We start from the raw sequence: 72,089 nt of genomic DNA on the forward strand, positions 1-72,089 counted from the left end.
ATCAAAAACTCATAAGCCTCATCACCAGTCATACCATCAAAATTGGAAGACAATAATCTGATGAATCTCTCAAAACTCTTCTGCTCCGAAACAAATATAAAAAAACTAGCAGAAATGGGTGGAGACATAAATCTGAGAAGAATGAAAAGAGGGGTTAAATGGATACCCATTATCTTAAATCCAACACTTAGAGTATAACTGATCATTTTCCTACTTTTTCAATCTGATGCTTCACATAATCATACTCATAATTAGGCTTGGGGAGGAGGGCTTACTAGATCATTCTCGAGCAGGAGCTTCCCTCTCAAATCTGGCCTTTACCTCTAATGCAGGAGTAGATTAGAGATTTACAACATTTGATATGAACACCTTGCAAGATAAGGAATCAATGAAAGTAATTTATCTATTAAGTATCTTCTAGCCTCTTGAAGATAGGTATGGACATATACATACCAATCCGCAAGACACTACTAGACACTTTGCTCTTTAACTTATGAAACCAGTGAACCTAGTGCTCTGATAATAATTTATCATGATCCAATAATTGAGGTCATGATGGCACACACCTCAAACTAAGCTAAGCCAAAGAATCCAACTCAATAATTATCTTAAATATTGTGGAAAAACTATCATACAAGTCTTCTAGAATGAAGGTGGGCTATATATACAACAAAGAATTCCCAAAACCTAGTATCATAAGCATTAAACAACATTCTAATACAATAGCCAAATTCAAAATTCAATACTCGTCTTTGAAATATATATAAAGACAAAAGTGAAATATATAACTTGAATAATGACCCAAATGGAGATTTCACCACAGTTGCAAAGCTCTAACATTGCACGATCAATTTAGACATCTAAAGTACCACTCATACTAAGAAATGCAACAAAAGGTTACCAAAGTAGGAGTGAATACAATCTACATGTACTAAGTAGGCTTGACCGACTAAGTATAAAGTAGATAACCAACTACTTATAAATCAAAATATGAAACACTTCCACTTGTATATAGAAAAGTGCCATATCTGTATTAGAGCCATAATAATATATATAATGAGGCAAGTAAAGAAAATAAGTAAATCTACACACAAATCTTCATATCACAGAGCTAATTACACAAACAGACAAGGCTAGCCAATGTAATGCAATGCAAAGATGAAGATAATGTGGTGGAATCAAGATCGTTGCACAACCTATCGTATACACCTCATTGAGCTTTAATTATCAATATAAGGACCCATGAAGAACTCACAATCCATATATCAAATCTTAATATCTTATTTACTTGCCACCTAGCTCATGATCAAGGATTTATAAGATGTTTCACTTTTTTTCTCATGATAGTACTTCCATGTTCTCATATTTCCATGAATAATTATAAGGATGAATAGGATGAATGCTCATAAAAAATCAAACATAAATGCATAATCAATTCTATAGATGTCTAAAAGAGTTTAAAATCTTCAAAGTCGATAAATCATAGTATATGCCATACATAGTAAAAATAGCGGAAGAATCAAGAATTCATTTGAAAGATGCATTTATCATTTGAAATATGTTCTTGTCATGTTATGAAATGATAATATCATCTCAAGCCCCTAACTCTGGCATTTCAAGTCAAACATGCTGGAATAATCAACTCAAATCCCCCTCTCGGGCAATCTCATATAAAGTATGTAAAAATATCAAAACAAACCCCTAACTCAGAAAATCTCATGAAAAGCAAGCTTCCAAAGAAAATAATATCATAAAAGGCCCTCACATGGAGAAAATGACACAATTATGCCCATACAGGGGCAAAAGTAAGCAATTAAACCCCCACATGGGTAATATAACAACAATAAACCCCCACATAGGAAATAACTAAGACTAAGCTAAGGTAATAAGACACACGTACTCATTTCATATGATCCAACCCCCAAACTACAACTTGCAAAGAAATTAGCTATAGCTGCAGGCTCAACAATACCCAAGTATCAGCATTCATGAACAATGGGCATTGGAATGCAGACTTGCTCATTCAACAGGCCCCTCCCCAATTTGTTCCTACCATCCTTGCTACTCACATCAACTACCAGCCCCTCAAAAAAGACCAGCCATGCTGGACTCTTAACAACTCTGGGGAGTTTAGTTGTTCCTCTGCTTGGGATATCATCAGAGACAAGAGGCATATAAACAGGATTAACTCCAATATCTGGCACCAGCACATACCTTTCAAGTGCTCCTTTCTTGTTTGGAGGGCTCTTAGAAGAAAGCTTCCCACCAATGACAAACTTATCAGCTTTGGTCACCCTCCCTCTCAGTGCTACTGCTGCTACAGACCTGGCCAAGACACCATAGACCATATCTTTGTTGCAGGAGCCTTTGTCAGGAGTATTTGGAGTGAGTTTGCTGATTCTTTGGGCATTAATAAGGAATACATCCCTCTTAGAAATCTGCTAATGAGGTGGTGGAATTCAAAGTATAAGAATGAGGCCCACAGGCTCTTGTTACAGGCTCTCCCTATCTTCATTTGTTGGAACCTTTGGAAAAATAAATGTGCTTCCAAGTATGGACGAAAGCAGTCTAACCTTGCAAGGGTTAAATTCTCTGTTTTTAAGGACAGCTTCCACCTGCTACATAGTGCATTTCCTTATATTAGTTGGCCTCACAACTGGAGGGACCTGGTTCTCTTAGTTGAACAATGCTACCAAGATACCAAAGTTACTCCTGTATGCTGGACCAAGCCTCCTGATTATTTGGTGAAACTAAAAACTGATGGCAGTGCTCTCAGTAATCCAGGCAACATTGGTGGTCGAGGTATCCTTAGAAATGCATCTAGTGAGCTCATTTTTGCTTATGCAATTCCTTTAGGTGCTGGAATTAACAACCAAGCAGAGATTAAAGCTGCAATCTTTGGTCTCTCTTGGTGCCTTCATCTTGGTTACTCTCAGGTAGTGCTGGAGGTTGACTCACAGCTCCTTATCAGATGGCTGCAGCATGAAGCAAAGCCTCCTTGGTCTATCAAAGAATAGCTGGACAAACTCAATAACCTCATCATTCAATTCCAAGAGTTCAGCTGCAAACATATCTTCATAGAAGCCAACTCCACAGCTGATAGTCTTTCCAAATACAGCCATAAATTCACAGCTCCTGAGCTCTACTTCACCAAGCAGGACCTCCCCAGGGAAGCTAGAGCTCATATGGAAATTGACATGCTGGGAATGACAAACTTCAGAAGAAGAAGGCTCAAAAAGATCAAGAAACCCCCCTTGACCTCCCCAAAACTGCTGTTCTAATTGATCTACAACTTGGATATCTCTATGTATAGTTATAACTACTTTGAAGATCCTATAATTAGGACCATTGTAAAGGGGAGAGTCTCCTCTTCATATTGCTTGCCTAGACATAACAACTTGCCTCTTGAGGTAAGGAGTAGGGTAGTTCTTCTTTCTTTTCCTCTCTTAGTTGTCTGTGCAGGTACATACAAACCTTCTACATTTCTCAACAACAACATCCTTCAGCAACAGATCCACCAACCTGCAATACTCAAGGAACACCTACAAGTCATTAGTATTAGTTATTATAACTTGCAGAATTGTTTGTTTGTGTTTTTTTCTGTTTTTGTGGGTGGGTGCAGGTACTCTAAGGAGCTGATCCTGATCACAACTAAAGGTCTCCTCTTGGGAGTAGCTTGCAACAACAAGCATCTCAACCTCCTCCACTATGGAAGTAACATGGACATACACAAGGACTTGCAGCAGCCTGTGCATATATTTCCCTTTTTTGTCTCTTTACCACTTGTATATACAGGTTCAAAGCACCTCACCAGAAGAGGGACAACAGCATGGCATACTAGGACCTCTCTTCAGCCTCCCATTCATGCCAAATTCTTCCCTACAACATCTGAACCTAAGCTACAGCAGGGTATGATGTGCAGGGTGTTTTGCACCATGTGGACCTGTCCAAAGGCCTTCAAACTTTGCAGGATTGCAGTAAATACTATATTGACAAGGCCCAAGAAGTTTCAGCTCGAACGGATAATTGGAGACGTTAGGCGAGCGACCTTGAAAAATCAGTTGTCTTAAGCCTAAAGAGAGATCCTTTTGTAATTTGGAACCTCCGACTTGGGAAACAATCCTTCAAATTTTGCATGGTTAAATAAAAGTCTATATATGCAAACCTCATGAAGTTTCAGCACAAATGGATAATTGGAGACGTTAGTCGAGCGACTTGGAAAAAGATAACATGCTCCAAAGCTCTTACTGAGGTCCCTTCTTTTTTGCTAGTTTGTGATAGCTCTTTTTTGCTTGGGTTTGTTTGTTGTATTATTGAAGGTTGATGGAGTGATATATCAACTTTCTTTAACAACAAATACATAGAGAAAATCATAAATACAACTTCCAAACCCCCTGCAATATCTAAGCTTTAGCAGGGTAGGATGTGCAGGGTGAGTTGCAGCATGTTGCACCAAGGCCTCCAAAATTTGCAGGATTTCATAAAATACTATATTGACAAGGACCAAGAAGTTTCAGCTCAAACGGACAATTAGAGACGTTAGGCGAGCGAACCTGAAAAAATCAGTTGTCTTAAGCCTAAAGAGAGAGCAATTTGCAATTTGGAACTTCCAACTTGGGCAAAAAGATTTCAAATTTTGAAAGGATAAAGAAAAGGATTTATGTGCAAACCTCATGATGTTTCAACTCAATCGGATAATCGGAGACGTTAGTCAAGCGACATTGAAAAATCTAACAGACCCCAAAGCACTCTTGGAGGTCCTTTCTTTTTTGTTAGCTGTTGCAGGTTCTTTCTTGCCTTTGGTTGTTTGTTGTATTGTTGCAGGTTGCTGGAAGGATTCATCAACATGCACTAACAACAAATGCATAGAGGATATCACAGATACAACCATCAAATCAAATAGAATCTCCAAGACCCCTACACAAGGCCCATCCTGGTTTTTCTGTTTGGTTGGCTGTTTGTTTTTCTTTGATGATTTTTGTGTAGGTACAACAACTGATGGGGAACCTTGGCAAATAAAAGGAATCAACATAGAGATAACAGCCTTCCAAGTTAGGACCTCACCAACACACCAGCCCTACAACCATACCTATGCCTACGTTGCAACACCTGTAGCAGATCCATTGTACCCTAAAACTATTGAAGCTCCTTGCTCCTTTAATTGTTATGTGAAGGAACATAAGATACCATCAAAGGAGCTGCTCAATTCTTCTTTGGAGCTAATAAGAAGCTGCCTACAGGTTTGCAACAGCCCCCACAACTCTCACACTTGTTTGGCTCTTTGGTTGCTTGTTTGTGCAGGTAAACAAAGCCACATACAAAGGATGATATCAGCCACAATTGCAAGGGCTTCACCTACTCCCATCAACTCTTCCTGCACACCAGATGTACTCCTTCAACACCTGCAACATCCCCGTCACATCCAAGACACTTGGTTCTTGGTATATTCGTGGGTATACAGGTATAAGAATACCCCTGATCAGCTTCGACAGCAATGGAACCATGCAAAATGCAAGGCACACACTGATAGACATCCAACCAGCTGCTCAAGCCAGGGATGCATCACGTACAAGTTGCATTATACAACTACTCTAGTCTTCATCTTCTTCGACAACAACCCAAAGGCTGCTGGCTGCTATTGCTCCATTTACTTCCTATCCTTTCATCCTCCTTAGCTGCTACTATTGATGTTGCTAAATATTTCCTTGGACTTACTTGGTATGACAAGACTAAAAAGAGCAAAGATGAAAAGAATTTCCCATCCCATGCGAGATAAAGGTTTCGTATACTTGTTCTTCTTTAATTTAGCTATGTCAGATATGTAGCATAGTTGAATAGGACTAGTGTAGGTTACTTAATTTTTTCTCATGGAAGGGGAGAGCCTCCCTCATTTATGCTTTCTTAGTTGATTTGTACCGGGAGGAGTCCTCTCATAGGTTTAATGCTTTCTAGTTATAGTTAGCCCTTTTTTGTATCGGGGATGAGTTAGCCGACCTTAGTAGGTTAGTCGACTTATGAACCAACATAGGATCAGAGGTAAGGTTTATTTCCCCATCCTTGTACTTTTATTTTGGTTATTTATGATAAGGCTTGGGGGTGTTGCTCAACCCCTGACTGTGCACGTGAGGTGGGAGCCTCATGTAGGGTCTGTTCCCATATAAAAAAAGAAGAAATTAGCTCAGTCTACCAGTTCTAACAGAAAAGTAAAAATATACATATAAGTCTCCACAATAGTGCAACTCAAGTATCAATAAGACCTCATCAGTCAATAATTCAGATCAGGGGGATATCAAGGGTAAAATAGTCCAAAATGGAAAAAAATGTATGATACAATATAATCCAATGCAATATCATATATAGTGGTGCATGTCAATACTAAATGATACACATCCGCTGACTAGCAGGTCGGAACCCATGTGGGCCACACATTGACCACATATCCGTCGGAACCATTTTTCTTTGCCATAAATCATCTCTCATCGGAACCATTTCCCTTCGGCATAATCCTCAAATCAAATTCCATCTCAAAGTATCAAAACCAATAAAAATAGGCAATGTCCATGTTAAATACAATTATGGAATGATAATACCTACAAGTCCCAACTCATATCACAACAACATATTCAAGTATTCACAATAAGTCAAGTATCAATACATATCGAACACAACATGCTAAATCATCTCATTTGCTATCTATTACTTCTTTATTCATCATCAAGTCTGTTTGAACATCAAATAATTCCCAAAATCACTTCCCATTACTTTCAAATACGCAAAAAACGAATACATGATCCTACAAGATTAAACATAGGTTTAGAAATTTAGTTACCTCGATTTCAATCTTGAACTACTCCAAAATCTGAGCTTTACCCTTACACCGATGTTCTGAATCAAGATAATCTATTCAAATATGAAAATCCAATGAGAACATGAGTCTAATGATACCGAATCAACATTTTTTAACATTGGGCCCAATTTTGACCTGAGTAACCCGAAATACCTGATTTCGAAAAATGAACAGAAATTCGGAAATGTTTATATGAAAACTATCCTTGAATTATTTAGAAACTAATACTGAAAACCAATTTAGATTTGGATTTGAAAATAGCCCTCAAACACCAATTTTAAGAAATCAAATGCTCTTGGTGAAATCCCCAAATTTTTGAAACTTCAAAACCATGAATTCGAAGTAAAAATCACATTAAAATCACTGGATAATGAAAGATTGAAGTCAAGAGCACTTACCTAAACCAAGATTCTCGAATAGCCCCTTCAAAATTGCCTAAACCAAGCTTCTAGGGTTCAATAATGATGAAAATGGGATAAATTCCGATTTTTAGGAAATTTCAAGTCTACCTAGTCATTACACTGCGCGATTGCGGCACCCCTCCTCGAAATCGTGAAGAGTAAAATTGGTCAACTCATTGAAGCCGGCCATCATGATCGCGGAGAAGACCTCGCGATCACGATTCCTAACCAATAACACTTTTTGATCAAGACTAGGCCTACGTGATTGCGATGAGCAAAAGTACCTGCACCAGATATCAGATAACACAACAGTTTCACTAAGTCTCAAATCTCAGAATCGACCCTCGGGATTCGTTTGATTCCAAACAAATCCTGAGCACACAAACTTTATATGCTACCATACTAATTTTGACATTCTGAACTCAATAGAATCATTGGAATTCAAATTCGAGGTTACTTTGTACTAAAACTCGAAAAGTCATAACTAAACTAACTTAGACTTTCAAAATAGCAAAACAAACTTGGGATCTCTAAAAATTTAACCAACACTTCTTATAGATCAAAAACCACCCACATGAATCCAATGGAGACATCGGAATTCTATTTCGGGCATTGGAACTCCAAAAGTTGACCAAAGTCCAACTTTGGCCTAAAATTTCTCAAATTCCCAACTCAAGACCTCAAATCTTTGTTACAACTTCAAAACTGATCCCATAAACTTTTCTAGACCAATTTCCATATTTCAAGGCTGTTGGAATAGATGAAATTCCTTTTTGAGACTCGTACCTCCGATTGTCTCCAAATACCACTTTTAACACTTAAAACTTATAAAAACTCAAAATTTTCAAAACCTAACCTTTTGATAGAATATTTTCAAAACCATCACTCGATGCTAATCACAAAGGACTCGGAGCAACTAAACGAAGGGGTAAAATGGTTATTTCACAAAAAAATCAAAAAATAACCATCAAGGTCATTATATCATCCATAACTAAAAATATGTTCATCCTCTAACATAAAGTAAAGGAAAGTACTTAAAGTATTGGAAAGATGTGGATATCGAGCACACATATCAGAATCTGTCTCCCAAGTAGGCTCTCCAGTTGTACGATGCTTCCACAGGAGCTTCACTGAAGCTATTTCCTTGGTCTTAAGCTTACAAACCTGTCTGTCAAGAATGGTTGTAGGCTCCTTCTCAAATGTCAAATCTAGGCCCAACTCTACCGAATCAAAGGAGATCACATAAGACTCATTCGGGACATACTTTCAAAGCATGGAAACATGGAATACCGGATACACAACTAACAAACTAGTTGTCAAGGACAATTTGTAAGGAACCTCTCTCACTCGCCCCAAAATCTCATATGGTCCAATGAATCGAGATCTAAGCTTTCCCTTCATCCTGAACCACATCACGCCCTTCGTGGGCGACACTCTGAGCCAAACATAGTCACCCTTCATGAACTCTAAAGGTCAAACTCGCATGTCTGCATAGCTCTTCTTTCTACTCTAGATAGTCAAGAGCCTACTCTAAATCATACGAACCTGTTGCATAGCATGTTTAAGCAAATCTGTGTCTAGAGAATCCATCTCAGCTGAATCAAACCACCCGATAGGAGATGGACACCGCCTACCATACAATGCCTCGAATAGGGCCATCTGAATATAGGAGTGATAACTTTTGTTTTAGGAAAACTAAGCTAAGGGAAAATGTTGACCCCATTGAGCACCAAAATCAATAAGATAAGCCCAAAGCATATCCTCCAACACCTGAATCGTCTGCTTGGACTGTCCATCAGTCTGTGGGTGAAGTACTCATATCAAGCCTAGTTCCCTAACCTATGCTGCAATGCCTGCCAAAAGTGCAAAGTGAATATTGAACCCGGATCCAAAATAATGGATAATGAAACACCATGAAGTCGAACGATCTAACTGATATCCACCTAAGCTAGCTTATCTACTATTTACCTCACCTTAACTAGAATGAAATAGGTGGACTTGGTCAGTCTGTCAACACATATAGAATTATAACCACCCACAATGGGAAGTAAACCCATAATGAAGTCTACAGTGATCATTTCCTACTTCCAAATAGGAATAGGCATCCTCTGACCAATACCCCCAGGCCGCCGATGTTCATACTTTACTTGCTAGAAAGTCAAACACTTTGACACGAACTCTCAATGTCCCTCTTTATCCCATACCACCAATAGTGCTAGCTAAGATCATGATACATTTTTACCGCACCCAGGTGAATATAATATTAGGAACAATGAGCCTCCTCTAGATCAATCTGATCAAATCACCTACATTAGTCACATAAATCCAACCTTCAATCCTCAAAACTCCATCTGAATCGAGTTTGGCCTCCTTGGCCTCTCCCCTCATCACCTTGTCTTGAATGAGAATAACTTCTCATCATCCCATTTTCACTCTTAAATCTTCCCACTAGTGAAGATCGAGCCTCAATGAAAGCAATAAAGCCTCCACTTTCCTCAGATACCCATAGTCGGACAAAATTATTGGCTAACCTCTGAACATCCCTAGCCAAGGGTCTTTTGTTATCACTAATCATTGTAAGACTTCTCATATTAGGATCTTTCCTACTGAAAGCATCGGTCACTATATTGGCCATCTCTGGATGGTATAAGATAGTCATGTCAGAGTCCTTCAGTAGCTGAAGCTATCTGCGCTGTCTCAAGTTCAGACCCCTCTGACTAAAAATTAACTAAAGACTCTAGTGATCGGTGAACACCTCACAATATACCCCATATAGGTAATGATGCCACAACTTCAACACAAATACCACCGCTGCCAACTCTAAGTTGTGCGTAGGATAGTTCCTCTCATGAGACTTCAACTGTCTAGACGCATAGGTAACTACATTCCCTTCTGCATCAGGACCACACCTAAACCAACACTAGAAACATCACATTACATGCTGAAGTCCACACCCTCCTCGAGTTAGATTAATATAGGAGCTGAAGTCAACAAGGTCTTGAGCTTTTGAAAGCTCACCTTACACTCATCGGACCAATGGAAATCCACAACCTTTTAAGTTAGACTAGTCAAAGGAGCTGCGATGGTGGAGAAACCCTACATAAAATGTTGATAATAACCAGTAAATCCCATAAAAGTCCGGATCTCGGTAGGTGAAGTTGGTATAGTCCAGCCTTTAACTCCCTCAATCTTGGCCAGATCCATCCTAATACCCTCTTTGGATACCATGTGCCCTAAAAATGCCACAGAATCAAGCCAAAACTCACATTTAGAGAACGTTGCATAAAACTTCTACTCTCTCAACTTCTGAAGCACCGATCTTAAATGACAAGCACTTCCTCTTGTTTATTGGAATATACCAAGATATCATCAACCAACACAATCACAAATAAGTCTAGATACGACCAAAACACCCCATTCATTAACTCTATAAATGCTGTCGAGAAATTAGTCAGCCCAAAAGAAATAATCAGGAACTCATAATGGCCATAATGGGTTTGGAAAGTTGTCTTAGGAATATCTGACGGCCTAATCCTCAACTTATGGTACCTAGATCTCAAGTCAATCTTAGAGAACAAGGCCGCTACCTAAAGCTGGTCAAATAAATTATCTACGTGAGGAAGAGGATACTTGTTCTTGACAGTCACTTTGTTCAACTATTTGTAGTCAAATCACATCCTCATAGATCCATCCTTCTTCTTCACAAACAAAACCGATGCACCCTAAGGTGACACACTAGGGCGAATAAACACCTTACTCAACAAATCCTATAACTGGTCCTTTAACTCCTTCAACTCTGTCTGAGTGATGCAATAAGGTGCAATAGATATAGCCTTAGTGCCTGGCTCCAAGTCAATGGCAAAGTCAATAACCAAATCTGGAAGGACTCCTAAAAGATTAGTAGAAAACACATCGGCAAACTTGTTAACCATGTAAATAGACTCTATAAGAGGTGACTCTATGCTAGTATCCCGAATAAAGGCCAAATAAGACAAACACTTACGATCAATCAATCTCTGAGCACAAAGATAAAAGATGACCTTACTAGGATAGGAACCACTAGTACCCTTCCATTCAACTCTTGGGGAACTAGGTGTCGCTAAAGTCACAATCTTAGATAGCAATCAAAAATAAGACGATAAGGAGAAAGCTAATCCATACGCAATATCACATCCAAGTCTACCATCCCAAAATAATCATGTCTACCCAAGTATCATACCCGGCTAAGGAAACAAGATAGGATCAATACAATCGATCCACTAATAAGGGCTCACCCATTAGTTTAGAAACATAGACAGGCATAGGCATGCGATCAGAAGTTAAATCAAAACCAGATGCAAAATAGGAAGACACATAGGAGAACGTGGATCCGGGATCAAATAACACAGATGCAAATTGATGGAAAATAGGGACGATACCTATAATAACTACATCAAAAGCCTCGTCCTTAGGTTTTCTCGGAAAAGCATAGCACTAAACTCCCCTACCCAACCGGTTTACATGCTACCTCTACCTTTACCCTGTGGTACTACAGCCCTACCAGCACCCCTACTAGGATTACAACTACCTCTATCTTTTTGAGCCCTGCCTCGACCCTAGGCCAAGACGATGACGCTCTTGCTGGAGTAGAATAAGTGCCTTATGGATCGGTATGAACCTATAATGGGAAATAATGAATCAAATGGCTAGGATCCCAAAAATATAGCAAGATCTCAAAACTGAATATTCTAGTGCTGAATTGAATAAACTCATCTAACTACCCTAGCCCATCGGCCTCTACTATGATCCCTGATGACCCTGACCCACACTATATGACCTATGTTGTGTCTGACCACCTTAGAAGCGGGCATAAAAGCATGAACTGGCCCATTATGCTAAAAGGAACCACCTTCTTTGTAAGAACCTCTACCTCCATATGAGGTACCCAAAATTGACAAAAAGCATAGGCCCTCTTGTGGTCCTCTGACTCTTCTCTCTCCATCAACTCTGTCTCGTTAGTGTCACCCAAGATGGATTAGAAGGAAGCTCTGTCTTGAGCAGCATAAAACATCGATGTATAGATAGAATAATCTAGTGCTTTCACAAATCTACAAACCCGCTCTGTCTTATCAAGAAGGACGACCATAATATGTCTCGAAAACTAGTAGAAACGGGTCTTATGCTCAGTAACTGTGAGGCTATCCTGCCTAAAATTCTAGAACCATAATCGGATCTCCTCCCTCATACTCCAAGGGACAAAACATTCATAGAAGGCAGTAGCAAACTCATCCCAAGTAACCTGTTATGGTCCCATAGACTTGACATTTAAACACACCCTCCACCACTATCAAGCTAGCTAACGCAGGTAAAGTATACCATATCGAACCCCATATGTCTCATCTAACCCTAATGTCTCTAATAACTCCCTACACATAGTCAGAAACTCATGTACATCCTCAGTCTTCCCTCGTGAAATTACGGTGAGTCCATCTTTCCGAACCTTTCATATCGATGCTACTCCTCATCTGTCATCATAATTGTAGGTGCATCCTGATCTCTCCCTCCCTTTACTCTACCCTTATCAACCATAGGACCCTCGGGTGCTGACCCACCAAACGTTAAACCATGGGAGCCTAAGTAGGGATCCATCTAAGTACTTGTATGATAGCTATTGTTATATTCAATCTCAATGAGAGGTAAGTGATCATCCCAATTACCTTTGAAGTCAAGTACACTGCCCTCAACATATCCTTTAATGTCTGAATGGTGCGCTCTGCCTGGCCATCTGTCTGGGGATGAAAGGATATACTAAGATTCACCTTTGAACCAGTCCTTTCTAAAAAGATCTCCAAACTGGAGGTTAATTGAGCTCCTCTATCTGATATGATAGACAAGGAAACCTCATGCAAACTAACAATCTCCTAGATGTACAATCAGGCCTAATCCTCTGAGGTGTCTATCATTTTAACTGCCAAAGAAATAGGCTAATTTGTTCATTCTATCCATAATAACTCAAATCGAATCATGCTGCTTTTGAGACCTCGACAAACTTGTAATGAAGTATATATTGATCATCTCCCACTTTCATTCAAGGATCTCAAAGTTCTGAGCCAATCCATATGGCCTTTTATGCTCAACTTTAACCTGTTGACAATTTGGGCACTTGGAAACAAATTCAACAACATCTCTCTTTATTCCACTCCACTAATAGACTTCTCTCAAGTCATGATACATATTTATAGAACTAGGATGAATAAAGTATCTAGAACTATGAGTTTCAGCCATAATCTTTTCTCGGGCATCATCAATATTTGGGACACATAATCTATACAAGTACCTCAATACACCATCTCCCTATTTGAAGAAAACCATCACCTTTTGTTTGTGAACAACTTCTTTCGACTAAAGTAGGAAAGAATCTTGGTCTTGCTTTTCTTTCACCTTTGCCACCAGAGATGATGCAGACCTATTTTGAACATTAACTCCACCTTCACTATATTTCTCAAGCTGGACTCCTAATCGGGCTAATCTATGCACTTCTTCAGACAACTCTTTCTTTCCTTCCTCAACGTGGCTAGTGTTACCCATAGATAGCCTGCTAAGAGCATCAGTAATAACATTAGCTTTACCTGGATAATAGAGAATGCTCATGTCATAATCCTTCAGCAACTCTAGCCATCTTATTTGCCTCAAGTTGAGCTTTCTCTGACTGAATATGTATTGCAAACTCTTATGATCAGTGAACATGTCAACATGCACTCCTTACAAATAGTGGCGCCGAATTTTAAGAGCAAATACCACAGCTTCCAACTCAAGGTAATGAGTTGGGTAATTTTTCTCATGAATCTTAAGCTATCTAGAAGCATAAGCTATTATTTTCCCCCTCTGCATCAACACACAGCCCAAACCAACTCTAGACGTATCACAATAGATTACAAAATCTTTTGTTCCATCGGGCAAAGTCAAAATAGGAGCAGTGGTCAGTTTGGTTTTCAATTTCTGGAAATTCTCTTCACAAGCATCAGACCATTGGAACCTAGTGTTCTTTTAGGTCATCTTAGTCAATAGTGATGATATGAATGATAATCACTCCACAAAGCTTTGGTAATAGCTAGCCAAACCCAAAAAGCTTCTTATATAAATTGGGGATATGGGTGTGGGCCAATTCTTTACTGCCTCAATTTTTGACATCAACCCAAATACCATTTTACAAATATAATGTAGCCTAGGAAAGCCACTGATGCAAGCTAAAATTCACATTTGGAGAACTCTGTATACAATTCCTTGTCTTTCGTACTCTAAGGTGATATACATGCTCTTCCTCATTCTTGGAGTAGACTAGAATATCATTAATGAAGACAATCACAAGCATATTAAGATACGGCTTAAACATTCGATTCATGAGATCCGTAAAGGCTAAAGGTGCATTAGTTTAGAGACAAGAAAAATTTTTGTTGAGACTAAAGGACATGACCAAGAACTTAAAATGACCATAACGGGTCTGAAAAACTGTCTTCGGGATATCACACTCCCTTACCTTTAATTGATGGTAACCTGATCTTATGTTTATCTTTGAAAAATAAGTGGCACCCTGAAGTTGGTCAAACAAATCATCTATTCTAGGAAGAGGATACATGTTCTTTATGGTGACCTTGTTTAGTTGCCAATAATCAATGCACATTCTAAGGGACTATCTTTCTTCCGCACGAATAGGATAGGAGAATCCCATGCTGAGATATTTGGCTTAATGAAGCCCTTATCTGACAAATCTTTCATCTTTTCTTTCAACACAACATGGACCATTCGATAAGGCAGGATAGAAATAAGCTGAGTATCAAGAAAAACATCAATCCCAAAGTCAATCTCTATCGAGAGGGACTCAGGCAGATCCTCAGAAAAGACTTCAGGAAACTCATTAACAATCGGGACTGACTCAAGAGATGGAGACTCCAAACTATCATTTTTAACTTGAACGATGTGATAAATACACCCTTTCAAGATTACCTTTCTGTCCCTAAAGTAGGAGATAAATTTTCGCTTAGGCACAACAAGACTATCCTTCCATTCTAAGACAGGCTCAATGAAATGCCTATTAATGATCTCTAATACCTACCTCTGTATCATAAAGAGATGCAAGCCCAAATGGACGTTAGTACATGGAATGTACATGTATGTAAAACAACAAGTAAATAATAACAATCAAGATAGAATAAGCTCAAATCAGAATAAGGAACTCAATCAGGATATCACAAGTCTAAAGTAAATATGATTTAGACAGGAAAGATCTTATACCAATCAAACAAAACATTTTGAGTACTATCAAGACCTATCTGAGAGTTTCTCTTATCCGATATCCATCACCTATGAGCTGGTGAGGTACACAAGCCAACGTCGTTGTCACGTCCATCTAATACTTTGCTAGGGTAAGGGATGAATCAACCAATCAAGGATCCACAGTCAATCAGTCAAGTCCACTTTAGGGATAATAAGGACATTCATCCGATTTATGGGACAATCCTTACCTACATTGGCTAAGTAGTTATTGAGTTTGAGTTGTTAGTTATTCTCACTCAATTCGGTGCTCTATACTCCTTCCAAGGCTCAATGCTCATAAGGCTCTATCCAACCAGTTCAATCTAATCATTTGAAAAGTCTCATTTGGACTCTTATCAATTCATCAATTCTATCACAATCAAACCTCTCAACCATTTATATTAGCCAATCAATCCCAATCACATCTTTCAAGAGTAGTTTAGATATGCATTTATGACAACATTTAATTCTATTCAATCATTTAGGTTCAATTTGCAAAACTACAAAGGACCTTCAAGTTTTATTAAGGCTACATTCATGTTTAATCCCATTCACAGTTCATGGTTCTAGACTCAATTATTACATAGGGACATTCAAATATTGGTAAATTTCTAGTTAGGGTTCATGTAGTAAAAGTCCAAATCATTTGTTACAAGTATTATAGTCATAAAACAAATATCAATATCATATTATGCAAGAATATACTTAAGGTTTAAGGAAAAACTTTCAAGAGTAAAGTTATTTGAATACCTTGTCATTTTGATTTCTCATGCATTGTTTTTATGAGTAAAGTATATTACAACTTTTAAAGAAGTCTTTCAAGAAAGATTTCAAAAAGTATATTTTTGCTTCAATGTATTATTTTAGAAGGATTTCAGAAAAGTACATTTTGCTTCAAGTGCATTACTTTAGAAGTATTTTAAGAAAATATATTTTTGCATCAAGATATATAATTTCAGAAAGAAAGTATAGACAATTTCTTAAAGAAAACATGTTCAGCTTTAAAGAAAGCATATCTCAGATTTAAGAAAGCATAGTCAGTTTTTTAGAAAAGCATAGTCAAATTTTAAAGTAAAGTGAAGTTCAGTTCATTTTTAAAGAAGTGTTTTTGAGCATAAGCTCAAAGTATCAGATTATCAATTTTCTCCTAAAGTGGGTCATTTTCCCTAATGTAGAACAACTTTACAGTTATTGAGCATTGAGTTGGGTAAGGATCAGATAATTCAAACCCCATAATTGCGTCGCGAGCATAAGATAGGATCATGCCATTAGTTCGGGAAACTACTCAAAATGCTCCTGGCAAGGGCCTAGATAAAGAATCCATTAGTTAAGTTTATCCTTTAACCTAGCAAGGTATACGATGGCTCGGCAATGTGGGGTAAATATTGTATTATTATGAGGATCACGTGATGGTTGTCGATTACAGAAACTCTTCAAGAAAAGAAAATTATATTTTTTCAGTATTTTCTATTGATGCAGATTCTCAGTCATAAAGTTTTGTGTTAAAGAACACATGCATGCATTACTATTTAGTTGTCTTTATTTCAGTCTATCTTCAGAGTTATTCATTTAGCTTTAGTATGTTCATTTTAGCCAATTTTTACATTTAATTATTTTACATACCATATATTTCATGTATTAATGCATTCAATGCTGCATTATTTTATATTGCAGATTCAGGTACTCATGATATCTGACGCATCATTTGGATCACCTTTATCGAGCTTTGGTGAGATATCTTTTCTGTCACAAAGCTCGAGTTTATTTTGAGTATTATTAGTTAGTATATGTTGTTAGTGGAGTATTCTGGTAGCCTGGGGTTTTATCCCTGTAACCTATCTTCATTATGTTAGAGGTTTCATAGACAAGTCAATTTAGTTATAGTTTTCACCATTGTTTTACAAATATATGCATATTATATAAATTTTAGATTTTAAATTATAAATTTATTGCATGCTCATCGTTTGAAAAGCTTTCTCATAATTATAGCTATCAATACAGTAGTAAGACATATCAAGAATTCACTTGGGACCAGTAATGGTTTTGAGTGCCGCCCATATCCAGAATGTAGACTTAGGGTGTGATAACCCCTCTAGCCTCGAAGCATCTCCAAAGGAATTTCTTTGGGATTTTTTTATAGGCCTTTTCAAGGTTAATGAACACCATATATAAGTCCCTCTTTATTTTGTGGTACTTCTCTACTAGTCTTCTCACAAGATGATGACTTTTAGAGTCAATCGCCCTGACATGATACCAAATTGGTTCTAAAAAAAATAGACACCCTCCTCCTCACTCTCAACTCCACCACTCTCTATAAAACTTTTATAGTGTGTTTTAGCAACTTAACACCCACGTAATTGTTATAATTTTAGATGTCACCCTTGTTATTGTACAACAAAAATATTGTACTCCACCTCTATGCTTCCTAAATCTTACTCGTCTTAAAAATGAACTTAACAAACCAATCAACCACTCCATACCTATCCTATACGTGCTCTTCCAAAACTTTACTAGAATCTCATCTAGTCCGATCATTTTTCTTGTGCACATCCTAATAATAACGTGCTTAACCTCCTCAACTCTAATCTGCCTACAATACCCAAAATAAAGATGTCTTTCAGAGTGATCCAAATTACCCACACAATGATTTTGTCTCCTTCTTAATTCAAAAGTTTATGGAAGTAAGTTTGTCATCTTTCTTAATGAGCGTATCTTCTGCCAACACCTTGCCTTCCTTATCTTTGATGCACTTTACTCGATCCAAGTCTCGAGCCTTTATCTCCACCTTTGTCTCTTAGCTCAGTATACAACCATTTAAAGGTTGCCATCTTAGCTGCAGTAACTGCTAACTTAGCCTCTATCTTTGTCTCCTTATAAATTTCCTTATTCTTATGCATCTCCTCCCCCTCTTTCTTGCACTTTCTTTGCGTCCACTTTGCCTTGAACTTCTCCGTTCCACCACCAATCCCCTTTGTGACCACCATTGTTGCACCTCGATACCCCTAACACCTCTTTAGTTTCTTCCTTAATTCGACTAGTTGTCTTATCTCACATGCTTTTTGCATCCCTAATGCTCACCCAAGTCCCCATCACCATCAACTTCTCCTTCATATTTCTGGAGAGGGCAGGGATCACGCCACCCCATTTACTCCTAGATTGGTCATATAGATTCTTTTTTCTCCTCCATCGCTTAATCTCTAAGTCCATTATCAAAAACTTATGTTGGGTAGTAAGATTTTCACTCGGGATAACCTTGTAGTCCTTACAAAGGCCTTTATAGCCTTTCCTTAAGATTAAATAATCAATATGAGTCTTAGCCACAACATTACGGAATGCAACCAAGTGCTGTTCATTCTTTGGAAAGAATGAGTTAGCTATCACCAACTAAAAAGCTTTAGCAAAATCAAGAAGCGAGGTACCACCCCCGTTTCTATCCCCTAAAACCAAAGCCCCTATTCACATCATTAAAGCCACTAGAAGTCGCCATAATTTGGCCATTGAAATCTACACGAATGAATATCTTCTTGGTGTGCGGTATACCCCTTATTACCTCATCCAAATCCTTCCAAAAGTACTTCTCGTCAACACCTACTTATGGCGCGTAAGTTCTAATAGTATTCAAAGCAATCCTTCCAACGACTAGCTTAATCATCATCATTCTGTTGTTAAACATCCTAACCTCCACCACTTGATTACTAAGGTCCCCATCTATTAAAATTCCTACTTTATTCCTACCCCTCGAGCCCTATGAGTACCACAACATAAACCTGCCCACACCTTGTTACCTACCCATTTAGTCTCCTATACATACTACGTTTATCTTCCTCATTTTAGAATCTTCACTAGATCTATGGACTTCTCTATCAAGAACCTAGTCTCAACCTAGGGGAACCATTAACCCACTTACCACTCCTATTCCTCGCCCTCAACCTAAGACATGACCTTAGTCTATTATCATTCACTAATACGACCAAAAAGGTGTAATTTACAGAGGCAAACACTAAAACAAACATATAAGCCTGAACTATATTGTAAATCATAAAGAAAGAAAGTAATAGGTAGTATACAGTAGATCAAAGAAACCAAAGAGGAGAACAATGACACAAAGTATGCTATAGAATGGGCAACACCTCCCTAATCTAGTCTATAATAACACCACCCAACAGAATGGAAACGTAGAAAGTAGGCAATATTGAACTAGATACAGAAGACAACAAAAGAGTTAGATGAGATCCTAGAAAAACACTAATAGAACTGATAAGAAAGATGTAGAACTCAAACAGTAGGAGAAAATAAAGATTTAAGGGTAGAAATATTTGGGTTTTTGTAGTTTTTCTGTCACTTTGTTGACTTTGTTAGATTCTGTCAAAATCTGGTGCTGAAATTGGTCGCTGAAATCTTGTTGTTGGGGCTTTACTTCCAAGAATCCGATGTCCGTTGTTGTCCTTGTTGTCAAACATCTGGCATGGACGAAAGGAACATACAACTTGGTGTGGGCGATTGATTTTTTGGTGGATAGGTGAAACTCTATCAGAGTTGATGTTCTTGTTCTAGCTACAAAAATGATTTTCACCAGAGCAATTGTGGTTGACTTCTGCCCTTGAAAATTGAAACCCAACCTAGAAACAAGAAGAAAGGAACCCTAAATTGTTGGAGAAGGTGTATTTCGGCATATATCAGTGTTCTGTGGTGGTGTCAAAAGCCCTAGATTCGGGTGTTTTTGGTCCAAGAAAGAGAAATAAAGGGAGAGAAACTCTTCGATGTAGTCGTAAGAGGTGATGCGACAGTTGTTGGCAAGTAAAAACTGAGAGCAAGGAGAGAGAAGAAACGGAGAGAGAATATATAGATATATAGGTAAAAAAAGATATAAATACATAAATAACTATAAAAGATAAAGGACATCTATGATATATTTTAGTAACGAGATCTTTTTTCAAGTAAACTTTTAAGAAAAGGCATGGATGATAAATTTTACAAAATCCAAGCCACTAACCTTTATAACTAAGTAAATTTCTTATCATACAAATTCTTTTCGGCAAGGGTAAAAAAAGAAGAAGAGGAAAAGCCCTTTATACATCTCCCCCCTCCTCCCTTCAAATACGAAACAAAATCTACCCTAGGGTTTTCTCTCCCCAGTTTCCTTCGCCTCAAATCCTCTACAGCAAAGATTCCAATACCCACCTACCCATCCATCCATCCATCCAATCACCACCATGACCGGCAAAGCAAAGCCAAAGAAGCACACGGCGAAAGAATTAGCTGCAAAGATCGACGCAGCAACGACCAACAGGGGCGGCGGCAAGGCTGGCTTAGCTGATAGGTCTGGTATTGAAAAAGGTGGACATGCGAAGCTTGAATGCCCGCTTTGCAAAGTGACTGCACCTGATATCAAATCTATGAAGATCCATCATGATGCTAAACATCCAAAGATTGCTTTTGATGAGACAAAACTCAGCAATCTTCATGCCACTGTTGTTGCTGAATCAAGCACCAAACCTAAACCTGGTATCCGTGGAAGTCTCAAGAAGTGAATTGCTTTTTAGGGATACATAGTCTTGTGGTGGGCATCATATGAATAATATCGAACCCACTTCTAGTTTCTGGTGATGTAATCTTTATCATATGTTTCTTGGCTTATATGGAAGTTAATGCTACTGCACTTGCGCTTCTTCTGGGGTTGTTATTATTCTGGATATAATTTGCTTTCATATATATTTTATATATGTGATTGTGATTATGTTTTGATGTTCCTTTTTTTTTTGAGAAACACGGCCAGCTTTCTGGATAGGGATTAGGAAAACTTTTATACTCAAGACATAAGAATATACAGGACCCCAATGATTGGAATTTTCTGTTGATTGCTTTTATATAGGTTTCCTTTTGTGGGATTAAACTGGATTAGTTGTAGAATGGTTTCTTTTGTGGGATTACACTGGGTATGTTGTGGTTGTTGTTGTACAATTACTTCCTTTTTTACGTTTGGTGGGATTTTCTTGGTAGTTTAACTTAGCTGATGTATTATTGTTGTTGTGAGAGAGCTTTAAGGTCATGACATTTAGTGATTATTATGTAATTTGAGTGTATTTCTGGTTGTGCTTATATTATTAAGGGCGTGGAAAAGTTTGATCTTTTGATGTTAAATGGATGATAGACCCGTGGGCATGAATATATGGAATCTTTGCTTAGCTTCTACTGCTATAGTTATTTATGTGTTTTGATTATTTGCAAGTTACTGCTTATGTTCTTCAGAGAGGGTTGTTTTTGGAATAGTTTGTTTTCCTATCTTTTATAATGTTCACTTGTATTTTAGTTTCTGCTTCAAGTTGAACAAAGGAAAAGAAAAAGGAGAAGTTTCTTTAGATGGGAGTTTTTGGAGAAAACCTTAGGGAAGTTTTGATACATGATGCAAGAATTACAGATCTTGGCTCTGTTACTTTTCACTTATGTATGATGGTTTTTCTTCCTTTTGTTTCTTAGACTGGATTTTATTGGTATCTTAATCTGCTGATGTATTTACTTTGTCAGGGTAGAGCTCTGGCATCATTATGCCTAGTGGTGTAATTTGAGTTACTATCTGCTTGTGTGCTGATATTTTGGGAGGGTAGAAGAGTTTGGTGTATTGATTTGGACAATAAGGGAAAAGGGTGCTTGATTGAATTTTTAACTAAAGGCTGATAGTGAATGTTGTTGATGCCACCTTTGCTCTTGTGTTTGTTTTCTTACTCGGATATGATTTTGATTGGGTACAAATATTAAGGTGCTTAGGCATTAGTCTAAGAGAAAACAGAAAAAAAGACCATAGCTACAGAAAGGAAGTTGTTAAAGAAACTTATATTAAGATTACACGCTTCAGAGCTTTTTGTTGAATTTTGCTAGAATTATTATTGCTATGAAGTTTTGCTTTCATCTTTTGTTATCTATGTGCCCACATATTTTACACCATTAACTCATATTACATTCAAAATAGTTTTGGTGGCTGTCAATAAATGTTAAGAAGTTTGTCGGATTTGCTTGCCCAGTAAATTCCGGTGTGTTTTTACTTGGATGATGTTAGGGGATTGTATTTGTCTATGCTGCAATGCTGGATTAGAAGAACCACAGGCAAGCTTTGCCAGTACATTTTCCCGGTTTATGTTTGGTTTTACTGCCAGTCATGTGCCTTGTTTATTTTAACTTTGCTTATGTTGCAAGCAAATTGTCAGTGTAAACTTATTGGATACAACAACATATCTAGTGAAATCCACAAGTGGGGTCTAGGGAGTGTAAGATGTACGCAGACCTTACTACTTTCTCATAGAGATGTAAACTTATTGGATAAAATATATGTATTTGACTGTGAGATCCAATTTTTTGTCTGCCTAGGATAACAATAGTTATTTACATTGTGCACACACTTCTTGTCTGCATGATGAAAAGGATAATCAATCCTTTTATGGGTGGACTTTAAGCATGCATCATACAAAGTTTCTGTAATGACATGATAATCTCTTAATTTGTAATTGCATTACTTGGGTTCAGTGCTTTCTTACTTCTTCCAGCTAGTCATTTCATCATTAGTTAAATATTCTTAGTGAAAGTCAATCTACGTGTACATCTCTGTTTTTCTCGGTTGCGCTGCTCTCTAGTTGTTGACTAAGAGTCCTTTAATCTGCCTTTTTTTCATGTAGACAGGCGGTGCTAAAGAGTAAGAGTGGCATGTCTTGTTCAGGTAAATCTATTCTGTTTGCCTTCAATCCACCTGTGTTGCAAGCTCTGAATCTTACTTATTGCCTTCTCTTGTACATGTTTTGGCTGCAACTTGTACTCTTTATGTTGTGATCACATGAGTGGAATCAATATCCTATTTTATGTTATGTTCCCGCATACATTGAACTTTGTGTTGTGTATATCGTGCTTCATTTTCTGATAATACTCTTTGGTACATGACTGACTTGGAAGTAACTGCAAAATGAAATATTGTTTGTCACCCCCTTCTAACCAACTGTTGAATGCCAAGGACACAAATACTTATTCCCAACTTACAAATATTTCTTTATTTATGTATTTATCACCAGTACATTTAAAACCACCACCATTGCAGCCACGTGAACTTGTACCGAAAAGTCTATTTCACACTCAAATCAATCTGGCGTCCTACACTCAAACTAATCGTCTCGTCAATGCCATGTCACATTTTATCTGAGATTTCAAAAGAAAAAATCATGTTGCCCCAATTGCTTCTTCTCAACTATACACCACCATTAAAACCATTATTATTATCACTAAATCAACATGTTTACCACAAAAAAAATCGACCACCCACCATCTGAATTACACCACAACATTTTCACCATCAAAACTTACAAAAAATTTCAATATTCATAGCTAAATCACCATCAATAATTACAACAAACTACTTTTCTGACCATATTTGTCAGATTTTCCATGGGCAACCAAGATTGTAGAGAGCTTCCACTCTTCATACTCTTATTTTTCTCCCCTTTAATACATTATTTGTTTTTGTTTCCATTTCTACCAATATTACACATAAAAACATTTTTTTATCCTAAAAAAGCTCAAATTTCTGATTTGACTGTCTTCTCTCAAAAATAAAATAAAATACTACTTAAAAGGAACAGCAGAAAAATATAAAAAGAAATGGTCCATGAAGAAAGACGTGGTCCATGTTAGCGGCTTGGAGTTGGCGCGTATAACAAAGTCGGATTTTTTGCTTGACTTATTTTAAGCAATGATGAACAAAATTGAATCAAATCGCAAATTGAGTTAAGTTCAGAAAAAAATTAATTAATAATTTAATTTAACTTGATTTGGTATTGAAAAAAATATGAATATACTTGGGTTGGTTTGATTTGATTTTGACTTTAAAAAGTCAATTCAAGATCAATCACATTATATATTTAATTTTTAATATTTATTTTATACATAAAAGCATTTATTTTGATATAAGTTATAAATATTTCTTATGCATTTTCATATTTTATATCTTTTAATATCTTATGTCAAGTTTGACATGGAATTTTGAATGGTTCAATAAAAATTATAGTTCATAGATATTAGCAACTCTAATAAAGCTCAAATCAAAATCAAATAAATACTAATGCTAACAAAAAAATTAATTCAACACTAAGAACGATAATAATGTTGAATATTTATTTTTTAGTTTTACATGGTTTAGACAATTAAAATAAATAATTTAATTTTAGTTTTTCTTTAGTGTTTAATCATGCAAGTAATACTTATTAGACTTATTGTAGCATGATTTAATACTTTTAAATTATGATCATTTTCATTATGATTTATTTATTTTCAATATTTGTTTTATGCAATTTCATTATTACTTTCTGTTGAATATTTTAGTGTTATCACTCATATCATATTTTGTGTTATTTTCTTAAGAAATACTTTAGTTTTTATTTTGATAGGACTAGAGAAATATTCGAAACACAAGTCAATTATATGTTTGTATGACTATTTATCAAAACAGCCCGAAAATTTGAAAAATCCGAAGAAATTCAAAAAATTCCGAGGTTGAAAACTCCAATTTTATTAGTTTGATTTAGTTTATAGATTTAAGAATCCGACATAAATGATTTGGTTAGGTATTTGAACAAATCAAACAAATTCGATCTATGTACACCCCTAATTTTAATTAACTTTTGACTTTAAACTTTTAAGCTCTGTTTAGTTTTGAAAGTGTTCGGGAAGCACAAAACGAACTTTTAAGCACCTACTTTGAGACTGAAAAAATACACAAATAAATAAAATCAAAAACCAAAAATTAAATATTCTCAGCTTATGACTTTTAATTTATAAGCTACCTAAAAAAAGTCAATTCAAACATCCCAAAATTTGATTTCTCTCCAATCTGATTTATGGAAATAACTTTATTTCTCTCCACTCTGATTCATGGAAATACCATTCTTAGGTGGCTTTTGATTCAAAAAGCTAAAGATAAGTTTTTGCAAAATATTTTACAATCAATGAAAGAAAAGTTCTCTCTTTATGACTTGCGCTACTTTTTGAAGCGAACGCTACCTTGGATTCCAAATGAAAGTGTGCTTTCCTACGTGAGATGTGATTGTTTTATCATCACATTATTCAAGGCAACTATTCTTCTTGTTTTATTTTTTATTTTAAAAAAGACATCAAATGCATTTTTGTTATAAATTAACTAACTTAATAATTTTATAAAGGAGGAAGAGTAAAAAAATATAGAGAGAGTAGTAGAAATTTTTCGTTCTCTGTGTATTTTTCACTGCAAAAAACATAGGCTATTTATAGACAAGAAAAGTTAGAAAGGAAGAAAAAAATAGTGGGCAAATTGCCCACTTAAGTGGGCCCCACACAACACTTGCAAGTGGACATCCAATTCATTGTCCATCTTGCTTTTTAACACCCCCCTTGGATGTCCACTTGAAATGTGTATCAATAAAAACTTTACAAAAATAATATACATAGTTATTCTGAACATCCATAGATGTTGTGCCTCGTTAAAACCTTATTAGGAAAAACCCAGTAGGAAAAAGCCTAATGAAGGAAAAAGAGTACACACATTTGATAATACGCCTTGAGTGCTGCCTCATTAAAAACCTTATCAGGAAAACCCAGTGGGATAAAACCTTGACTAAGGAAAAAAGAGTACAACGCGTATTTTGCTCCCCCTGATGAAAATATCACTTAATATCTCGAAGACGATGCATTTCAATTTTGTATCTCATTTTCTCAAAGGTTGAAGTTGGCAATGCTTTGGTGAACATATCCGCCAAATTGTCACTTGAACGAATTTGTTGGACATTTATTTCACCCTTCTTTTGAAGATCATGAGTGAAAAAGAATTTTGGTGAAATATGTTTTGTTCTGTCTCCTTTGATGTATCCTCCCTTCAGTTGAGCTATACATGCAGCATTGTCTTCATACAATATTGTTGGAGCGTCTTTTGTCAAAGAAAGACCACATGTTTCTTGAATGTGTTCAGTTATTGATCTTAACCAAACACATTCTCGACTTGCTTCATGAATGGCTATTATCTCTGCATGATTTGAGGAAGTGGCAACCATAGTTTGCTTTGTTGAACGCCATGATATAGCTGTACCACCACATGTAAATAAATAGCCTGTTTGCGATCGACCTTTATGGGGATCAGATAAATATCCCGCATCTGCATAACCGATCAATTGTGATGTGGAATCATTTGAGTAAAATAATCCTATATCAATGGTACCTCGAAGGTATCTGAATATATGCTTAATTCCATTCCAGTGTCTTCGTGTTGGGGAAGAACTAAATCTTGCTAACAAGTTTACTAAGAAAGCTATATCTGGTCTAGAATTATTGGCAAGATACATTAATGCACCAATTGCACTAAGGTATGGTATTTCAGCACCAATAAGTTCTTCATCATTTTCATAAGGTCGAAATGGATCTGTATTAATATCAAGAGATCTCACAACCATTGGGGTACTCAATGGGTGTGCTTTATCCATATAAAATCTCTTTAAAATATTTTCAGTATATGTTGACTGATGGACAAATATCCCATTTGTAAAATGTTCAATTTGTAGACCAAGACAAATTTTGTCTTTCCAAGGTCTTTCATTTCAAACTCCTTTTTCAGACATTTTACTGCCTTTGAAAGTTCTTTCGGAGTTCCAATAATATTCAAATCATCAACATATACTGCTATTATGACAAATTCAGATCCAGACCTTCTCATAAAGACACAAGGGCAAATTGGATCATTTTTATATCCTTCTTTTAGCAAATATTCGCTAAGACGATTGTACCACATTCGCCCTGATTGTTTCAACCCGTACAAGGATTTTTGAAGTTTTATTGAGCAATTTTCTCGAGAATCCTTGTATGCTTCAGGCACTTTTAACCCTTCAGGAATTTTCATAAAAATGTCGTGGTCCAATGAGCCATATAAATAAGCAGTGACCACGTCCATTAAGTGCATTTCAAGCTTTTCATGAACTGCCAAATTCATTAGATACCTGAAGGTAATTGCATCCACCACAGGGGAATATGTTTCCATATAGTCAATGCCAGGTCTTTGCGAAAAACCTTGGGCTACAAGTCGTGCTTTATATCTTATGACTTCACCCTTTTCATTTCATTTACGCACAAAAACCCATTTGAACCCTACTGGTTTGACACCTTCAGGTGTTCGGATTATTGATCCGAAAACTTCACGTTTTTCAAGTGAAGTTAACTCTGCTTGAATTGCATCCTTCCATTTTGGCCAATCATTTCTCCGTCTGCATTCATCGACAGATTTTGGCTCAAGATCCTTATCTTGTTGCATTATTTCAATGGCAACATTATAAGCAAAAATATTATCGACCACAATATTATTTCGGTTTCACCGTTTTCCTGTCGAGACATAACTTATTGAGATTTCTTCATTCTCATTATTTTCAGGTACTTGGACCTCCTTGGTGGTATCACCATTTGTTGTGTCTCTGGGCTTTTCTTGAGCACTCGCCTCCAAATTATGATCATCTTGATCATTTATTCCTTTCCTTTTTCGAGGATTTTTATCTTTGGAACCAAATGGTCTTCCACGTTTTAAGCGTGGCCTAGACTCATTTGCCTGAACAAGTTGTCCTACCGGGACATCAACTCGAACTTGAGCATTAGCAGCTGGGATATGCGATTTAGTAACCCGTGGAAGGTTAGTAAATGCATCCGGCAGTTGATTTGCAATATTCTGCAAATAAATCATCTTTTGAACTTCTTGCTCACATTGATTTGTTCGAGGATCTAAATGAGATTGTGACAATGAATTCCAATCTATCTCATTTTTCAACTGCTTATGTTCTCTCCCTAATGTTGGGTATACTGATTCATCAAAATGACAATCAGCGAATCTTGCCGTAAATAAATCTCCAGTCATAGGTTCCAGATATTTTATAATAGAAGGAGATTCATACCCAACATATATTCCCAACCTTCTTTGGGGACCCATCTTTGTGCGGTGCGGTGGAGCAATTGGGACATATACCGCACACTCAAATATTCTAAGATGGGATATATTTGGCTCCCTTCCAAACGCCAACTATAATGGGGAAAATTCATGATAATTTGTTAGCCTTATGCGCACAAGTGCTGCTGCATGCAAAATAGCATGCCCCCATACAGAAATAGAAAGTTTTGTCCTCATTAGCAATGGTCTAGCTATCAATTGGAGGCGTTTAATCAATGATTCTGCTAGACCATTTTGAGTATGTACATGAGCGACCGGATGCTCAACTTTTATTTCAACCGACATACAATAATCATTAAATGATTGAGATGTGAATTCACCAGCATTATCAAGACGAATTGTCTTTATTGCATAATCTGAAAGTTGTGCTCTTAACCTTATAATTTGAGCTAACAATCTCGCAAAAGCCATGTTGCGAGTTGATAATAAGCACACATGTGACCATTTTGTAGATACATCTATCAAGACCATATAATATTTAAATGGTCCACATGAAGGGTGAATTGGCCCACATATATCACCCTGTATACGTTCCAGAAACGCAGGGGATTCAATCCCAACCTTAGTTGCTGATGGTTTGATAATCAGTTTTCCTTGGGAACAAGCAACACAAGAAAATTCCTTAGATTGAAGAATTTTCTGATTCTTCAAAGTGTGTCCATGTGAATTCTCAATAATTCTGCGCATCATATTATAACCGGGATGGCCCAACCGGTCATGCCAAATGATAAAATCATTAAAATCAGTAAACCTTTTATTTACAATGACATGTGATTCAACAGTACCAATATTTGTATGGTACAACCCAGAAGAAAGTGCAGGTAATTTTTCGTGCAAAATTTTCTTCTCCATATTTATTGTAGTAATATAAAGGTATTCAACCTTTCCTTCATTTGCAGTCTCAATATGATAGCCATTTTGGCGAATAACCTTGAAACTTACTACAATATAATGCATTATCAATTACCAATATCGTTCCTCCAGGTAGTAATAAGGCTGCTTTTCCAGAGCCTTCAATTAATTTTGTACTACCAGATATTGTATTGACATAGGCCTTTTTCATAATCAAATGACAAAAATATTTCTTTTCTTTTAATATCGTATGAGTTGTGGCACTATCCAAAATGCACATATCTCCATTATTCATCTTGAATCCAATTGAAGACTGATAAATTTATTTATCTTCATAAAATAAAAATGCATTGTAAGAAATAAAATAAGTAATAATTTTGCTAAAAAAACATAAGTCCCTTTTTTTTAAAAGTTAAATTATGGTAATTTAGAATTTAAAAAATTATATGATTCAATTATGATGAATGTTACAATAATTTAGTTTATGGAATTATATACTTATTAACCTTAAATAAATATTATACACAAGTATTAAAAACAAATATAAAATATTATAAAACATTAATATAATATTATTCATCATGTATAGATAATTTGTTTATTGACAAAAATAATACAATCATTATATATTATTAATGTCTAAAACATTAACAAGAATAAACAATTAGTATAATGACATTAAATAAGGCGAATATTATTTTTAGTAATAATATGATATTAAGATTAAATAATAGCACACTAATAATAATTAATTACAACATTGTAAAATAGCACAATGTAATAAACAATATACAATTATCATAAAAATATGACCTTGATTTTTTTTCTTCAAATACATAAACGTAAAAACACAATAATTCAAAGTACATGATAACATATTGAAAAACATGAAATTAAACATCAATTAAGATCCTTAAAAAAATCTTCAACCTCCAAATGAGTAATATCATTGAGGTCATTAAAATCATCATCCCTTAAGGCCAGATTTGCTTCAATATTATCATTATTCAAAGGCCTTGCCTCAACATTATTTTCGAACGCCAAGTGTGACTCTATCCGAGCATTAGAAGAAGAGGCACCACCTCTATTTGCTTTTCTTTTAAAAGAATTTTGATAAAGTCTTACAAAATGCTCAGGCGTCCGACATTCATTTTTCCAGTGGCCTTTCATACCACAACGATGACAGTTACTTCTTGAAGGGCCATTTTGAGAACTGATATTGTTCTCCCTTTTATGTTGACCACCACCACGACGATTATTAAATCGTCTTCTGTCATTGCCACGTCCACGCACATTATTGTGGCCGTAATTTTTATTTTGTCTTCTTTCAGACTGGCCATGTGCTTTTACCATATTTGCCTCCGGTAACAGAGTAGTTCCAGTGGGACGGACTTCATGATTTTTCATTAAAAGGGCATTATGTTGCTCAGCCACCAGAAGGCATGATATCAATTCAGAGTATTTTTTAAAACCCTTTTCACGGTATTGCTGCTGTAATATTACATTAGAGGCATGAAAAGTAGTTAGTGTCTTTTCTAACATGTCCTCATCATTTATATTTTCCCCACATAATTTTAATTGGGAAGTTATTATAAATACAACAGAATTATACTCAATTACGATTTTAAAATCTTGAAATCGTAAGTGCATCCACTCATAACGAGCCCTTGGCAATACCGTTGCCCTGAGGTGGTCATACCTCCCTTTTAAGTCTTTCCACAATTCAAGTGGATCTTTCACTGTCAAGTATTCCATTTTTAGGCTTTCATCTAGATGATGACGGAGGAAAATCATAGCCTTTGCTTTATCCTGACTTGATGCTGTATTTCCTTCAATTATAGCATCACCAAGACCCTTAGCGGTACGGTGAATTTCAGCATCAAGTACCCATGACAAATAATTTTTACCAGAAATATCAAGTGCCACAAATTCCAATTTTGACAAGTTTGACATGATGAAAATTAATTTGAAAGTAACAAAGATAACTTAAAAATTAAATTTCTTTAGTAGATATACCTGATATAGAAGTTAATTTTCTGAAAAATTAGAGCTTCGTGCTGATAACGTGTTATAAATTAACTAACTTAATAATTTTATAAAGGAGAAAGAGTAAGAAAATATAGAGAGAGTAGTAGAAATTTTTCGTTCTCTGTGTATTTTTCACTGCCAAAAACATAGGCTATTTATAGACAGGAAAAGTTAGAAAGGAAGAAAAAAATAGTGGGCAAATTGCCCACTTAAGTGGGCCCCACACAACACTTGCAAGTGGACATCCAATTCATTGTCCATCTTGCTTTTTAACAATTTTAAAATTGTTTGAATAAATCCAATATACATTTTAACTGATCGAGCGATCTATTACCTATTATGTCACGGGGCTATTTCAACGCCGTGTGGGACAACCTAAAAACTGCGAACTCAAGGCAAGTTAAGGCTAAGTCCTAACACAATCTTGCACACAAGGCAAGAACAAACCGCAAGAAGTCTACAAACAATCCACACAAAGCAGTCACAAAGATAGAGCAAATGGGAGAGAGCTTTTGGAGGCCAAGGAGCCAATTTTCTGTGATATATTTTCTGAACAAATGTTACAAACTGTCCAAGGGACTTATAAATACAGACAAGGGTTGAGAAACCCAAAGGAATAATCCTAAACAAATGTAAACTAGGCAGCTTTACAAGTTGTGCCCATGCTGGGCTGTCAGGTGCCTATTCTGGCTGTCAGGCGCCCATGCTGGCTTGCCAGGCGCCCATGCTACTCTGTCTGCTGACGTGTCTGCTGGCCCTGCTGGCAGTGCTGGGCCATAGGCTGGCGCTGAAGGGCCAGCAGTGTGCAAGTCCAGTGTACCTCCAAGCGGGACGGCACACGCTCTCCCACCTAAGTTGGCGACGACCTCGGCGCCGCACAAATGTAGGTAGTGTTGGACCTTGTCGCAGAATTGCCATAGGTCCTCATACCTTTCCCAGGTTGCCTCCGCCGGATCTGTTCCTTGCCAATGGACTAGGAATTGTGCATTAGAGTTATTCCACCCCTTGCCGCGGACGAGTTGGTGGTCAATGATAGCTTCGACCTGCTTATCCACGGTTGGCGGAGCAATGAAAATCTACGCACGTCCGGTCTGCCCCCGTTCCTGATCTTCCATGTCGCCAAAATATGGCTTCAGTTGGCTGGCGTGAAAGACCGAGTGAATCTTTAGATGATGGGGCAGGTCTACCCTGTATGAGATCTTGCCAGCCTTGGCAGTAATCTCGAAGGGTCCCTCGTAGCGTCGAATTAAGCTCTGGCTGACGCTTCTCAAGGATTTGAACTGTCGAGGATTGAGTTTTATCATAACCCTATCCCCGATACGGTAATTGACAAGGCGCCGCTTACGATCGGCGAACTTCTTCATCTTTCTGCTTGCCTTGTCAAGATACGATCTGGCCAAGTCGACTTGCTCCTCCCAAGCCTTGGCCATATGATACGCCCCTGGGTTTCTCAAGCCAACTCCAGCGGGCAAAGACTGTGGGGTATTAGGCTGCTGTCCAGTAGCCAACTCGAAGGGACTCCTGCCGGTCGCCTCGCTCTTCTGTAGGTTGTATGAAAACTAGGCAGTGTCAAGCAACTTCGCCCAATCTCTCTGGTTGGCGCTAACGTAATGCCTCAGATAGCATTCCAGCAGTCCGTTGATCCGCTCAGTTTGTCCATCAGTTTGAGGATGGAAACTGGTGGAAAAGTGCAAATCCGACCCGAGTAGTGTAAACAGTTCCCTCCAGAATGCTCCAGTGAATCGGGGGTCCCGATCGCTGATGATGTGCCTAGGCACGCCCCAATTCTTCACCACGTCCCTCAAGAAGAGACGAGCAGCCTCCTTTGCTTTATAATTGGTCGATGTGGCTGTGAAGGTCGCATATTTAGAAAAGCGATCCACCACGACCATGATAGTACCAAATCCCTCAGAATTTGGCAAGCAGGTGATAAAGTCCATGGTGACGCTGTCCCATGGCCTTTCTGCAACAGGCAGCGGCTCCAGTAAGCCGCCTGGGGCTTTGTTCTCGACCTTGTCTTGCTGACAGACAAGGCAAGTGCGCACGAAGACCTCTATGTCGTCCTGCATGCGAGGCCAATAATAAGAGGACTCTACCAACGCCAACGTCCGTTTCTGCCCAGGGTGGCCCGCCCAGGCAGAATCATGTCCCTCTTTGATCAATGCACGCCTAAGGCTAGCCCACCTTGGGACGTACAGTCGCCTGCCAGTAGTAAAAAGCAGGCCATCTTCCTCCCAAAACCGCTTCATTTTTCCTTGCTGAGCCAAGGTAAGGAGTTGTTTTGCCACCAGATCCTGCAGCATGCCTTCCCTAATTTGCTTAGTGATGGTGCTAACTGTTGAGCTCATAAGGGGGGCCAGAATCACCTTGCGGCTGAGTGCATCAGCAACGACGTTGGCCTTTCCCTGTTTATGTTCAAAGGTATAATCAAACTCTGCCAGAAAATCTTGCCAGCGAGCCTGTTTGGCAGTTAGGCTCTTTTGGGTTTGGAAGTAGCTTGTCGCGACGTTGTCCGTCTTGACGACAAAGTGGGAACCCAATATGTAGTGACGCCAAGTCCTTAGGCAGTGGACAACGACCGTTATTTCCCTTTCGTGTGCCGAATAACGTCTTTCGGCGTCTTTCAGTTTCCTGCTTTCGAAGGCAATTGGGTGACCTTCTTGCATCAACACACCACCGATGGCAAAGTCAGATGCATCAGTGTGTATCTCAAAGGCCTTGGAAAAATCAGGCAGTGCCAAGACGGGTTCTTCAGTGATGGCAACCTTCAGTTTCTCAAAGGCTGCGTCGCATTGCTAGTCCCAAATCCACTCCCGACCTTTCTTCAACAAGTCTGTGAGAGGGGCAGCAATCGCGGAATAGGCAGAAATAAACCGCCTGTAATAATTGGCGAGGCCAAGGAAGGACCGAAGCTCGGGTACCTTCGTTGGGGCCTCCCAATCCAGAATGGCTTGGACCTTATCCACGTCCATCCTGATTTCACCGTGGCTGATAGTATGGCCCAGGAACTGCACAATGGGTTGTGCAAAACTGCACTTCTCACGTTTGACGCACAATTCGTTGAGCCTTAGTACCTGGAATACTTTGCGGAGATGTTCAGCATGCTCCTCCATGCTGTTGCTGTAGACGACAATATCATCCAGATAGATGACCACGAACTGATCCAAATATGGGTGGAATAGCTCGTTCATCAATGTGCAGAATGTGGCTGGAGCATTTGTCAGTCCGAATGGCATGACGAGCCACTCGAAAGCTCCATAGCGCGTAACGCAAGTCGTCTTTGACTCATCCCCTTCAGCAATCCGGACCTGGTAGTAGCCCTTCCGTAGGTCCATCTTGGTGAAAACCTTCGCCTGGCCCAGGCAATCGAACAGGTCCGCGATCAAAGGAATCGGGTACTTGTTCTTTACCGTGACTTTCTTCAAAGCTCGGTAATCTATACATAACCGCAACGTCCCTTCCTTCTTCTTCTGGAACAGGACGGGCGCACCAAAGGGTGCCTTGGACGGCCTGATGTGGCCTGCGTCCAGCAGCTCTTCCAACTGCTTCTTCAACTCGGCTAATTCGGGGGGCGGCATGCGATAAGCGGTCATGGCGGGCGGCTTTGCCCCGGGAATCAGCTCAATCCGATGGTCAATTTCCCTTCGCGGTGGCAACCGCTGGGGGAGCTCCTCCGGCATCACGTCCTTATTGTAATCAAGGACTTTCTCAATTGCGGGAGGAAGAGGCGCTGCCTCTAGGGGGCTGTCATTGGTCTCGACTAATGCAGCAAGAAAGGTTGGCTCACCCTTCTTAAAGCCCTTGATGAGCTGCATTGCTGACAATTGGATGCCTTTTTGCGGTACCCGAATAAGGGGCACCACGCACGAGCCACCTGGATCTTTAATGTGCAATTGGTTGAGTCGCGGCGAAATAAACGCGTTGACTTCATACCAGAAATCTAGCCCAAGAACAGCATCGAAAACATCCATCGGGGCGATAGTGAAGTATGTCATGCCTTCCCATACCCCTAACGCAAGTCGTACCTTCGGAGCAATCCCATTGACAAAAGTGGGAGAGGCGTTCACAGTCTTCAACATGGTGTCGCTGGACGCATATGCGAGCCCCAAGCTTCGGGCCCGTTCCTTCGTCATGAAATTATGAGTGGCTCCAGTGTCTATCATTATCCGGACGTCCTGTCCGTTCAGCTTTGCATCAACAAACAATGACTCACGTGGTCTGATCTTTAAGGGCTGGACGGCAAGCGCAGCCAAAGTCATGTGACCAAACAACCCAAGAGTATTGTCTTTCTTCTGCTCAGGGTTGGCAGGTTGTTGGGCGGCCTGCCCTGCTCCTTGATTGTACTGTTTCTCGGCAGCTATCATGGCAGTAAGTTTACCTAGTGACGGAAAATTTCGGGGAGCATGTGAATTTTCCCCGCATAAGTAACAGCTCTCGCGTTGAGGGGCGCCTCTCCTACGATCCTCATAGTTTCTGCGGAATCGCGAAGGCTGGTTGCGGTTGTGATTCTTGTTGTCGCTCTCCTTGTTCGGAACGGATTTGCCTTTGTTCCAGTTGTTGTCTGCTTTGGGAGGAACAGTTTTGCTCCTGTTGTCCCTCCCCTTTGAGGACTCTGCCCTGAAATCTGCCAAGGATTCAGCCACCACAATGGCCTCATCCACGTCGCCGACTTGTCGCCTCAGTAACTCTTGTTTTGCCCAGTTCTGGAGGCCATCCATAAAGTAGAATAACAAGTCCTCTCTGGACAGACTTAGAATTTGAAGGGTGAGTTTGATGAACTCCTTCACGTATTCACGAATGGTGGAAGTCTGCTTCAGCTCCCTCAGTCTCCTGCGAGCTTCGTGAACTACATTTTGGGGATAGAACTGTCGCTTGAGTTCTTTCTTAAACTGCTTCCAGGTGTCGATGGTGCAGTCCCCTTTCTCCATGTCTGCTTTCTTCCTTCGCCACCACAGCATGGCTGTGTCGCTAAGGTACATGGCTGTTGTCCTGATTTTGGCAGCCTCGCTGCTGATAACTACGTGCTCAAAATAAGCATCCATCTGCCACAGGAAATTTTCGACATCCTGGGCACTTCTGTCTCCTCGAAACTCCTTTGGCCTGGGAGCTTCTATTCGCGTCTCACGAACGTTGACAGGGTTGGCAGGTCCTGCAAGGGCGGATTCTTCTACCCGCGTCTTCAAGGCTGCAATCTCTTCATTTAGGGAAGAGAGAGCTTCGGTGAGCTTGAGTTCGAGGGTGGACAGCCCTTCTCTAAACTCTTCACCTTGCTCGGTAAGGTTTTCCTTAACCTCGTCCAGCCCGTCAAGGGCGATGGACTCAAGGGTGTTGATGTTTTTCTCTACAACACCAAGACGACCGTTCAGTGCCGTCAGGCCAGCCTCGACGGTGATGATCTTTTCGTCGAGCTGGCTGGTTGCTGAGCAATCGCCATCGTCAGCAACGTGGCTTCTCCCACTGGCTGGGGGCATGGAACGATCCCTGCCCCTACTTTTATCACGCTTTTTGGCAGTTTCCTTGTGAATGCCTGCCTCTCTTCCCTGAACAACTTCTTCAGTGTGCTGCGACGGTAACGTCATGTCTGAGAGCCTGCTCTGATACCACTTGTCACGGGGCTATTTCAACGCCGCGTGGGACAACCTAAAAACTGCGAACTCAAGGCAAGTTAAGGCTAAGTCCTAACACAATCTTGCACACAAGGCAAGAACAAACCGCAAGAAGTCTACAAACAATCCACACAAAGCAGCCACAAAGATAGAGCAAATGGGAGAGAGCTTTTGGAGGCCAAGGAGCCAATTTTCTGTGATATATTTTCTGAACAAATGTTACAAACTGTCCAAGGGACTTATAAATACAGACAAGGGTTGAGAAACCCAAAGGAATAATCCTAAACAAATGTAAACTAGGCAGCTTTACAAGTTGTGCCCATGCTGGGCTGTCAGGCGCCCATGCTGGCTTGCCAGGCGCCCATGCTACTCTGTCTGCTGACGTGTCTGCTGGCCCTGCTGGCAGTGCTGGGCCATAGGCTGGCGCTGAAGGGCCAGCAGTGTGCAAGTCCAGTGTGCAATTCATTGTCCATCTTGCTTTTTAACAATTTTAAAATTGTTTGAATAAATCCAATATACATTTTAACTGATCGAGCGATCTATTACCTATTATCCTTGTTCAAAGTGAAATTTATGTCTCACCGAGATATGTATAACCGGTTGCACAAGGGGAGGTGTTACACACTCGCCCTTTTATGTCTCTGTCATGTATTACAAAACGTTAGCTATAATTTATGAAAGTGAGTCTAAATTTATAATTTTGGTCATCTAAATTTGTTATTTTCATAGCAATACCAATATAAAGAAGGTTAGGATGAGAGATATGAATATGATTCAAGATTTAAAGTTTAATAAAAAAATGATTTTTTATCGAATTAAGGTATCGATCTGAACCGTCGTTAGTTAAAAAAAGCTTTGGGTGAAAACAATCGAGATGACGCGGCGGAAACTTTGTAAAATTAGACGTTTTCCAACCAAGGTTGTCCTGCCATAGTGGGCGTACCCCACCATAGCGAGGCCGCTATAGCAGGATTTGGACCACCATAGCGGGGTTGTCAGGGACAAAAAACTACGAAATACGAATTTTTTATTCTCCTTCTATCCTTCAGTGGTAAAATAGATGAGGTTTACCATAAAAACCCTCAAAAAGCTTTAAAGGCTTGGGAACAAGGGAGAGAACGGATCTTAGGGCAAGGAAGGCTATAACCTACGAATTTCAAGCCTACCTCCATTGTTTCACCTCTCAAAAGTCAGAAATTGTGTTGGAATCCTTCAACTGCTGCTTGGAGCCCGGTACACTAGGTTTTCCCAATTGAGTTGTTATAGACCTATTCTCATTGTATAATATATCATATATTGAAGGAATTTCATGTATAGGCCTTTGGGCATGAAGTTTGGATGACTGAATGTATTGTTATTGTTGCCTAGAGTAGGAGTGAGTTATGTAGGTATGACTTCTCGGTGGCTAGGAGTAGGTGATTAGTTCTCTATTGATAATTTGAGTAACTCCTTCTATAATGGTTGGTAATTCCTGAGAACAAAAACCTGTCTATAAGGGGGTCTATTACTGTTCTATGACTATATGCAAACATAGGAATATGTATATACGTATGTATGTTTATGTGACTGTCCATGTGAATTACTAGTGTAACGCATACTCAGGGAGTAATTATTGAATGTGTACAACTTCATGTTGATAATCTTATGCAATAAACTTATTTATTACTTGTGGATTTAAGTGTGGTTGTTGTATTGTGGCTGTGATTGTGTCACGTGTTGATTATGGGACATGTGCCATGCCGATACATTAAATTGGATCGGGTGTTACACCGACATAATTGAATCAAGTACCATGATTATACATTTGAAACGGATGACATGCTGGCACAATTGGATTGGTTACCATGCTGATACACTAATTATGTTTGGGATCGGATACCACGCCGACACACTAACAGTTTGACTGTAGGTTCTATGAGAGAACCAGATTGAGTGTGGCTAGTTTGATTAATCATACTTATTGTGTAAACTGATTCAAGTTAATTACTAAAAGTCTGAGTGATGCTATGTTTGTAATATGATTGTGTATCATCTGTTTTACTATGCTGTGACTATCTGTTCATACTTCAAATAATCAGGTATGAAATTGTGTGTGATCATGTGGAGAGTAGTTGATTGTGTTGTTAAACGAAGATTTGGTAACTTAGAGTCCGAAGGATAATTGGTGAGTTTCTAACTCTATGCGAGCCACTATAGAGGGATAAATCCTGATATAACAGGTTAGGGGTTGCTATAGCGGGCTAGTGCGGATGTAGTATAAAGAAGTCCCAAATTGTGTTTATGTTTGCAGTTTTGCAAGTGGTTTACTGAATAGTCAAGGTTCAGGCTGTTGGCGTGACAGATTGAGAAAAAGTGGTAGACAGGTTAGACAGAGTTAGTGATGGTCTGTATTTCAGAAACTCCTCTATGTGATAGAAGGGCTAGCCTATGATCAAATGGGTGTTAGGCTTGAAACAAAATGGAAGGTTAATGGGGTGGTATGATAAATATAAGAGTGTCAAAATGAAATAAAACAGGGGTTGAGTTCAAGTGTGCTGGTGGTAACTAGTGTAGTTGGAGTCGTGCATTTTCTTATTGGATGTTTTCTTTCGATTATTTACCTTATATTATGTGATGGATTTTAGATTGACTGATGATGCCAGCAATACGTGTTGTTTGTATTGATACTACTCTTGTTATGTCCCTTGACATAGTCTGGTTGTAGCATCAGCGATGTTTTATAGGTGAAGGCGATGATGATCTCCGACACCTTCTACTCTTCCTTCCTTGTGGTGGGAGCTGTGTTTTATTTTCTTTTATAAATTATATTCTTAGAAGCTCTTGTACCTGTATAGACTAGTTCATTAGGAGGGTTTTCAGTGTATATAATAACAGTTTTTAATTATCAAAGATATTTCTTATGTTTTCTTAACTTCCGCATTGATCTATTTTCAAAATTGGTGTTAGGATTCTCCTATCTAGATATTAGAGTAGTTTCCTGCATAATTTGATGAGTTGGATCATTATAAATTGATATTAGAGCGCAAGTTACCGGTCTTTCAGTACAAGAGAAAATATGGAATAGACTCATGCAGATTGATGTGTTGACGTCCACATATAATCTTCAGGAAGCTATACATCATTCTAGAAAGTCATTTTATTTCTTCTCTTTTTTTGTGTCTGTTGCCTGTGGTACAGGTTGAGTGTAATTGATATCTCTGAATTCCAATTAGTATCTCATCGAAGTAACTGGATGTCTTTGTCCCAGCTGAAGGAACACAGGCAAGGGAAATTAGAACTGAGAAGGTTTCAATTGGTATCTGGCCTTAGAGGTTGTTTAAAAGCATGGATGATTGACTAATGGTCATTGATGAAGTGAATTATGTTAATAAATTCGACTTGCTTGAGATGTAGCTGGAAATTGTGATTAGCTGCATAGTGTTGCCTCATAACTATTAGTGTGTGAAGTGTACTTTTCTGAATGATATGATGTGATTATGTGCATAAATGTTACTTGAATAACTGGCAATGTGAGAAGTGCATTTGCCTGCATACTTGAAATTACGTGAGATATGATTGCTTGGGTAACTAAAGCAGAAATACTTGAACAAAGTCATTTTTAGAGCAAATTAACACAAAAATAGTTTCTCTTTTAAGGGGAGTTCGATTAAGTCAAACCAAACTAAAAATTAACATCTAAGCAAGTATACACAACCATAAGTAAATTAAATTATTACAACCCAAATAAATAGAATAACAATATAAACAAAACAAAAATCCGGCCCAATACTTAGTTTCTGTACACCTGGACTAAGATATTGGGCCACCTGTATTTTGGGCCTTTGGCCCATTTCGCTTCTGTATATCATGATTATATATAAATATATATCAATGTATACATTCACTCTTTTTCTGTATCTCCTGTATATAGATTGTATATTAGCCTATTTTCTTCCTCTGGAACCTATAGTAAACCTCCTTTAAATCTGCGTATCAGCTTCTGAAATTCGAACAAGGGTGAAGTTGACTCAAAACTCAACGATATGCGAGGATGGAGTCCGAAGATGGACTCGAATGGAGTCACATGCACTGAAATAAAATCATATAAGCAACTACTCATTTTAAATTGAACAAAGAAATATAACATAATATTTTAAAGCAACAAATTGAAGATTATCCTACTATGTTAATTTGGAGAGTGCAACTAGAAGTGCATATAAAGTAACATAGTGACTAACAACATGCGTACATGTAGAAAGAATATATATATATATATATATATATATATAGAAATATATTCAAATAACTAAAGAACATGGAATTAACCTATACATTAAACTAACTCAAATTTTAAAGCAAGATTTAAATCAATTAAGCCATGAAAAAATGAAAATTCTAACTCAATGATAACTTAAGTATATATTTATTATCTAAATCATGATAAAGAAGAAATTAAAAATATGAAAATCTATATGGTCAAACAAAACTAATAAAAAAAAACCATGGACGAAATTGAGACTTTTCCTTCTTTTTTTTTATAAGATGTCTCTACATTTCAAGCAAGACAAAGATTATTTTTTTCATTAATCTAATTGATTCTAACACATGCTAACTAAAAAAATAATTACAACTCAACTACATAGAAGACATGAAATAATTATTCATTAAGTAAATAAAATCGAGAAAAGATTCTTACCTATTTTCGGGCAGCGATTGAGATGACGAATTTGAGGACGATGAACTCCTTGAACCTATCAAGAAATGAGAGAAAGAACTAAAAAAAAAGAATAAAAAATCCGAGACTAAAACTTTTTTTGTGATTTTGTTTGTAGTATTATGTTCTTGCTTCCTTCTTTTTTGTGTGTTCTTCTTGTATGTTGATGAATATTGATGAATGTTGATGAAAGTAGATTAATTCTCCCTTTTTGTGATATATGTTCTTCTTCCTTTCTCTCCCTTTTTTTTGTGTGTGTTCTTGATTTTTTTTGTTCTTGGTGAATAAAAATGGTGTGTTTCTTTTTTTTCCCCTTTCTTGATCATCTTTTGTTTTATGAAGAAGATGAAGATGATTTTTTTTTAAGAATGAGGTTGGTGAGAGTAATAATAAGGTGGGGTGAAAAAGGAAAAAGAAAAAGGGAAAAGCAAAAGGATGTGGTAGGAGAATGATGATGTTTGGGAATTTTAAAAAAAGGGTTTAGGTGGGATTGAGAGGTGGAAAAGAAAAAGAAGAAAAGGGTGGGGTTAGTATTGTATAAGTATAATATATGTATTGTAGTAAGTTGGTGTTGGGCCAAAATTATTATAAGAATTGGGCTTTAGGTGAATAGGTGTTAGAATGTTGTAGTAATGTAGGTTGTTGTTGTTATGAGACTTGTAGAGAATGAATGACAATATTGGATTGGGATGACTTTGGCCCCAAATTTTTGGGTTAAAAAAATGACTTGAAATTTGGTTAAGGGTGGAGTGGAAAAAAATATGGTTAGATTTATAAGAAAAAAATATTATACAAAAATTAATTTAATTCGTAAATCAACTAAAAAATATTAAATAAGATTAATCGATAATAATTAATTAACGAGCTTCTTAATTTCGTTTTTGAAGGGTCAAAATTGGGTGTCAACAGAGCAAATAGATAGTGAGAAGCTAAATGTGAAGAATAAGGAGTTCAAGAGGCTAGGGACCGATGATAGTGACTTCTCCCATTCTAAGTCCGAAAGTGGTGGACGTCCTCGTTTTTTCCAAAAGTACTCCATCCAAGGGTTTTCTAATGCCACTACTCTAATATTTGACAAGGATAGGGTGCCTAACCGTAAGCCTCAAAGAGGCGCTCCTATTGGCCAAGCTACTCCCGCATGCAAGAAGTGTGGTAGGAACCACATGGGTGAATGTCTAGCTGGGTTGAATGTGTGCTATCAGTGTGGTAAGCTAGTTCATCATGCTAAGGAATGCAAGGTCAAAGATGCTCTTCCTCAAAGCCAAGTTGCTCAAGGTAGCCAAGTGCAACCAAAGGGTGGTCAACGCAATAATAGATTTTATACTCTTCATGGTAGGCAAGAGGTGGAGGAGACTCCCAATGCTATTACCGGTATGTTACAGGTCTTTCACTATGATGTTTATGCTTTTCTTGACCCAAGTGTAGACTTGTCTTTTGTTTCCCCTTATGTCGCCATGAGATTTGTTATTAGTCCCGAGACATTGTTAAAGCCTTTCTCCATTTATACTCCCATAGGTGAGTTAGTTGTGGCTAAAAGAGTCTATAGAAGTTGTTCGGTTATGGTTTTTCATAAAGTTACCCTATGTGATCTAGTTGAGCTTGAGATGACTGATTTTGATGTTATCCTTGGGATGGATTGACTATATGCATATTATGTTTCTATTGATTGTAGAACCCGAGTAGTTAAGATTCAATTCCCAAATGAGCCGATCCTAGAATGGAAGGGTAGTAACTCTGTATTTAAAGATCAATTCATTTCATGCCTTAAAGCTCGGATGATGATTTTCAAGGGTTAGGGATGAAAATTCTGAAGCCCCTATGTTGGAGTCGATCCCTATTGTAAATGAGTTTCCGAATGTGTTTCCTGATGATTTACCCAGTGTTCCTCTCAAAAGAAAAATTGACGTCGGCATAGACCTTCTTCCGGATACCCAACCTATTTCTATTCCTTCCTTCTGGATGACTTCAACAGAGTTAAAAGAGTTGAAAGATCAGTTGAAAGACTTGTTAGACAAGGGTATTATGAGGCCAAATATATCCTTATGGGGTGTCACCATATTGTTTGTTAGAAAGAATGACGGCTCATTGCATATGTGCATTGATACCGACAATTGAATAAGGTAACCATCAAGAATAAGTATCCAATTCCGAGGATAGATGACTTGTTTTATCAATTGCAAGGGGCAAGTTACTTTTCCAAAATAGACCTTCATTTTGGTTGTCACCAATTGAGGGTGAGGGAGTGTGACATTCCCAAAACAACATTTCAAATGAGGTATTGCCATTATGAGGTTTTAATCATGTCGTTTAGTTTAACCAATGCTCCTGTGGCTTTCATGGACATAATGAATAGGGTGTTCAAACAATATCTAGATATATTTGTAATTGTATTCATTGAAAATATTTTGGTATACTCTTGGAGTGAAGAGCAGCATGCTAATCACGTGAGGATTGTGTTGCAAACTCAAAGAGACAAGCAACTATTTGCGAAGTTCAACAAATGTGAGTTTTGGTTAAGGGAAGTGGCTTTCCTTGGTTATAATGTGTTTAGTGAAGGGATTATGGTTGATCCTAAGAAAATCAAGGTGGTTAAGAATTGGCCTATACCATTATCTCCTTCGAATATTAGGAGTTTCTTGGGCCTAGACGAATACCATAGGAGATTTGTGAAAGGGTTTTCATCGATCCCATCACCTTTGACCAAGTTGACTCTAAAGAAGGTGAAATTTTAATGGCCGGAAGCATGTGAAAAGAGTTTTCAAGAGTTGAAATATCATATCACTACTGCTCCTATCTTGACCTTGCTGTAAGGGTACGATGGTTTCATAGTATATTATGATGCTTCAAGGGGGTTGTCCTTATTGTGTATTGATAAAGCATAGTAAGGTAATAGACTATGCTTCTAGGCAGCTTAAGGTACATGAGTGGAGCTGTCTAACCCATGATCTTGAGCTAGCGGCGATTGTGTTTGCTTTTAAATTTTGGAGACACTATCTTTATGGTGTCCATGTGGATGTGTTCACTGACTAAAAGAGTTTACAATATGTGTTTGAGCAAAAAGACTTGAACCTTCGACAAAGGACATGGCTTGAATTATTGAAAGATTATGACATGAGTGTGTTGTATCATCCGGGCAAGGCAAATGTGGTCGCCGATGCAATAAGTAGATTGTCCATGAGTAGTATGGCACATGTTGAAGAAGATAAGAAAGAATTGATCAAGAATATTCATAGATTGGAACGTTTAGGTGTACGGTTGGTTGACTCCAATGATGGAGGTATTTTTGTGGATAATGGTTTTGAATCGTCTCTTGTAGTGGATGTTAAGGCCAAGCAAGACCAAGATCTGATGTTGGTTGAGTTAAGAAAGTCGGTTGCAGAAAAATCTATTGAGGCTTTCTCCCAAGAGGGAGATGGTATGCTATGTTACCAAGGTCATTTGTGGTTACCTAATGTAGATGGGGTAAGAGAGTTGATGAATGAGGGCCATAGTTCCCAATATTCTATTCATCCTAGTTCCACCAAGATGTTTCGTGACTTGAAAGAAGTGTATTGGTGCAATGGTATGAAGAAGGACATAGCGGAGTTTGTAGCTAAGTTTCCTATTTGTCAACAAGTTAAAGTTTAGAATCAGAGGCCGGGAGGTCTAGCACAAGACATTGAAATTCCTACTTGGAAGTGGGAAGATGTGAATATGGACTTTGTAATGGGTTTGCTTCAAACTAAGAAGCAATATGATTCCATTTCAGTTGTTGTAGATCGAATGACCAAGTGGGCTCATTTTCCACCGGCTAAGACTTCTTATGGTGTCGAAGATTATGCTAAGTTGAATATTCGTGAATTAGTAAGACTTCCCGATGTGCCCTTTTACATTATATCGGATCGAGGTACACAATTCACTTTGCATTTTTGTAGGTCATTTCAAAAGGGTCTTAAAACAAAGGTTAAGTTAAGTACTGCTTTCCATGCTCAGACCAACGGTCAAGCTGAAAGGACGATCCAAACTTTAAAAGATATGTTAGGGGCATGTGTTATTGATTTTAAAGGAAGTTGGGATTAAAATTTTCTGTTAATTGAGTTTGCCTATAATAATAGTTATCACTCTAGCATTCAAATGGCTCCATTCGAATCATTGTATGGGAGTCGATGTAAATCCCTGGAGGGATGGTTTGAAGTAGGTGAGATGACCTTTATTGGTTCAAATTTTGTGATAGATGCTATAGAGAAGGTAAGGCTAATAAGGGAAAGGTTGAAGATGGCTTAAAGTTGTCAAAAGTCCTATTTTGATGTTAGGAAAAGAGAGCTTAAATTTGAAGTGGGTGATTGAGTCTATTTGAAGGTTTCACCAATGAAGGGTGTAATACATTTTTGTAAGAAAGGAAAATTGAGTCCTAGATACGTTGGGCCTTATAAGATATTGAGACGTGTTGGCAAAGTGTCTTATGAGTTAGATTTGCCACTTGAACTAGCTATGATTCACCTTGTATTTCATGTGTCTATGTTGAAGAAGTTTGTGGGTGATCAAACGCCAATGTACCATTGAAAGATGTAAGTGTTGAGGAGGATTTGACTAATGAAGAAGTTTTGGTGGAAATCTTAGACCGACAAGTCAACAAGTTAAGGAACAAAGAAATTGTGTCCGTCAAAGTGTTATGGAGGAATCAACAAGTACAAAGCGCTACATGGGAGGCAGAGGCGGATATGATGAGATGATACCTGTACCTCTTTCCCTCTACTCAAGCCTAAAGTCATAAGTTGTTCTTATTCAAGCTAATTGAACTCTTACATATCCAGTTCCTCCTACGTCATTCATATGCATGCATGTTCATGAAAAGTTGATTTTTAAGTCATGATTTTATGTTAAGTTAAAGTTTTCATATTCCATATATTTTAAGATGCCATCATGTTCATATTGGGTTGCTAGTCCTTTGTCCGTTTCCTTCCTATGATAAGTTAATCTTATTCAAGGATGAATGTTTCCAAGGGGGAGATATTGTAAGACTCCGAAAGTTGAAAAGATGGAACCAAGGAGAAAAGTCTCAAAATCTTAAACTGACCCAATATGCGAGTCACTTTACGACTCGTAGAGTTGAGTCATAGAGTGACCCCTCGAGCAAAAATAGATCTTTCCCTTAGGAAAGGTTCTAAGACTCAACAGGACGAGTCGTCGTCCTATTGATGGGTCGTAGAAACTCCTCGTCAACCTGAGTTCAAAGGCCTTGTTCAAAGTTTCCCCAAGGACAAGGTGATGACTTGATAGGATGGGTTGTAGAAGAACTTACGGGTCGTAAGAACCATCCATCGCAAAACTTCAGAGACCTTTAAGTTTGCATATTTTGGGACCTGCAGGATGAGCCTCAGGAATGACTCATTTTTAAGTTGACGGGTTGTAAAATTGGCCCGTTCCAAACTTCAGAGACTCGATTTTCAAGCCTTTTCTCAAACCTATAGGACGAGTTATTCAGACGACAACCTATAGGAGTTGGTTCGTAGGTTCAAAATTCGAGATTTAATTGAGGGGTAATTGTGTCTTTTCCAAAGTTTGGTTCAATGAACCTAGACACTTTTATGTCCAAGTTCAAAGTCTATAAATATTCAATTCTTCAAATTTCCCTCCTATTCAATTTATTCTCCCAAAAATTTGGCTAGGGCAAGAACAAAGTCTCTCAAGGTTTCTCTCCAAATTCAAGTTAGGGTTTCAAGGTTTCTTTAATGTTCTTCTTTAATTCTTAGTGAATTCAAGCAAGGTATTTGGGGATTGATTCATGGGTCCTTTCCATCCATGAAGTCCCAAAGTTTCCCATTCAATTTAAAATTGATTATGATCCCTGGTTTTGATAATTTGTATTGGGCTAATTTAATTCCATTTTTAGATGTTATTAATGTACATTATATGTATGTTGTCATATGAATTGCATGATTTTAAATTGAGTTATAAATGCCCATGCATAAAGCTATTCAAGCTATGATTATGAGTTAAAGATGAGTTTATGAAATGATTTACAATTAAAGTTTTCAATGATTTAAAGTTGAGATTATGATTTTTAAGGTTGAAGTATGATGATGAGTAAAGTTAAGATCAAAGATGTTATTATAGTGTGATTAGTCTAATTTTCACAAAAGTATGTTTCAAGATGGTGGTAAGGACAATTCTCACCGAAGCTAGGATTCCTATGACTCACTAAGTTAAGATGAGCTATTCCTAATATGTTTTTAAGATGGATTGATAGGCAGTTACTATCTTTCCCTATTATGTTATGATGATATTTTTATGAGTTTCCATTGGAACATTAACTAAGCACCGAGAGAGATTCTAGGTGTGGTTCGGTCCAGTAATGCAATTAGTTATCCAAGGAAATCCTAGTAGCAACCTAAAGTCCCAAACTATGTTGCCCATATAGGTTGCCTTCATGGCCTAGCTAGTGGGTCCACATAGCCCATTTGAATAGTTATTTTTGGAGTATGCCCTGGCAAGGTGTCCTCCCATGTTTCGATGCAAGAGTCATTGGATTCCATGTAATAGTTTGCATGATATTAGTTGTCGGTTAATGGTCCTATCCCACACAAGTTAGAGTTGAGTTATGAGATATAAAGCTATGAGTTATGATAAAGTTTTATGATATGCATTGACCAAGAGTTTCTTATGTTTTAAATTGCTTTCAAGCTTCACTCATATTCATTATAATTGGTCATGCATCTTATGGCATATTGATTATGTGCCTTTACTTGATCATGCATATCTTACATACTTAGTACATTCACACATACAAACACATATTTTTGCCTACATTATCTCATAATGTAGGGACGAACGACACTCGTGATCATCCTATTCATGGCTAGCGATTGTCTTAGATTTCTCAAGAAGTTGGTGAGTCTTCATACAATCGAGAACATGAATTTTATTCACATTACTATTGTTTTGACTTTTGTCTATTGTTAAGGTAAGCTAGGAGCTTGTCCTAAGCCTCCATCAAGAGTTAAACTAGAGGCATGTTTAGACGATTATGTGATATAGTCCATGCGGATGTTGATTGGTTGATTTTAGCCTATAGTCCCATTATCTTTGAGATTAGTACTTCTTCTTGTCTTTATCATATTCTTTACCTTATGTACGCAATGTGTTCTAAGATGGATTATGGTTGGGTTCCCTCACATCCTAATTGTCGTGTCGCAGCTTGGTCCTACTTTAGGATCGTGACAGCATACAAGAAGTGTGGTAAGAACCACAAGAGTGAATATTTAGCGGGTTTGAATATGTGCTACTGGTGTGGTAACACGGGTCATCATACAAAGGAATGCAAGGTCAAAGATGGTCATCCTCAAGGCCAAGTTTCTTAAGGTGCTCAAGTGCAACCGAAGGGTGTTCAATGCAACAATCAGTTTTATGCTCTCCATGATAGGTAAGAGGTTGAGGAGACTCTCAATGTTGTTAAATATATGTTATGGGTCTTTTAGTATGATTTTTATGCCTTACTTGATGCAGGTACAAAATTTTCTTTTGTTTCCTCTTAAATGCCACGAGATTTTAGCCTTGAAACGTTGCTAGAGCCCTTTTTCGTTTATACTCTTGTAGGTGAGTCGGTTGTGGCTAAAAGAGTCTTTAGAAGCTGTCTTGTTTTGGTTTTCCATAAAGTTGCTATATGTGATCTAGTTGAGCTTGAGATGACCGATTTTGATATTATCCTTGGTATGGATTGGCTATATGCATATTATGATTCTATTGATTATAGAACCCGAGTGGTTAAGTTCCAATTCCCAAATGAGCCGGTCCTAGAATGGAGGGGTAGTAATTTCATGTTCAAAGGTCAATTCATTTCATGCCTTAAAGCTTGAAAAATGATTTACATTGGTTGTATCTACTATTTTTTGGGGGTTAGGGATGAAAATTCCAAAGCCCCTACTCTAGAGTCAGTCCCCATTGCTAATAAGTTTCCAGATATGTTTTCCAATAATTTACCTTGGTGTTCCTCCTAAAAGTGAGATTGATTTTAGTATAGATCTCCTTTCGAGTACTCAACCCATTTCTATTCCTCTTTATCAAATAGCTCTGGCAGAATTGAAGGAGTTAAAGGATCAATTGAAAGACTGGTTAGACAAAGATTTCATTAGACCAAGTATATCCCCATAGGATGATCCCATTTATTTTGTTAGAAAGAATAATGGTTCGCTACATATGTGGATTGACTACCAGAAATTGAACAAAGTTACCATCAAGAATAAATATCCAATTCCGAAGATAGATGATTTGTTTGAGCAATTGGAAGGAGCAAGTTTTCTCTAAGATTGATCTCTGTTTTAATTATCATCAACTAAGGGTGAGGGAGTGCGTTATTCTAAAGACTATATTTCGAACAAGGTATGGCCATTATGAGTTATTAGCAAAAACCCTTGCTTCGCTCTTTCCCGCCTAACTGAGAAAGTAACTCCCTGCCTTATGTCATTTCGTTTAACACATTCATGGATTTGATGAATAGGTGTTCAAACATTATTTAGACATGTTTGTGATTGTGTTTATCAATGACATAGTTGCTTACTCTCGAAATGAGGAAGAGCATGCTAATCAGTTGAGGTTTGTGTTGCGAACACTAAGGGACAAGTAACTATTTGCCAAGTTCGATATATGTGAGATTTGGCTAAGGGAAGTGGCTTTTGATGGTCCAGTGAAGGGATTATGGTTGATTCTAAGAATACCAAGACGGTGAAGAATTGGCCTAAACCGTTGTCCCCTTCGGGTATTAAAAGCTTCTTTGGGCCTAACCGGATACTATAAAAGATTTATAGAAGGGTTATCATCGATCTCATCACCTTTAACTAAGTTGAATCAAAAAAGGGTGAAGTTTTAATTATCAGAAGCTTATGAGAAGAGTTTCCAAGAGTTGAAGGATCGTCTCACTACCGCTACTATTTTGACCTTGCTGAAAGGGTCTGATGGTTTCTTTGTGTATTGTGATACTTCAAGAGTTGGTCTTGATTGTGTTTTGATGCAACATGGTAAGGTGATAGACTATACTTCTAGGCAACTTAAGGTGCATGAAAGAAATTACCCAACCCATGATCTTGAACTAGCGGCGAGTGTGTTTGCTTTGAGGATTTGGAGACACTATCTTTATGGTGTCCATGTAGATGTGTTTACCGACCATAAGAATCTACAATATGTGTTTAAGGAAAAAGACTTGAACCTTAGGCAATGGAGATGGCTTGAATTGTTGAAGGATTTTGACATGAGTGTATTGTACCATCCGGATAAAGCCAATGTGGTTGCCGATGCACCAAGTATATTGTTCATAAATAGTGTTACACATGTTGAAGAACGCAAGAGAGATTTGGTTAAGGAAGTTCATATGTTGGCATGTTTATATGTGTGGTTGGTTGACTCCGATGATAGAGGTATCCTTGTTTATAATGGTTCGAAATCGTCTCTTGTGGTGGATGTTAAGGCTAAACAAGACCATGATAAGGGGTTGGTTGAGTTAAAGAAGTCGATTGTTGAAAAATTCATTAAGGCTTTCTCCCATGGGGGAGACAGTGTGCTTCGTTGTCAAGGTCGGTTGTGTGTGCCTAATGTTGACAGTTTAAGAGAGTTGATATTAAATAAGGCTCATAGTTCCAATATTCGATTCATCCAGTTCCACCAAGATGTATCATGATTTGAGGGAAGTGTATTGGTAGAATGTAATGACCCTCAAGGTTATTTTTAGAATTTTTATAAAATGACCATTTTACCCCTCCCTTTAGTTATCCCGAGTCATTTCAGATTGGTACCGGGTGTTGATTTTTAGAAAATTTGATGAAAAGTTAAGTCTTTGGAAATTTTAAGTTTTCATAAGTTTTAAGTATTAAAAATTAGTATTTGGGGTCAATCGGAGCTACAGGTCTCAGAACGAAATTATGTCGACTCTAGCAGCTCCAAATTGTCAAAATTGGCTTAGGAGACTTTACAGAATCAGTTTTGGAGTTGTAACGAATTTTTGAGGCCTTGAGTTGAGAAATTGAGGAATTTTAAGCCAAGGTTTGATTTGGTCAACTTTTGGAGTTCCGATGCTCAGAATGGAATTCTGAAGACTCCATTGGATTCGGGAGATGGTTTTTGGTCTAGAAGAAGTGTTGGTTGAATTTTTAGAGGTCCCGAGTCCTTTTTTGTATTTGAAGGCCTAAGTTAGTTTAGTTGCGACTTTTTGATTTTTGGGTCAACGAGATCTCGAATTCAAATTCTGATGGTTTCATCAGCTCTGGAATGACCAAATTATGCTAGAATCATGGTCGGATCAAGTATCGAGGCAATCGATACGAGTTTGGGGTCATTTGTCTCTTTTAACTTTGAAAATTAGCCTATGGTTGACTTAGTCAACATTCTTGTAAAACGTACTCGGATGAAAATTCTGATAGCGCGGTTAGTTCTGGAATGTTGACTTTGGTCTAGAAATACCCTTTATTTTCTTTTTGAGGCTTCCGATCTACTCTCGAGGCCCATTGTGGAATATGGCTTAAAATGACACTTGGATGTGGTATCCACTTTTTATTAAAATGATCTCATATGAGAATTCTGAATGCTCCATTCATTACGGAACGTCGATTTTAGTGGGGTAGCATATATATTTTATTTTTATCGTATTCCGAATGAATCCCGAGCAGCCCGTCGGAGTTTTTGGAAACGTCCAAAATCTGTTGCTGCTGCAACCACCCTTTTTTGGGGTTTTATCTCAACTTTAAAACCCCATAACTTGAGTTATATAGCTCCAAATTGGGTGATTTAAAAGGCAAACTTGTGAGATTTTTCATGGAGAAAGCATTGGGGTTGAGTCGATTATTTCCAAGATCTAATTCCAGTTTTTTCTTATGTGCTTGAAAACTGATTTGGAGCATTCGATTCAGGTAAGAATTGTGATATTATTTGCAGCAGTGTCCATTTTCGGAATGATTTTTTGAAGAACTTTGAAAAGTTATTTCTTGACCTATATAAATCCAATTTTGGTGATTTAAGGGTCTAAGTTTAAGAGAATTTCGTGAGAAATCTCTTGGTGATATCAGAAATGTGAGGGGAAGCCTCGTTTGAGGTAAAAATGTATTTTGAGTTACTAATTTAGTCTTTTTCGAAATGAAATTTTATTGAATTTTAGAAGAGTGTATCTTGGTCAATATAACTCCATTTTGAGTGATTCTTGAGGCTAGATTGTGTGGGTTTTAGCAAGGATCATCATAGTATAATTTGTTTATGTTGAAAAATTCTGGTTTCTTCAGAATTAGCTAATTTTGATGCTTCCATTTTTGGTCTTTTAGTCGGAATTTATGAGTTTTGATTGGATGCTCATCCCATGAAGTTTTCCACCCCAATTATGTTATAAATCTAATTTATGAGCTTGGAGTGAGATTTTGAACCTATTTTGGGGGTCAAATCTAAAATTTTATATGCGGGTCCCACATTTTCTAGTTTAGACCTCAAAATTGGTCCATCTTCAAAAATTATGAAACTAGTATCTAAATGACTTTATCGATGATGTGTTTTTGAAATTAGTGTCTAAATTAGTGTATATGCATATGGATTGAGTCTAGATACTTGAACTTGTAAATGCATGATTCTGATTGAGATGTGAGCATGATGATAGTCTTGATGAAACTTGATAGTCCTTTATATCTTCATAATTGAACCAAATTGAATGGTCTCAACTGAATATTTTCATAAATGATTGTCCAAACTTCTCTTAAATAAATGATTGAGAAATTGATTGGTTGAAAGGATTGACTTGATAGAATTTATGAACTGATAAGAGTCCATTTGAGACTTCTTGATTTAGATTGATTGTCTTATGAGCTTTGAGTCTTGGGAGGAGTAGCAAGCACCGAATTGGGTAAGAGTAAGTAATAACTCAAACCCAGTAACTATGTCGCCAAATGTAGGAGAGGATTGAACCATTATTTTTAGATTCATGATTGGTTGATTCATTCTTACCCGAGCAAGGAATTGAACGGACGTGTCAACAACAACAACTTGTTGCATCAGTTGTTGTACTATCACCGGTTCATAAGTGATGGTTATCGGATAAGACAAACTTCCATATAGGTTTGATAGTACCCTGATTGGATTGGATTGTATATGATTAGTCTCTGTCTTAATCTTGTTATTGCTTTAGATTTAGGACATCTTGATTGAGTTGCTTCCCTTCCTGATTTGAGATGTCTGAACTGATATTATTCTACCTTGAGCATATTTCATTCGGCCATATTATATACTTGTACATTCCATGTACTAACTTCTATTTGGACCTGCATTATTTCATGATGTCGAGACTAGTTCTAGAGATCATCAATAGGCGCACGTTGAGGATCTGTTCACATTCAGCTGATTGGTGAGTCTTCTCATACATTCGGAGGATACCACTTATGCTATTCCTTCTTTTAGTTTAGTCTTTTCATTTTAATTTGAGGTAGCCATGAATCTGTCATTGACACTAGTTTGATAGTTGATAGAGGCGTCATAGACTTGATAGTGATGGGTCGATTGAGTATATATATTCCCTGAATTGTTATTGTCAGACTATTCTCATGACATAGATTGGAGTTTGATTTTGTTTGCCTATGGCTTTTTCTTTCCTTGAGTTAGATTATTGATTGGATTTGCCCACCTAATTGTCTCTTTACTTTAAGAGTTCCGCTGATTTAATGAATGAACGGGTGTGTAACCAGACCAAGTGGTTCACTTGGGAGCCAGTGATGGTTTCTGAATGCCGGCCACATCTAGGGTACACTTCTAGGACATGACAATGGATGACCCAATTTGCTGACCCAACTCATTTGCCCATTTTCAATCCTAATCATCTATCTGAATTGATCTAATGGCTGAGATAAACCCCTCTTTCTTTCCTTTTCTAATATACTTATACCCCAAAAGCAAATTCATTCATTTCACCAAACGTCAACTCACTCTCCCTCTCTTCTATCAGCCTTTCCACTATCCCTCAACTCCAACCAAACTCCGGTTGGTGGAACACTCTAGAAATCATCTCTAGTCATACCCTCCACACGTCCTCACCACTTTCTCTTTTTTCTTTTCTATTATCCTCCTCCCTTAACCAGAAACTCTAACACTCCACTTCTCCAACAAATTTTACAATAGACCACCCCCCTTTCTCAATTCTCTCCCTCAACCTTCCACTCTCTCCCTTCTCACTATCACATATTAACACCTCGTTGCTGCATGCTCTCCCTTTTCCTACTTAAAATCCAAAAAAAACTCAATATTGCTTCTTCTATTGTGAACATCAGGGAGACTTCTTGTGCATGGCACTAACAATTTAACACACTTAAATGTTATGACCAAACATGGGCCATGACTGGAACTCATACTTAACCTCCTAGGTGGGAGAACCAACGATACAAACCTAAACTTATATTAGTGACTCAACTCATAAAACATGATAATATTGTAAAAGCTCAAACCTTATTAAAGTTATAAAGAATAATCCACGAGAGTCTACTACATAACATTCTCCAAAATCTGAAAATCATCACACCGAGGACATCTAATTCTAAAATATTAAGTCTGGAAATATCAAACACTAGAATAAATATATAATATAATGTGTTCGAAAACTAAGGACATCATGCAATGACCGAGAGAATCCAGCACGAGCTAGAAGGAATAGTACACCCTAGAACCTGATGTATTGGGCACTGTCTAGAGCTGAGGTTGAGTCGAAGACGATGGAACACTCGCTATACTTCACAAAATAAAATATAAAAAAAATACAAGTAGGGGTCAGTATAGGAAAATATGTACTGAGTAGGCATCATCGGACGACTCAAAATAGAAATCAATATGCATAAAGTAATAGTAGAAAATCCACTATAGCACTTAAAAGGTGGAAAACAACAAGATCAATATTAATTGACAACACAATGAAACAATTACATAATCAGTCAATAATATCAAGAGTACACCTGATGACTTAAGGCTCCATAATACACTCCTTTGAGAAATGAGTTATTTGAGATTGGGTAGTATTAAGTCATTTAATTTGTTTTCCTTTAATATTAGCATGTCATAATATGACACCTGATCCAATAATATCGTATCGGCTCATTAAACCTGATCCAAATATATGTCGGCTCGTGACAGCCGATACAAATAATAACGTGTTGGCTCATGACACCACATCCAAATATATTGTGTCACCTCATGACACTCAATTCAAATATATCGTGTCGGCTCATAACACCTGATCCAAATATATAAGTAATTTATTATTCTTTATTATTACATTCCACTTCATTAACAATATTTCAGCATGTCTTCTTTATTCAAGGAATCACTTTTGATAGGACAAGTTCAAGATTATGGATTTCACGGTCTTGGAATTGCAGACCAATCACAACAACATATCAACCATCCAAACCACAACAATTAAATGCATAGTAAACTTCACTCATTACTCAATGACTATCAATCGCTATTAAGAGTCTATCTATGATATAGAATAAACCATAACCTACCTCAACCGAAGAACCAAAAGTCAAGCAAGCTAATTCACCAATGTCTTTCCTTTCTTCAATGTCTCACGTTTTCAATCTATTGGTATACAATATTCGTAACCAAACAAATTCATAGACACCAATAATATATATATGTTTAACCTAGACCCAACAACTCACCCAACTCTATAATCAATTCCCTAAAACTCAAGCCTGAGTTAAGCCTCAATTCCTCCAACATCATAAATCTAATGGTATTTATATAATACATCTAATATTTAATTACCTATATCAATATATCAAAACATAAATTATAATGTGATAATCATAAAAATAAATTAATACGAAATAAGAAGTAATGTGTAGGTGAACAAACTGCAAAACCAAGACATAACCTATGTATACCATTTTCAATTTTTATTACTCACCCACCATACCCCTAATAATTACCAAATGATTGATAATCATTATCCAATCTAGCCCATATTTTCTTGCACCAAACTTCAGCCCTCTTTTCCAATTCACAACTCTTTTCCCAACACTATATTGAACTAAACTAGTATGCTAATATATCTATATATTTATATATCCTATCCTAGCAATTAATACCCAAAACAAGACTGAAGTTAGTCATTACCTGAACGCATCGTTTGCCTTACGAGTTTCGTCCGCCGCGAGTCTCCTTCTCTTTTTTCTTTTCTTCTCCAAAATTCTTATGTATCAAAATTAACAAACACCCCTAACTTATTTTAATAATATAAGATAAAGGGTATAGGATATTAAATTAATTATCACTTTAGATCACTAATTAAATTAGTTATCTAAAGTTACCGTTCAACTAAATAATCGTAGTTATCGAATAGTCCAAAATATCCATTAAAAATTTACGGAATGAGACTTTTATGAAATAAGAAGCTCTAGTACTCAAAACGACTTAACGGGTCGTTACATTAAAACATGACTAAAGAAACTCATAAAAACAAAATTTCTAACATAATTTTACAAGTATAAATATTGTAATGATATAAAAATTATTATGAGATACAAATCAACTTTAAGGTCTTAACTTTCAAATAATAAAAGAATCATAATTTTCTAAAATATACTATTATCATACTATGTAATTTACCTCCCTAAAAGAAAATAATCAATTAACTTTATTAATATTATAATGAAAACTTCACTTGATCATGAATAAAAATAAAATTACGTTCAAATAGTAAATTAATAAAATATGATAATTTTAATACATATAACAAAAATAAGAAGACCAATGACAAGTGAAGATATAAAATTCAGCTATGTAGTTTCAAAAGAAATGTTAAGTGGCATTCACCCCCTCATCATTTTTAAATAGTAAATATGCAATACTATGATTTATTATTTGAGTTACTCTCAATCTTTTTATTACTATAGATGAAAAAATTATTATCCTTCATTCATTTATTTAAGATTTATAAGGGCCGAAAATATTAACGAAGGAATTTGACACATAATTTGTGTAAGATCTGTTAGGCGACCCCTTAGCGTGGGGATGAGTTTTAAAATTTCCTTTAAAACACTGGTGACGAGCATTTATATGGGCACTAGGTGGCTTATGTGGGTGATAAATTGATTCTTTAGCTGATTATCTTGATTTAACTAAGGAAAATGATGGAATCATGCATTAATTTAATTGATCACGGCAAGAGGGGCCTTGAGTGAATGTTGCTTGATGATATAACATATGATTATCATGCACAGTAATGAAAAATTGACTTAATCTATTTAAATCATAACTTATTGTAGAACTTCCACCAGCTCTTGTAATGCTGACGGAAATATTCTTTCGACGAGCTTAAATCATGCATGTCAAGGGAAAATATTTTCGACGAGTGGTATTCTGTGGGAAAATAATTTTATCCAGCCCAAGAAAAATAGTTTTGAATGGATATATGGACCTCCCACAAGTCCCCAAACATTTCTGAGAAATGAAAGATTAGTTAGAGAAAAAATTACCGTGAGAAATATGGGGAGGGGTTCACGTGCAATGACCCTTCAGGTCATTTTCTTTGTTTTCCAATATTTTCTACATTTAGAGCATTTCTATAGTGATCTCAAGTTATGTATTACTTTTTGGTACTGACAGTTCGATCATCTGGTCGTTCGTCTTGATTTTATGCAAGTTTTCCTATTTTGGAGCTTCTAAAGGTTAGATGTTGGTGTAGCTGCCTAAGCGGCCTTGAACCGCTTAAGCAGTTGGCGCTTTTGCGGCTTGCTCGCTTTAGAGGTTGTCGCATAAGCGGCTATGGAACCACTTCAGCATAGCCCACCACTGTGGTCCTAGCCGTTTTAGGAGCTAAGGCACCGCTTTAGTGGGGCCTCTTAAGCGCCCAATGACCTCTTTTGCGGTCATCACTAGTAGTTAAATTCGTTTTAAGCAACTTATTTCATTATATATTCCTCAATTGTGAGACCTTGAGAGCCCATTTTGGAGTTTGGATTTGTTGTGCATTGTTGGGAATTGTTGGGGAATGCTTCGAGATATTGGTAGGACCATAATATCGCGTAAAACTCCTCAGTTTCCCTCAAATTTTCTCTGTTTTGACTCATTATTGTGAATTCTCAAGTATTGGGCGTATGATCTGTTCCGAGGCATTTTGAATCTTGGATTGAGCCCGTTTTCGAGATATAAGTTCCTTGAGCTAGGGACCGAATGATGGGTTTAATTATTGAATTCGGTTAACGGGTCCTACTAGCCCATTTTGACCTGATTTGGGGCCCAAGATATGTTATAACAATATGAGCATCATTCTTTTTGTAGTGACGTGTAGTTTATAATGTTGATAGAATTGTGGCATTAGAAAGATGTGGAGGAGAGGAGAATAACTCATGGATGGTTCGAGATTGCAGTTTGGCTTCCAAGTAGGCTAATATCTACTTTCTTTTATATTTGTCTATATGAGATAATGCTTAGTATGGATTGCATGTGGGTTGGGATTATATATGACGGGTTAGGATTACTACCTCATCTTTGTCCCCATGATTCCTATAGGAGCCATAGGCTAGTACTGGATTGCGGAATCCTTAGTTTAGGCTAGAAATTCCTAACTTATGACTTAACTTAGTATCATTAGCCTCTTCAAGAGTTGATGTTTGGGACCTTAGAATAGAGTGGTGATCTAAGAGCCTTAGAATGACTTTTTTTATCCTTTAGTTAATATGGTTGTTTCATGTAGATATTTCTATAGGCTGGTACTTTTCGTTAGTGAGTGGATTGTGGGTTCACCCTGAATAGGGGCATAGACATTATGTTGATCCCTATATTAGACTTGAATTCAGAATCTTAGTTTCTCTTTATAGCCATAGGTTGGCATTAGTTGTGCTTAGTGTTCTTTTTTAGTAGTACCTTCGAGTAAAGATGGAGATCCTTCTGTTATTCTTTCAATTTTTTGATCCTTCATAATTTCCTTAATTTCTTGAGTAGTGTTGATGTTATTTTTGTATTATTAATGTGTACATTGAGTTATTATTGTGCCTAAGGCCTTGGTCGAGGACCAGCTGGACTTTATTTTAGTTTTCTATGCATTATGAGCGAGGTGTTTTCGGTTATGTACATTTAGGTTATATAGATGCTATTATTTATATGATCATGATGAAATGCACTGCATTGGAACTCCTTCTCACGTGTTTTATAGTACGATCCGAGCAAACGCATTTTATTTTACCACAATTTTTGAGAAAGCAAAAATTTTCCCTTTCTACTCTTAAAACTATTTTTAATGGGAGTTGTACTACCTATTACCACATTAAGGTCTTGGAGTCCATTCTAGTTCATCTGAGCCATCTTAGCAGGTTGTGCTTCGTGGAGATTGTTATACATATGCCGAGTTGGGACATTTTTTTAGGGAGTCTCCTATAGTCACACATCAGTGTGAATTCAGTCAAAACTTTAGGTAAATGGACTTCGAATGGGATTTTGATGGTTTTATTAGCTCCAAAACATCAAGTTTAGTCTAGAAGAACCTTTGGTTTGGGTCCCGAGGCCTTCGAGCTCTTTTCGAGCTATCTTTTGCATTTTGGCTAAACTGGAGTCTTGAGTGTGGGAACTACTCTTTTGTCAAAATGGCCTCCGATAGAAGTTTAACATCTCCGTTGAGTTCAAAACATCGAATTTGGTAGGGTAGCATTGTTCTTTTGCGTGCATTAGTTTTTGAACCAATCCCGAGCTCCCAAGTGGGGTCCATTGGGATTAGCTAAATTTGTTGGTACCTGATGCTAGTGTAGCCACCTAACCGGCCATGTACCACTTAAGTGGATGGCACTTTAGCGGCCTGGCTAGCTTTAGCAATTGTTGCATAAGTGGCTAGGAAGTCGCTTAAGCCAAGCCCACCAGTGTGGCCCTAGCTATTTTAGTGGACAAGACACTTCTTTAGCAGAGCTTCTTAAATAGCCAAATGACCGCTTTTGTGGTCATCACCAGTATTTAAATCTCGTTCGCAACAACTTATTTCATTATATTTACCTCAATTGTGAGACCTTGAGAGCCCTTTTGGAGTAGGATTTGTTGTGCATTATAGGTAATTATAAGTGAAGTAATTGGATACGTTTGGTAGGCCCATAATTGTCTCAATAAACTCATAAGTTCCCCTTGAATTCCCTCTATTTTGACTCCTTATTATGAATTCTCAAGTATTAGATGCATGATCTATTCCGAGGAAATTTGAAGCTCGGATTATGTTCATTGTTGGGGCACAAGTTCTTTGAGATATTAGGGACCTAGTGACGGGTTCAATTTTGAAATTCGATTAATAGGTCAAATATGCCCATTTTTACCCTATTTTGGGCCCGAGTTGCATTATAGGATATGGGTATCATTTTTTTTATATGACGTGCAGTTTAGAATATTTATAATATCATGGCATTCGAAGGACATGGAGAGGAAAATAGCTCATGGATTACATGTGGGTTGGGATTATATATGATGGGTTAGGATTACTGCCTTTAGGGTTGTGTATCGATCGATTTGATTTGGTATTAAAGTTTAACGGTTTAACTTATCAATCATCAATTTGTATACATAATAACCATTGATTATCAGTTTATTAGTTACTGAGTGTTATTAGTTTGGTTATCGCTTTAACCGTTAAATAATTGAAAAAACTTGGAAATGTGGTGAGAAACCAAATAAACCATGCACATGAGTTGACATATTGCATCTGTCACGCCCCGAGAGGGTACCCTAGGCGTGGCCGGCACTCAGAAACCATCTCTGGCTTCTGAGAGAACCACTTGGTCTCATTTCTTATTTATTCATCAGCGGAAGACTTAAGAATACTAATGTGGGCTAGTCATAATCAAAGGAAAAATAGATAATTTTTATAAGAAGTAGTTTCTAAGGAGAACTACTCCGATTACATCATCAGACTCTGTCTATGAAGCCTCTAATACTCTTAGATGGTGCCAATGACATGTCCATGGCTACCTCAAAAGAAACATCACACTCAACAATAATAAAAGGATAAGGAGTTCCTTCGAATACAAGAAGGACTCACCAAATAGCTGAAAAGAAATGATCTTCAACGATGCGCCTGTTGAGGATCTCTAACACCTGTATTTGCATCATAAAACGATGCAGGTCGAATGACGTCAGTACGTGGAATGTACGAGTATGTAAAATGGCAGGAAGGTAAGGACAGATATCAAGAAACTCCTCTCAAGAAAACTCAGCTCAGAACTCAACATCATCTCAACATGAATATGTAATGCAAGTTTAAAATATAATAATAAAAATAATAGTAATAAGCAATGCTTACTCAGTTGGGAGTTTCTCTAACCGACAACCAACACTTATGAGCTAGCGATGATACAACGAAGCGATGTCGTTGTCACATCCATCCAATACCTTGCCAGGGTAAAGGACATCACCATCTTGGATCCACTCATCAAAGTCCTCTTTTTGGGACTTAAGAGGCATAGCCTCCATCCTACGCTGGCTACGTAGTTCTGGAGTTTGAGTCAATTAAATTCTTACCCAACTCGGTGCTCAATACTACTCCCAAAATATGTGCTCATATTAAACTCATCATCTAGTCTCATTGGACTTTAATTTAAATCATCAAACTCATCTCATTTCATATTCATCAATCATTATACTTCCAAAAAACATCATTTACATCTCATCAAAACATCTTGCTCAAAATATCATTTGCTCAAATTCATTCTAACTGAACTCTTTTGCTCTTTCAAAACTCAATAAAATCTTTCTTTTTATCAATGAAAATAATAAAAAGCCAACATCTTTACTCAAAACATGTGTAAAAATATTCATGAACATCAAATCAATTAGGATTCATGGAAAAGTAGCCATGAACAATAATTCCAATAATATGAGAGATAACAATAATAATAATAATAATAATATTAATGCATAAATATATCTAACTCAATAGGAGAAGAATTATTTCATTTAGAATTCACTCTTGGACCCTTAGCCTTTTCTTCTCGCCGGTTTATTTTGTGTACTACCCAGAGTATAAGAATCACCAGAGTAGTATTTTTATACTACTAAAACTAAAACTATATTTGAGAAGGAGTAAAGAAGTATATAGAGAGAAGAGTTGCTTAAGAAAGCTTGGTGAATAAAATGAGGAAATAAGGTGGGTATTTATAGGTGTGGAGGAGGGACCTAACAATAAATAAACATAATCATAAAGGATGATCTTGAAAATTCAATGGAGAATTTTGATGTCATGGATGATGTCAAATGGTTCTAGATCTTTCTATGGTAGGTGAGATAAAATCTCTTTTAACGGAATATCCGTTTTCGAAGCTGCGTTTGAATAAGATAAATTCCTTATTAGGATTTGGTGTCTTCATAAGAATTGTAGATATAGAAGTCTAGTTTCAGTTAGTTCAAGAATCATCTAATTTGGAGCATTCTACATCGAGATATGAATTTTATTCTACAAATACTCCATTCCGTCACAGCACTATATCTTACAAAGATTAATTTATTTGATCTATTTAAACTCCGAATCTTAAGATATGTTCTTCATAAAAGTTGTAGGTACTGATGTTGTGGTTACTCAGAAATTTGAATCATCTAATTTGGACTATTAGATAAAACGTTATGCCCAAATTACTTTAGGCATGAGAGAACATGATCAAAATACTTTTAGAACATGATCAAAATACTTTTAGAACATGATCAAAATACTTTAGGCATGAGAGAAAATGATCAAAATACATTAGGCATGAGAGATCATAATATGATCAAAATACTTTAGTCATGAGAGAACATAATTATGATCAAAATACTTTAGGCATGAGAGATCATAATATAATCAAAATACTTTAGTCATGAGAGAAATAGTTATGATCAAAATACTTTAGGCATGAGAGATCATAATATGATAAAAATACTTTAGGCATGACAGATCATAATATAATCAAAATACTTTAGTCATGAGAGAAATAGTTATGATCAAAATACTTTAGGCATGCGAGATCATAATATGATCAAAATATTTTAGTCATGAGAGAAATAATTATGATCAAAATACTTTAGGCATGAGAGATCATAATATGATAAAAATATTTTAGGCATGAGAGATCATAATATGATCAATAATACTTTAGAAATGAGACAACATAATTATGATCAAAATACTTTAGAACCTTTTTATGTCTTCATATAAGGACCTTTGATAAGTCAATAATTTAATGCATTTAAGAGCCAACATAAACTAACATAAGATAGGTGATTAAACTTCAAATATTTAATAATCTATGCAATTGAAATCATGATATGAAAACCCATAAAGTTTAATGCTTGAATTAAATAGAAAACTTTGATAATTCATTTGGACTTCATAAATGAAAGGATCCATTAATTAATAACATTTTAGGGGGTGTTACAGCATCTTACTCAAAGCAAACTATGGAACATTGTAGAATAACTAAAAGTTTGAGACATCCAGAAATAAAAATATGAAATTGAACCCTAAGTCGAAGACTTTATATATCGAATGGTATAAATATAATTTATTAATATACTATCAGATTATCGATTACCCTGTTTAGAAAAAATCACAAACCATTAAAATAGATAACTCGATAGTAAAAAAAATCATTATTGAAATCACTAAGTCAATAACCCATTACTAATTAACTAATAACCTTTTCTGATTTGAGTTATCGGTTTTGGATTTGATTTTGAACAACCCTAATTGCCTCATCTTTGTTCCTTTGATTATTGTGGGAGCCTTAGGTTAGTATTGGGATGCGGAGTCCTTAGCTTAGGCTAGAATTTCCTTACTTATCACATAACTTAGGTCATTAGCCTCTTCAGGGGTTGATGTTTGGGGTCTTAGGATAGTGTGGTGATCTAATCTCTTTAGAATGAGTTTTGTTTTATCCTTTACTTAATATGGTTGTTTTGTGTAGAAATTGCTATGGGTTGGTATCCTCTGCTAGTGCGTGGACCATGGGTTTACTTTTGTAGCATGGAAATTCACCCTAAATAGAGTCATAGACTTGATGTTGATCCCTATTTTAGACTAGGCTTCAGAATCTTGGTTTCTTTTTACAGCCATAGGTTGACATTAGTTGTGCCTAATGTTCTTTTTAGTAGTACCTTCGGTTAAATGTGATGATATTTTAGTTATGGTAAAGGTGATGATATTTTAGTTATTCTTTTGGTCGTTTGATCCTTCACAATGTCCTTTATTTCTTAGGTAGTGCTAATCTTATTTGATGCATATGTTGAGTTATTATTGGGCTTGAGGCCTTAATCGAGGACCAGCTGGATTCTAGGTTGGTGTTTTATGCGTTGTGACTAAGGTATTTTCGGTTATGTACTTTTAGGTTATTTATATGCTATTGTTTGGATGTTGGCAATAGTGATGGCATGCATTGCATTAGAACTCCTTATCATGTGTTTTGTAGAACGATCCCAGAAGGCATTTGATATTACCACCATTTTTAGAAAGCAGGGTTTTGTTCATTTTATTCTTAGAGTAGTTTTTAATGGAGTTGTACTACCTTTTTCCACATTAATAAAATGGCTTTTGAGATACAAGAAGCATCGAGGATATTCTCACTTTTTACTTGATCATTCGGGGACAATCGCCAAACCTTTCTATACTGATTTGGTATTATGATGAAACATAACACGTACTAAGTGTATATACATTTGGTACTATGAAGAAGTATATCCAAGAGGATCAATTATGAAAATCCTGAATGAGGATCAGGCATTCTCGAGTTCCCTATGGGTCCTTCTATCCTTGTAACCCATTGAACAAGAGGAGGGAGCCTCATAGGTCCTACCTAGCATGTCGAGGGAAAGAACTAGGTGTATATACATAGCATGTGGCACTCGGAACTAATGGAACTACTTATTTTATTGCATGACTTTCATTCATATGCATTGCCTATCACCAGAATAATTGGTTGTTGTTTCCGCCTACCGGTCTAATGGGGGCAATTAGGTAATATTTGTTGTTGTTGTTTATCTTCCGGGCTTATAGGGGTCTGGTTAGGTTATTGTTTGATTATAATTGTGTATCGTGTTTCGATTTGATAGTTGATTATTTTATGGGATTGAATTGTCCTTTTGATTGTTATGATGTGTAGCAGTGGTTGCCGTTAGTATATCTTCAGTTAGTTGACTTCCATTATAGAATCTTTTTATGATTAGGTTGTTGGGCTAGCGCCTCTAGGTATGTTCCTTATTTGAGTAACTTACTTTCTTTATCCTATTCCTTTGTCTTTATTTATGTTTACTGCGTATTATCTCTTCTTAGTTGCTTGTAGCATATATTCCTTATTTACCTGCTACTTATACTTGTATTGTCTTTGTAGATTGGTCGCCTATGTCTACTAGTAAACTTATTGGTACTCATACTACTCTTTTTTACCCTAAATATCATAGTATGAGTTCGTGCGATTGATGTGTCCTTTGTGCGGAGTAGTTGTGGATCGAAAAGTTGTGAGCTCCTGACGTGTGGAGTTTTCCATCTCCTTTTATTTTGGTTGGACTAGTCTTTATTTTTTTTATGTGGATATGGTTCTATATATTTGTATTTACCTTTTACTCCTATTTTGATTAGTATCTCGACTACTGACTGATATCAGAGGTGTTTTATGTATATATTGATTATCTCTCTTTCTTTTATTTCATTATCTACTTCCTTGCTTTTCATATTCTGCTCTTCCATGTGATAGCCCATTACTCTTGGTTTTTGGCTATAGATTCAACATACCTATTGGTGCAATGTTAATAGGTGTCATCGTGACCAAAGATTATGGATCGTGACATCACGACTCACGGACACCTTTATAAAGTACGTGTGTATACCAATTGCATTACATTAGTCATTACTTTTCATTTCATGTATAATCATGATATAGTGTGGTAGGAGGTAATAATCCTTTATCTATGGAGTAAAAATCACTTGGCCTTGATGTTGGTTATGATTATTATTCAGAAATATTTGTGAACTCTAACCTTTATGTCTTCAACAAGTAAGTCTTGTCACTACGTCGAAGAAGATCCGGTCTATGATACTCTTGTTTCTTCCTTTTGGATACAGGTTTGAATTTGAGTACTAGTGTAGTGAAAGTTGATCATTGAGTATGAGGCTATTCTTGAGGAAGCATAGTTGTTTATGTTTACATTTTTCACCATTTGATTCTTTTACATAGGAAATGAGACTCAATTTTTTACTACAAGTGAATGGTAAATGTTTATTTTAATTTATTTTTTGGCATTTGAAATACTATTTATTACAGTTCTATATTTGATTAATATATCTAATAATCTTTTATAGACATGGATCGGACATCAAATTGTTCCGATATAAATTATCCGGAGAATGTAATAGAATGAGGAGAAAAGTTATAGCTCAAGAGAGATCTTCTGACCCTTCCACTCAGCACTGTCAGGGTATAGCTAAAGAGAGATCTTCTTACCCTTCCACTCGGCACTGTCAGATCCCTATGGTTAAGTGGTGAGTTGTCTTGATCTGCAATATTTTAATAAAGGCATTTTTCGGGCGAGTCTGGAAGAGGGGCATACCAAAAATGCTCAAGTACAAATAAAAGGCATAGATACATAGGGCGTACACCCTACAACTTGATGTGTAAGCTTTAACCAAAAGGTTTTCACGATTCAAGACTACCTCCTAGTCATAAAATGATGCTTAGAATCACAAGTGGCCCCAAGTTAACCCATGATCTGGCATGACACTAAAATTTATATAAACGACAACTGAAAATAAATAATGCGGAAGTTGAGCCTAATAGATATATGAAGTCAGAATCATAAAACTTAATACTCAAAATGGAGTTCATCTGAACATAACATAAAGTTGAGAACTAACATATGACCACCTTTCTAAAAGTCTCTACTAAGATGAGTTCATAGGACAAACCCCAAACTAACTCTACCTGTCTGAAAACTAGAAGAAAAAATAAAGGGTAACGTAATGACCCTCAAGGTCATTTTCATCCTTTCTAAATCTTTTTAGCTTTTAGAGCTTTCTTGAAGCAACCCTAGGTCATTTATGACTTGCTGGCACTGAGAGTTTGGCTGTATAGTCATTCGTTTGGGTTATATGCTCATTTCTCTATTTTGGAGCTATTAGAGTTTGAATGATTGACTTTGATCAAAACTCTAGGAAAACGACTTTAGAATAGAATTCTGACAATTCCATCATCTTTGAAATGGCCAAATTAGGCTAGTAGCATGGTCGACACGAGCATTAAGCCTTACGACGCGAGTTTGAGCCATTAGGCATTTTAGACTTTAAGCTTTAGCCTAAGGTTGACTTTGGTCAACATTCCTGGTAAACGCACAAGGATTAAAATTTCGTCAGTGTAGTTAGTTCCAGAATATCCAGTTTGGTCTAGAACGATCTTTCATTTGTGTCTCGAGGCTTCCGATCTTATTTTGAGCCTCCTTGTAGAATTGATAATGCATGGGCGTGGGACCCATAATTTGTTGAGAGGACCTCGGATTGAAATTTTAACTACGCTATTGATTTAGGAACATCGAATTTTGTGGGGTAGCATAGTCCATTTTTGTGCACGAGATTCCAAATAAATCCAGACCACCCCGTCGGAGGCTTGGCCCTTTTCCAAAACTCAACTAGTATGGCTGAGTCTGGTGCCGTCACTAAAGCGACCAGGGCATCATTAAAGTGATGGCGGGCCCTAGGCAACTGTCTCTTAAGCTACATGGCCTTCGCTAAAGTGACATATCGTTGCTTTAGTTACATGGGTCATGCTTTAGCGAAGCCCGCCTTTTAGTGAGGCTCACTTAAGCGACCTTCGGGTTTGCTTTTATGACATCAGAGGGTTATTTTAAGACCCATTTTCAGCCTTGTTCCTCAAACTTCAAAACATAATTTTACGAGCTAGGGAACTCTTATTTGGGGTATTCCAAGTGCATTGAGTTCATGGGAGTCGTGGCTACGTGTTGGCAGGTTCAGGAAAGTGTTCAAAGGGATACTTTGAGGTAATTTCCTCCCCAAAGGGGATTGCCTAACTTAGTTTACGCTTTAATGGTGGTTGGTTATGTTGGGTTGTTTTCTACCATTTTGAGCATCAATGTTTTGCCCCATTTAGGGTAAAAACTCAATAATGCATTTAGAATATTTTTACAGAGTCATTTTTTGTGATTTCTATCGTGGGTCCCATAATTTTATTTTAGACCCAATTTTGTGTCCATCTCTGAAAAATATGATTTTAGTATCAAAATGCTCGTATTTATGAAATGATCAAAATTTTGATAGCATGGAGGTATTTGGAGAGAAAAGCTACCAAGAAGTGGACTTAGAGCGCGCGTGTTCGACTTTGAAGTAGGCTAAGATCTCCTTTCTTTTGATTGAGCTTCATGAGATATTGTTTACTATAAATAGCTGGTATTTTGGATTATATGTGAAGGGTTAGGCCTAATTCTTAGATTTTTGGTTCTTGTCCTGGTGTAATCCTTAGGCTAGGTTGCCTTTATGAGATTTTTGGTCTAGTTGTAAGATTGTTAATGATGCCTTAGTTTGGCCTTGATTAGCCTATTTTAGGTGGCTTGATTTATGTTCATGATGCTTGGCGGAATTGTGCCTTAGACTAGAGATGTGGTTTGATCCTTAGTTGTTATAGCTGTTGTTGGTGAGAGTCTATGAGACTTAGTACTCTTCATTATTGTAGCACATTTATGTCGTGTCCTGGGGTAGAGGTTTTCACCCAATTAGGCTTTTAAATTACTATTGGATCCTATTTCTGGATTTATAGCTAGAATTCCCTTTGCTTTCTTGTTGTTATTTGGTGGGGATAGCTATGGTTGTATTCTCGAGGTTGTATTCCCAGTTGGATCTAGATGTTTGATTGACTAGCTAAGCATCGTTTCCTTTTTTTCTTCCTCCTTGTTACCCAGTTAGGGTTGAGTTACCTTTTATGCCTTCTTGTTGAATTAGAGGAGCATATTTGAGCCATAGGACTTGGTTAGAGGTCGGTTGCATATGTTAGTTCTGTTTTATGCTCTAGAGCGTAAGGTGCTTACGAAGTCATTGTTATATATGATTGCGTCTGTTGTTTGGGTGCTGTTACTGGCATGCATTGTATTGGATCATTGTTTTATCACGGATGTAGTCAACCCCGGTGCAGGCATTATTTCTTAGTATTGATTTGAGAAAGCTAAGTTATAACCCAAATAATATTATACTGATTTTTGAATAGGGGTCGTACTACCTTTATTAATACTATTTTCAGTGGACTGGAGGCATCAAAAATGTGCTCATTTTATGCTATTGATTCGAGGCATCGAGGATGTGCTTATTTTTTATATTGATTCGAGGCATCGAGGATGCACTCATTTTATGACACTGGTCCGGTCATAGATATTTCCAACCCTTTTTATACTAATTTGACTATTTATCTCTAGTCATCGCGACAGAGTAGTTTTTTATGATGGGATACAGATTGATATAAGACCTAGATCGGGAGCAGGCAAGTATATAGGGGCATTCCTGAGCCCCCCATGGCGATCCCATAGAGTCGCATGGGTTCCTATTTCCTGGTCGGGACTAGAAGTAGGTGTATATATCTTAGTATGAGGCACCTGGCAAAGATGGTATTATTGGTTTTACTGCATGACCTTTATTCATATATGCATTGCCTATCACTAGTATAGTTGTTTGTACATATCGATACTATGAGATGTCATGCAGGTTTACCTGTTTGTGAGTGAACTTCCTGGGCACACAGGGACTCGAGAGGTATTTTCTTACTATTTGTGAACTTGTGGCGGTATAAAGAGTGGTCTCTTATTTGAAGGTAGTTATTGTCCTGGTTCTTATTTATCTATCTTTTTATACAGGAATTTAGTTGATACGGTCCTTTGGGCCTTTATGTGATATCTGTGTTCACTTCTGTTAATAGGTTTTTTACTTAGTTGTTCCCCCTTTTGTAATGTGTCATCGTGTTTAGGTCTTGGGCTGGCACCATCAGGTACTTCCTTACTTGTTTCCTATTTTATCTCTCTTTCTTATATATGATGTTTATTATTATAGATTTTCATATTATTCCTATTAGTTACTTGTGATATTTACTCCCTACTTATATGTTCTTTATACTCTCTTTATCTATGGAACTCAGTCGGCCGATACCAACTGAGTGCCACTTGTTGGTACTCATACTACTCCTCTGCACCCTGCAGATCATAGTATGGGTTTTTACTATTGATTGGATATCGTGCGGAGCATCTCTTGGGATTTTGCAGACTTGGATGAGCTTTTGGCATCCAGAGTTGCCTATCTCCATCTATTTGGCTTGGGCTAGTCTTTGTTTAGTATTTGAAGATAGTCTGTATTATTATTACTATTATTATATATGTATAAACCTTGTACTTTCTTATTTAGTTTAGTAGCTCGACTACCGACTGATACCACGTCTTGGGGGTTATGTTATTGTATGGTGCTAATTCTTTTTTTTCTTCTTCTTCTTATTATTTGCTTTTTTGCTTCCACTTGTGATGGTCCATTACCTATGGTTCCGGATTCTGGGATTAGGTTTACCTACTAATGATTGATAGTAGATGTCATCATGAACTGAGAAATTGGGTCGTGATAGAGTGGTATCAAAGCTTAGGTTCATCGATATTGTCGATATAAGAGCAAGTGCCTAGTAAATTCTTGTGGATCAGTGCAGAGACGTCCGCATCCTATCTTCGGGAGGCTACAAGGCATTTTAGGGGAACTCTATTCTTGATTCCTTATTGTGTGAAACTTCTTTGATCAACTTCCAAATACTTTCTTGGAAATTTATTCCTCATTAGATGGATAGTACAAACCTTTAGACGGGCAAGGCTAGAGCATCAACACATACTACCCAGGCTTCGACAATACCTATAACCACCTCAGCTCCTTTGGAGCCAACATTGGAGATTTTGTGTCTCTATAAGCATATACTGCAGACAGGTGTGATTTTGGGTGCATCGAGAGATTCTCATCCTAGAGTTGGATCTTTTGGTCCTCAGTAAGGCTAGGCAGACTTCCCCTTATTTTTTATCGAATGAGACTTGACTCATTACTTTATTGAGGGATTAATTTTACCGCTCCTTCTAGAATCACAACACTTAATAGCTGTTGGGTCTACTTTTCCCCTAGGTGGTCAGTTATGTGAGGTTTATAGAGCATGCATGTATGAACACTTACAGAGGTGGAGATAGGAGATCCCGCTATCAGCACAATAGAGGTAATATCCTGCTCTGAGGTAGGCATCATCCTGTGAGGGTCAGCTTCACTCTAAACCTATCGTACCAAAGCGAGAGAAACTCAGGTTCTAGGCAGTCCTATGATAGGTTATGATATCCATGGTGGACAGATTTTGCGACAGACATCTTAGGGTTTGCTATCTGGGTATTCAGGTTTTGGGGC

At 37.2% G+C, this 72,089-nt stretch overlaps 1 protein-coding gene across 1 annotated transcript; it reads left to right on the top strand.

The window, feature by feature from the left end:
- Positions 1-20,549: 20,549 nt before the first annotated feature.
- Positions 20,550-21,277, top strand: LOC129902805 (protein METHYLENE BLUE SENSITIVITY 1-like). The gene has a single exon (XM_055978216.1). The coding sequence runs from the start codon at positions 20,754-20,756 to the stop codon at positions 21,069-21,071; it is 318 nt and encodes a 105-aa protein (XP_055834191.1). The 5' UTR covers positions 20,550-20,753; the 3' UTR covers positions 21,072-21,277.
- The last annotated feature ends 50,812 nt before the right edge of the window (positions 21,278-72,089 follow it).

This window comes from Solanum dulcamara, chromosome 1 (assembly GCF_947179165.1).
Source record: "Solanum dulcamara chromosome 1, daSolDulc1.2, whole genome shotgun sequence".
Taxonomy (NCBI): Eukaryota; Viridiplantae; Streptophyta; class Magnoliopsida; order Solanales; family Solanaceae; genus Solanum; species Solanum dulcamara.

Bases quoted from the DNA above. Each gene is read 5' to 3' on its own strand.
- LOC129902805 (XM_055978216.1), top strand. From the start codon at position 20,754: ATGACCGGCAAAGCAAAGCCAAAGAAGCACACGGCGAAAGAATTAGCT.